Source organism: Perca fluviatilis, unplaced genomic scaffold (assembly GCF_010015445.1).
Source record: "Perca fluviatilis unplaced genomic scaffold, GENO_Pfluv_1.0 PFLUV_unplaced_scaf_4, whole genome shotgun sequence".
In the NCBI taxonomy this organism is placed as follows: domain Eukaryota; kingdom Metazoa; phylum Chordata; class Actinopteri; order Perciformes; family Percidae; genus Perca; species Perca fluviatilis.
This window is the reverse complement of record NW_024375715.1, coordinates 191,540-263,628: the sequence shown is the minus strand read 5'-3', so window position 1 is coordinate 263,628 and position 72,089 is coordinate 191,540. Positions and strand designations below refer to the sequence as shown.

The 72,089-nt window shown below is 41.9% G+C and overlaps 1 pseudogene; it reads right to left on the bottom strand.

Moving 5' to 3' along the window:
* Positions 1–28,441: 28,441 nt before the first annotated feature.
* On the bottom strand, positions 28,442–30,852 carry LOC120555231 (annotated as a pseudogene).
* Between the last annotated feature and the right edge of the window lie 41,237 nt (positions 30,853–72,089).

Below are 72,089 nucleotides of genomic sequence, written 5' to 3'. Positions count from 1 at the left end.
TGGACATCGGAAGCCGGTGAGACTGCTGTGTGTACACTCAAAGTCTGTTTTCAACTGCTCCTGTTTTGATTCATCCTGACACCAGTTCGCAGTTTATTGTTGAGGTGGATGCTTCTGATTCGGGGTGGGAGCTGTACTGTCCCAACGCCCTCCACGGATCAGAAGCTCCATCCGGGGCTTATTTCTCCAAGAAACTGTCCCCAGCAGAAAGGAACTATGACGTGGGGAACCGGGAGCTGCTTGCGGTGAAGCTGGCTTTGGAGGAGTGGAGGAATTGGCTGGACGGGAGCGGAGCAGCCTTTATCGTCTGGACAGAACACAAGAACCTGGCCTACATCCAATCGACCAAAAGACTAAAATTTGCGGCAAGCCAGATGGGCTCTGTTTTTAGTCGTTTCAATTTTGTGTTGACGCACCGTCCTGGTACACGTAACATCAAACCTGACGCTCTCTCTTCGCCAATTCTCAGACGGTGATGTGACCTGCACACCGAACCAATCCTGCCCGCTTCCTGCTTGGTGGCGGTTGTCCGCTGGGAGACCGAGGCTCTAGTCAGGACTGCACAAGAGACAGAACCCGGGCCTGCCAGCGGACCCCCAACCTTCTCTACGTCCCTTCTGCTGTACAACCCCAGGTTCTCCACTGGATCCATACCTCCCGCTTCGCTTGTCACCCTGGCATGAGACGTACCCTCACACACTACTCAGGAGACACTTCTGGTGGCCCTCTGTCAAGGCTGATGTTAGAGCCACGTGACTGCATGTGCCATCTGTGCCCGGAATAAGGCATCCCACCGGTCTCCCTCTGGCCTGTTGTTCCCCTTCCAGTCCCAAGCGCGCCCTGGTCCCATGTGGCCTTTGGATTTCGGTCACTGGTCTTCCTCAGTCTGAAGGTAATGACACCATACTCACAATTGTGGACAGATTCTCTAAATCTGCCCATTTTGTTGCATTACCTAAATTACCATCTGCCAGTGAGACAACAGACCTCTTTATCCAACATGTATTCCATCCCCATGGAATACCTGTGGACATTGTTTCTGACAGGGGTCCACAGTTCATTTCTACGGTGGCCCTGAGAGGCCACAGCACGCAACAATAAGACAACACGGCAAATAAAACCACAGCACGCACTAATAAGACAACACGTGCAAATAAACCACAGCACGCAACAATAAGACAACACGCGCAAATAAGACAACACGCACTAATAAGACAACACGTGCAAATAAGACAACACGCACTAATAAGACAACACGCGCAAATAAGACAACACGTGCAAATAAGACAACACGCACTAATAAGACAACACGCACTAATAAGACAACACGTGCAAATAAGACAACACGCACTAATAAGACAACACGTGCAAATAAGACAACACCTGCAAATAAGACAACACGTGCAAATAAGACAACACCTGCAAATAAACCACAGCACGCACTAATAAGACAACACATGCAAATAGCCCACACCACAACGGAAGTGTTTCCAGGGGACACTTTTAAGTGATGCACATGTGCCTCAACCATTGGCTTTGCGGTACATAGACAGACCAACAACAGGACAATTTTAACAATTTTCGCCATTTTATTCATCACTAAATTCACTTCTGAATACGTTTTAGGCGAGAAATGAACTCTTTAGATTTCGAATATAGGCAGTCTTGCGAAAATCGTTGCCGAATTGACAATTTGTTTCAAAGTTTTCGGAATTGAGTAGCTCCATAAAGTGACGCGACAGCCAGCTAGCGCCCGCCGGGCTTAACACACACACCTATTAACTGATAATAAAGCCGTAAAATAGGCTTTCAACTCAGGACAGCCACTTCTCACAAATACAGAGAGGATTGGAGATGAGTAGTTAAACTGGCACGTAACCGCGATCAGCTTCGTGGGAAATTAAGAATCAATTCCACCAACATAACCAATCACACCATGACAGACGCTCCACTCAGCACCAACTGCTATGTTTAATTTTAAATGAATGTAGCCTACTGGTAGTCTGGCACATGTAGGGTGCTCAGTATTTTATTATTATGTATCGCGGTGTGTGTGTGTGTGTGTGTGTTCTTGTTTAACTATATTCGTGGGGCCCAAAACCGGGAGTCCAGTATACTTGTGGGGTCCCGACAGCTTAGTGATGGTTAAGGTTAGGGTAAGGGGCTAGGGAATGCATTATGTCAATGACGGGTCCCCACAAAGATAGTGCCGCAAACCTGTGTGTGTGTGTGTGTGTGTGTGTGTGACGGGCCGGCCAGCGAGGTTGTTAAGCCTGCAAGCGCTTGTGGAGTTTAACTCCGAAAATGAAGCTAACCAAAGGTTACTCTTGTGTTGTGATACTTAAACAAATAATCCATCAACGGGGAAATAAAAGCCTCTTATTTACGAGCGGTCTGAGAGACCTCCAGCTTAGAGCGGGGGCTCTGGGCAGGACTGTTTGAGCGACGAACTAGCGCCCGGCAGGCGCTAGCTGGCTGTCAGCGTCACTTTATGGAGCTACTCAATTCCGAAAACTTTGAAACAAATTGTCAATTCGGCAACGATTTACGCAAGACTGCCTATATTCCAAATCTAAAGAGTTCATTTCTCGCCTAAAAGCGTGTTCAGAAGTGAATTTAGTGATGAATAAAATGGCGAAAATTGTTAAAATTGTCCTGTTATTGGTCTGTCTATGTAAACCCGCAGCCAATGGTTGAGGCACATGTGCATCACTTAAAAGTGTTCCCTGGAAACACTTCCGTTGTGGTGGGCTATTTGCATGTGTTGTCTTATTAGTGTGTGCTGTGGTTTATTTGCAGTTGTTGTCTTATTTGCACGTGTTGTCAGATTGTCTCAAGACCTTCTTATGATATCATTCTCAAAGGGCATTTGAACACATAACATTCATTCTGACTAATTTCTTTGAATTTTGAGTGATTTATTCGACTTAATCACACTTTTTAGTTTAGGGTCAAAAACCACCTCCATAGGAAATTGATGGGAAAGAGTATAATTTTCATCCAGGAGATGAAAGACCTCTCCATACACACACACACACACACACACACAATTAATGTTTTAAAGTTGCATGCATGCAAGCACGCACAGAAATACACATATGCACACCCACCCACACACACACACACACACACACAAACAGTTCATGTTGTCGGGTTACCACTTGTGCATGTGAACCACCAATGTTCACACACACATCCATGCACACGCCACACACACACACACACACACACACACACACACACACACACACACACACACACACACACACACACACATGTTGTAGATTGTAATAAATGTTCTATTAAAATACTTTTGTCATTTTTATTGGTATTTATTTTTAAAACCGGTCCGATCTGACAGTGAACAGTATAATAAAGTTTGTATCAACGAACAGTGTTTAAAGGTTAAAATACCATTATCTTGTTTGATTTGGCCTCATTTGGTTATGGTGGTAACATCAAGTGTGGTTAACAGTAATGGAAATCACTATGTGTATAGTGTGTCTGTGTGTACAGTGTGTGTGTATGTGTGTGTGTGTGTGTGTGGTGTGTGTGTGTGTGTGTGTGTGTGTGTGTGTGTGTCTGTGTCTGTGTGTGTGTGGTCTGTTGTGTGTGTTCGCGTGTGTTTGTGTCTCTGTTTGTGTGTATGTCTCTGTCTGTGTGTGTCTTTGCCTGTGTGTGTGTGTGTGTGTGTTGTGTGTGTGTGTGTGTGTGTGTGTGTGTGTGTGTGTATGTATGTGTGTATGTGTGTGTGTTGTCTGCATGTGGTGTGTGTGTGTGGGTGTTACCTGCAGCATTCCTCCTGTTCAGACTGCTGGCGTCTCTTTCTTTTGTATCAACTCGTATTTCATTCTGATCTCTCCTCTGTCGCGTAGCTTCACTGGAAGATTGATATCTGTCCTGTGTAACGTGTTTGTGTGTGTGTGTGTGTCTGTGTGTGTGTGGTGTGGTGGCTGTGTGTGTTGTGTGTGTGTTTGTGTGTGTGTCTGTGTGTGTGTTCAGTAAGCTGTTTTCTGTAAATACAAACTTCTTCCTGAAACTCGTGCCGAACACTACCAGTATTTTGTAGGTGTGGTTTCTCCAGAAGGAACACGATGTAATTCTCTTTGCACAAGAACTGATGTTTATCAAACAAGTATCCCGGCTTTACTTGCTGTATTTCTTGTGGTTGTATTACATCCTGAAAACAAAGAACAAACACAATCTGCAATTTATACACCTTGTAAGTGATCATACATACATCATACGTTTGTTTTTCATCAAAAAATGTTTTTATGTCGGGTAAGAGGTCGCAGGCTAGAAGTCGGTGGGTGACATCATCAATATGCAAGTATGCGGGTTCGCCATCCAAACGAAGCACAAGGATACCGTTTTCACCCTGGAACCAGGTTTCTAAAAGTGCATCTCCAGGCAGTGCGTTTACAGGATCCGTTTGGGAAGATCGCCCAAAACGATGCAAAACATGTCTTATATTTTAGATTCCTCAAAGTAGCCACCCTTGGCTTTTTGATAACTCTGCAAACCCTTGGTGTTCTCTCAATGAGCTTCATGAGGTAGTCACCTGAAATGGTTTTACCTTCACAGGTGTGCTTTGTCAGGGTTAATTAGTGGAAGTTTTTCCCTTATTAATAAAAAAGCAAAGGGTGGCTACTTTGGAGAATCTAAAATATAAGACATGTTTTCAGTTATTTCACACCTTTTTGTTAAGTACATAATTCCATATGTGTTCATTCATAGTTTTGATGCCTTCAGTGAGAATCTACAATGTAAATAGTCATGAAAATAAATTAAAAACGCACTGAATGAGGTGTGTCCAAACTTTTGGCCTGTACTGTATATATATGTAAAAACATAATTCCAACTGATGTGCGTATTGGGAATAACAGCTCAAGAAGCTGACAGAGATCCTTCATTCCCTCCGCACTACAACGGCAATTTAACCCGACAACAAGTGATCCACATCATGGATAACAAAACCGGCGGTTAAACCTGAAGTTACCTCGGTAACCCCAAACCTTGCTTCGTAGTACAGGCCTCAGTTCTCCCCCAGGATGACTTTTTAAATTAAAACATAAATTAAACCACAAAGTATATCAAACAAAAAACATTTACATAAAAGTAACAATAGAATGATCTCATAGTTGGAATATTTCTGTAAACAGAAATAATAAAAACATATCTTTTCTGTTTGTTATTCAAACAGTTTTAATTATATTAACAATAAACGTGTAAATCTTTGAGGGATTACTCCAAATATAGACCTTAGTTAAATGTATTTGTTATGATGGCTAATTTTGGACTTTGTTTCTGATATTTTTCAATATTTTAATAATTTAGGGATGTAATTATTTTTGTTATCGATTCATTCACAGATGTTTTTCTTAAATGGACTGGACTGTTTTTATATAGCACTTTTCTAGTCTTAACCACTACTCAAAGTGCTTTAACATAGTACAGGAACCATTCACCATTCACACACATTCATACACATTGTGGCCAAGGGTGCCGCATAACGCGCCACCTGCTCATCAGGTAAACACTCACACACATTTACACTCTGATGGAGCACATATACGAGAGACACGCACACACATATACAGAAGACACACACACATATACAGAAAGACACACACACACATATACAGAAAGACACACACACACATATACAGAAAAAACACACACATATACAGAAAGACACACACACACATATACAGAAAGACACACACACACATATACAGAAAGACACACACACATATACAGAAAGACACACACACATATACAGAGACACACACAGAGACACACACACACAGTGAGACACGCACACAAAGAAACAAAAACACACACAGAGACACACACAGAAACAGAAACACACACATACACACACACAGAAACACACAGAAACACACAGACACACACAAACACACACAAACAAACACCTAGACACACACACACACACACACACACACAGAAACACACACACAGAGACACACACCGAGACACACAGAGCGACACATACACACACAGAGACACACAGACAGACACACAAACACACAGAGACAGAGAGACACACACACAGAGACACACACAGTGACCACACACACACACACACATATACAGAGACACACACAGTGAGACACACGCACAAACACATATACAGAGAGACACACACACAGTGAGAAACACACACAGTGAAACACACACACACACACACACACAGAGACACAAACACACAGAGACACACACACAGAACAAATACACAGAGACACACACACACACACAGAAACACAACACATACACATAGACACACACACACAGAGACACACACAGAAATACACGCACCACACGCGCACACCACAAACAGAAACACAAACAGACACATAACACACACACACACAGAAGCACACAGAGACACACACACACAGACACACACACAAAAACACACAGAGAGACAAAGACACATGGACACAAACACTGTGACACACACAGCGGAACAACGCTGGTGAGCTCATCAATGATGACACCTGTCAGAGCCTCTGCATCACCTTTCTCAGATGTGGCCATTACCAAGAGGCCACACACACCATAGTTTTTACAACAAAACGACAACCTACAGATATATTTTCTTGGCCTAAAGGATCCCGGGTGCCATCCACTTTAATTGAATACCAGCTATCGCCGACTTGTCTCACTATCTCTTCTGTCACGAGTTTGCTCATCATTTCGATAATCTCGTTTTGTATCTGTGGGCTGGTATAGCGTGCATTCAGTGGGATTGTTTTTGTAATCCTTGTCAGTTCGGGATCTTTCGCGAGTGGTGTACCTAAAGAGAGACAAAAACAGCCCCGGATGGAGCTCTTATCATCTAGCACACTGTCAAAACCAGAATTATCTCCACGTAACGGCAACTGATTCACCACTAAAAACTCCAGCATAATACTAATCGGCTGACATGTAGTATCTGTTGCGAGCCAGTTGCTCTGAATTTAAGAGAGTTGAAATCTCTTTTCCCGTGTCTCTACGTTTTTCTGAATCCCTCCACATTGCTTCACATGCTAAATGTTCTTTTGAAGCTGCATGCTTATTTAAGCCCTTGCCCGGTTTCGATTGCATGTTTCCAATCATTGAATCCCCTTAATGGAGAAGGTCGCGCCCGATGATGCAGATTTGAATTTCCTGCAGGCATAACAAAATGCGGAGTCCTTTTCCACCGAGTACTCAAGCCAGTCCCTGTTCAAATACCAGCCAGAGGGAAAATGATCGCTTTTGAACCAAACATTTTAACTGGATATTTCCTCAACACAACCTGTTTGGGTTTGTCTGTGCCGAGGTCACCACACCCACTGATTCAACAGGCAGTTGTTGTGGCCCAAATGCTGCCCCAGTCGCGGTTGCACTTGACCTGCCAGGCCCAGGGTCGGGCTCCACGGAGCTAGCATCTGGCTCAGACTGTCGTCCAGGGTCTCCTTCTCCAACATCGAGGCCGTGGTTGTCGTTTCTCAATTGTGGCAGAGGAGACTGTTGGTGGGCTTTTCAACCACTTACGGATATCCATCTTCCTATATTGTCTATGATCTGAAGCGAAGTAAGTCGAAAACTCATCGAGTTTTTAAAATGGCGCGGTAACTGTTGAGCGGCTACACGACTGACGTAGGGCAACGTCACGTACGTAGCCTAACGTTCTTTTTAGTAAAGCCGTCGATAGGCTGTTGCAGTGTAGATTCCCATCAATCAAACAAAATCACACCATTGTTTCTTTATATATTAATGTTTTAATGATAAAGAATGCAACATTAATGCAACACAAAAATTAGCAACTATGATAATATAAAATTACAGTATTTTTAAGAGATCTGTGCCTCTGCTGGGGGGCACAAGCATTTTTGGGGCGGGCCCGGCCCCCTATGGCTCTACATAGAGCAACAGTGAGAAACACACACAGTGAAACACACACCACACAAAGAAACGCCAAACACACACAGACACACACACACACATAAACACAGAGAGACACACACACAAACACACACCTGGACACACACACACACACACACACACACACAGAGACACACACACAGAAAGACACACACACAAAAGACACACACAGACAGACACACACAGTGACACACATACACAGAGAAACATACACACACACACACAAACACAAACACACACAGACACACACCTAGACACACACACACACACACACACAGAGACACACACAACACACATAAAACACACTGACACCAACATAGAGACACACAAACACGCACACACACAAACACACACATAGGTTACACACACACACAGAAAAAGACACACAGAAACACACAGAGACAAAGACACACATAGTCACACACACTGTGACACACACACAGAGACACACACACACACATATACAGAGAGAAACACACATAAACACACATATACAGAGACACACACACAGACACACACACAAACACACAAGAGACAAAGACACATAGCACACACACTGTGACACACACACACAGAGAACACACACACATAACAGAGAGACACACAATAAAAAACATATACAGAGACACACGAAAAACAACAAATACACACACAGACACAAACACACACATAAACACAAACACACACAAAAGACACACACACACACACAAACACACTGACACCCACACAGAGAGACACACACGGAAACACACACACAGACACACACAGAGACACACAAAACACACACATAGAGACACACACACACAGAAACAGACGGAGACACACACACACAAACACACACAACACACACCTAGACACACACACACACACACAGAGACACACACAGAGACACACAGAGACACAGACACACAAACACACATTTAAAGAGAGACACACACAGACACACACACAAACACACACAAACACACACCTAGACACACACACAGACACACACACACACAGAGAAGCACAGAGACACAGACACACAAACACACATTTAAAGAGAGACACACACAGACACACACACACAATGACACACACACACACACACACACACACACACACACACAAACACAAAGAGACACACACAGTGAGACACACACACAAACACACATTTAAAGAGAGACACACACAGACACACACACACACAATGACACACACACACACACACACACACAGACACACACACAAACAACACATATACAGAGACACACAACACAGTGAGAAACACACGGTGAAAAACACACACACACAGACACACACAGACACACATAGACAAACACAGAGACACAAACACACACACACACCTAGACACACACACACACACACACACACACACACAGAGACACATACAGAGACACATACACACACACACACATAGACACACATACAGAGACACACATACACTTAGCACACACACAGAGACACACTGACACCCACATAGAGACACACACACAAACACACATACACAGAGAGACACACACACAGACACACACACACATAAACACAGAGACACACACACAAACACACACCTAGACACACACACACACACACACACAGAGACACATACAGAGACACATACACACAGAGACACAGACACACAAACACACATTTAAAGAGAGACACACACAGACACACACACACACACACACACACACAACACATATACAGAGACACACACACACAGTGAGAAACACACGTGAAACACACACACACACACATAGACAAACACAGAGACACAAACACACACACACACATAGACACACATACAGAGACACACAAACACACATACACTTAGACACACACACAGAGACACACACGCCAACACACACAAACATACACTGAAACCCACATAGAGACACACAAACACACACGCACACACACACAAACACATATAGGGCTACACACACACACCAACAACACACAGAGACACACACACACACAGACACACAGAGACAAAGACACACATAGACACACACACTGTGACACACACACACAGAGACACACACATATACAGAGAACACACACAGAGACACAAATACACACACAGACACAAACACACACATAAACACAAACACACACACAGAGACACACACACAAACACACAGAGACACACACACAACACACACAAACACAATGACACCCACACAGAGACACACAAAGAGAAACACACACTAAAACACACAGAGAGACACACACGGAAAACACACACAGAGACACACACAGAGAGAAACATACAAAACACACACAGAGACACATACACACAAACACAGAGACAGACACACACAAACACACATATAAAGAGAAACACACACACAGAGACAGAGACACACACAACACAGAGACACACACACAATGACACACAGAGACAGAGACACACACACACACAGACACACACACACAGACACACACACATAAAACACAGAGACACACACACAGAAACACACACACAGAGTCACACACAGAGACACACAGAGATACACATACACACACAGACACACACAAACACACAGAGACATAGAGACACACATACACAAGAGAGACACACACAGTGAAACACACGCACACAAACACAAACACACACAGGCACACACAAACACACACCTACACACACACACACACACACACACAGAGACACACAGAGACACACACACACAGAGACACACACACACACACACACACACAGACACACACACACACTAGAGCTTGCTATCAGTTGTCATAGGAGAAGCAGCGGCCGCACTCTAACAAGGCCGACAGTTTACACATATGTTGTCACTGCCCAACGACTTGTTTAAAATGGCTCCATACCTCCCACTCTTTCTCTCCCAAACTGCCAAAGGTAATTCTCCTGCTTTTTCTTTTTTTTACATCCTCAAGCTCCATGTTGCACTTAAGCTCCACCATACAGCCCAAGCCCCGGGTGAGGCTCACCAACAGCCCACAGCCCCGGGGATGCTCCACCATACAGCCCACAGCCCGGTGATGCTCCACATAACCCACACCGTGAGCCCACCATAAGCCCAACCCCCGGTGATGCTCCACCATACAGCCCGCAGCCCGGGTGATGCTCCACCATACAGCCCCAGGCCCCCGGGTGATGCTCCACCATACAGCCCACAGCCCCGGGTGATGCTCCACCATACAGCCCACAGCCCCGGTGATGCTCCACCATACAGCCCACAGCCCCGGGTGATGCTCCACCATACAGCCCACAGCCCCGGGTGATGCTCCACCATACAGCCCACAGCCCCGGGTGATGCTCCACTATACAGCCCACAGCCCCGGGTGATGCTCCACCATACAGCCCACAGCCCCGGGTGATGCTCCACCATACAGCCCACAGCCCCGGGTGATGCTCCACCATACAGCCCACAGCCCCGGGTGATGCTCCACCATACAGCCCACAGCCCCGCGGGTGATGCTCCACCATACAGCCCGCAGCCCCGGGTGATGCTCCACCATACAGCCCGCGAGCCCCGGGTGATGCTCCACCATACAGCCCGCGAGCCCCCGGGTGATGCTCCACCATACAGCCCGAGCCCCCCGGGTGATGCTCCACCATACAGCCCACAGCCCCGGGTGATGCTCCACCATACAGCCCACAGCCCCGGGTGATGCTCCACCATACAGCCCACAGCCCCGGGTGATGCTCCACCATACAGCCCACAGCCCCGGGTGATGCTCCACCATACGCCCACAGCCCCGGGTGATGCCCCACCATACAGCCCACAGCCCCGGGTGATGGCTCCACCATACAGCCCACAGCCCCGGGTGATGCTCCACTATACAGCCCACAGCCCGGGCTCGCCAGCGACACATGTTGCATTTTGTAACTGTAGTCCAACTTGTGTAACTTTTTGGACACATTTGTTACTTTGGCCTAAATAGTTAATAGTTCTGATTATGGCATAGCTTTCTCCCCACCCAATATGGCTAAAGTAATGATTAAAAACACAAATGCTTGATCAGGGTCCGGCCCGGTCGGGCAGAGAATCGAAACTCTAACACACACACACATATACAGAGAGACACACAGTGAGACACACACTAACACACATATACAGAGACACACACACAGTGAGAAACACACAGTGAACACACACACACACACACACACACACATAGAGCAACACAGAGACACAACACACACATACACAGAGACACACACACAGAGACACACACACACAGACACAGACGCACACACACACACAGAAACACAAACACACACCTACAACACACACACACACACACACACACAGAAACACACAGAGACACACACACAGAGACACACAGAGAGACACACATACACACACACAAACACACACACATACAGAGAGACACACACACACAGTGAGACACGCACATACACAGAAACACAAACACACACAGAGAGCACACACAAAAACAAAAACACAAAACATACAGAGACACACACACAGAAACACACACACAGAGACACACAGAAAGACAGGTACACACACAGAGAGACACACACACACACACACAGTGACACTGTGGTGGAAGTTTCCTCCTTGCAGCAGGGGGAAGAGTTGTCAGAGTTTAGTAAATTGAAACAAATAAGACAGACTGAGACTAAAACCAAGTTGCGGTTTTTGTATTTTATTATAAAAGATATATTTGGAAATAGGAGCAACATGATTTCACAAAAGGCCGCAGCCCAGTGTGGAGTCAGTTTCTCCAATGAGTGAACAGAACACCAGGCTTATATGCATCTTCAGAGGAACACAAACACACACACACACACACACACACACACACACACACACACACACACACACTTGGATTATTATGACGCTTACAGTTCTTACAGGCAATCTGATACACATGAAGACAATCAGAGGAACACAAGAGACATCTTGGAGTCATCTCACCTCCCCTCCCCTGTACGACTTTCACCCCCAGTTACAGCTAAACTGGCATGAGAAAACATGAGATAGTTTTAGGGCGACCTTGTACCTTTATCGGTTCAGGCTAACAGTGCTCACATCATGTTCCAGACTGGACGTCTCACAAAGTTAGAATCAAAATCTGCATGTGGAAAATGTGATAGACTCTTTAAGCATTTGTGAGAGCAGTAAAGTACGAATTAAACATAAAATATATAAGGAATTGTGCTTAAATGTAATTTTCCCATTACATTCCACCCTTTTGATTACAATCTAATCACAATGCACAAATTACTTTAATGATTACATATATTTTTTGCAGATAGCGTCTTCCATGTCCATGTCTTCTATTGTCAGAGGTTGCTAGCACTTGACAAATCGTTGGAAACAATCTTTACCATTGTTTCGGTGTGTGTCTGTGTGTGTGTGTGTGTGTGTGTGTGTGTGTGTGTGTATGTTTTTTTTTGTGTGTGTGTGTGTGTGTGTGTGTGTGTGTGTTTTTAGTTGTGTGTGTGTGTGTAGTCCCCTGTTTTGAGCCTCTGTATGAAGGAGCATTTAAACACACTGCTTTTCAAAGTTTGATCTATGTTATCATTGATTGAAAAATATTGCTACATTGGGGTTTGTCAATTAAACAAGGTTCATACAGATAGTTATAGTAAACATTTTCTGTTACCACCAATATTCCATTAAAAATATGTACTTAAAGTACAAAAACAGCAATATCGAAAAGTCCTCACATTTTTGAAACTGGAAACGATCAAAGCAGTTTTTCTCTCAATCAATTAATTGATTTAGCAACTAATCATTTCAGCTGGACTTGTAGGCCTATATATTAGTCGGGCAGTTTGATGACAATAAAACATTATATTTCATAAACATATATGTTTTGTGTACAAAAATCCTAATTCTTTTTAACCCAAATATGTCAGATTTTTGAAAATCAAAACCAAGTGTTTGTTTATCACCTATATGAATTTCCCCAGTGTGGGCTAAACTCCCTCAGATGAAAGCAAGAAGTAGATCAAATATAATTGACTTCCGATTGACAGTAACTGTTAAATTTAACTCCTAAACAATCCATCAATAGGAAACCTATTATCCTAATTCAAAAGTACTTTTAGCTCTCTGGTACCAGCAGGAACTGGCCTGAAAGGCAACCTCTTGTTTTTTCTAAATTTTTAGGCATTTGAGTCAATTCAAGTTTTTTTATGTTTGTGTTGCTGAAAGCTCAGAGCAGAAGGTCTTGTGGCAGACTCCTCCTAGCTGGACACGCCTGTGGTAACCTGAGCCAGTCTCTCATAGACTGGCATCCAGTGCACTTCTCTCTAAAGCTCTGGTTTCTCTAAGCTTTCCTGACTGAATTGTTATCCCTTCTATTTATAAAGTATACTAGTATATTATATATTATTATCTTTATGGTATAAAAGTATTATGTTTTACTGTTTATAAGAGTTATCTTTAACTTATATTATAAATCATTGCTGAACTCTACATGCACACCTCCTGTTTCTCTCTTTATCTCTGACTATGTGTGTGTGTTGCTGTGGCCTTGCTGCTCTGTAAGCTTAGTCTACAGTGAGGGTTAACCAATCACCTCACTGAGTGGCTCGACTGCTCTCATTGTGATTGTTAGCATGTCATCAGGAATTTGTGCCTTTGCAGTGAGACACAATACGTTACCAGTTGGTCCTCACACAGTGGTGTGTCTGGTGGGTGTCCCCTTTACCCAAGTCCAATGTGTGGAGGTGCTGTAAACAAAATCTCAAAAAGGGTGACAGGTTGGTTGCCATGCGCGTGCACATTCTATACCTCAGTACAATAAGCAGAGCTTTTGTCAAATGTAGGCATGTTGCATTTTGAATGCGCCAGTACACTTGAGATTGATTTGGTGGGAATTCTCCATTTTGGAATTATTTCAGTGAGTAGGGCTTTGGCTCCTACACTGGCTGACAGTAGTCTTGACCAAAAAATAAATAAATAATCATTTGTGAACCTATGTTGTTTCACCATTGTGAAACAATTGTTTTTCCCTCAATTGTATTTCCATCATACTAATCATCCCCCCATTTTATACATGGTTTTTAACCCATGTGTCAACTTTGCAAAATTTAGGAAAGAAAAAGCTGGATAGCCTTCTGTTAGGAAGAATGAGCTCAACTGTTTGTACTGCGAGATGAGATGGCAGAGGTCCAGATCAGATAGCATCAGATACACCTACAACAGAGAAGCCCACACGGTTAGGCCACTGCTAGAGTCTCTGGAAGAAGAACTGTTAACCTAAAAAAATGAAATCAGGGTTAGTGAGAGGTTTGTCAGAGAGGTCAGGTCGTGGTATTCAGACCACCTGTAACTCTGCAACACCATTGTTTCTCTCTGTCATCTGGTGTGGGGAGAAAATCAGGGTTAAGAACAGTGAATCTGTTAGAGTGACATTTTGCAATCTACTAGAGTAGTAATATCTAAGGTACCTGGCCACAGATAAATAGAGTTTTTCATTCTGTTCCCACAAAATGTGTGATACAGAATGTGGAACAGGGCGTTTTTAATGCTTCGGGCAGAAGCAGTAAAAATTAGCAGAGAAATTTGCAACCGGAGACGGAGTTGTCGTCGTGGTGTTGCAGCAACACAGAGCCACGCAGCTCTTGTGCTCATCAACGGTCTGCATCAACTGTTTTTGGGGTCTGGCAGTCCCAGCGTCCGGGGAAGCCAGTTTCATATTCACGAACGCCGTACATACCTCGGCAGCAAAAGTCTTACAGTGACCTCAGGAACGGTGTACAGACATTTTTACGTGACAGTAAAAAATCCTAATCATTAACACTAAACTGAAAAGCTGCTATTCTGTTCATTTTACACATAAAACAGCACTGTACCAAAAACTTTCTCTCGAGGAAGGGAAAAAGCAGATGCAGCCTTGAGAGATGTAGAAAAACACAAGCTGGGCACTTTAAAAACAATATTGGTTGTCAGTCAAGCTACAACACAGTCAGTATCAGTCCAAATCAGATGTGAGGTTGTCAAACTGTCATTATGTCTCTGAAGAACCATTTTGAGCATTCTTCATCAGGCCCTGTAGTAACATGAGCTGTGTAGTTCAGGTTGTCAGGTTTCATGCAGTCAGAGGCAGGGCTGATTACAGACGCTGCCTCAGTGAGGTCATTTTAGCCACACTGTAATTAACAAATGTGGTTATGTTAGATGCATCATTATGAGAAATTCTCAATCCATCAGGTGTTGAGGTTAAGCCAATGTTAAAAGTGCATATTAAATCACTACCTGAGCAAAATAAGTGGACATAAATCAGACACCGAAAAAGTTTCCCATGTATATGAGAGAGGAACAGAGAATTGTTCTCTTACTGTTTAACCTGTATTCCCAATTGACCAAATAGAATGACCACTGCACTTCAGTGTCAAATCTTTAGCTCTAATAATCAAGTTATGTGAGTGGAACCCTTTAACTTTACCCTCAGTAGTAGGCATCTTCTTCTAGGTTTCAGAAGATCCATCCATCCATCCATCTTCGTCCGCTTATCCGGTTGTTCGGGTTCGCGGGGGAGCAGCTCCAGCAGGGGACCCCAAACTTCCCTTTCGAGCAACATAGTATGTTATTTCAGAAGATAACATACTATAATGGTTTAACTGATTAGATTCTTTTTTCCAGAACTTTCTAACCTATCAATTGTCCCTAAATAGCAAAAACAAAAAACAGTGTATCAGTGCCAAGCATTTCTTCATTGCATGAAGCGTGTGTGTGTGTGTGTGTGTGTGCGTTAGCACTACCTTCCTTATCAGCTGTTGGACTCAGTCCAACAGAGGGACAGGTGCTGTTCTCTGTCTGAGGTGTTTTTGCTTTTTCTTCAGGCAGAACATACCCAATGTCCAAAGTCCTTGCAGTACCAACACTGGTCTGGTTCATTGGGCTCATCATTTTGCCCACGGTACACGGCCTCGGCCTCTTCTGGCTCGACCACGTCCTTCGGGGGAGCGGGCGTTTTTCCGGTCCGCGCTCCATATGTTGCCCACCAGCCTGTTGTAACATGCAGACAAACGCTTCAAACATGGTTTTCTCACGTACTCGTTCTTTAGTTGAGTCTGTGTCCTCTTCGTCCCTCCGTTTCTCCAGCTTGTCTTTCTGAACTGATGAAGAGGTTATTGGTGTATGTGTGTTTTTGCAATCTTCCCCTGAATCATACCTTTAGTTTTTCCTGTACTCAGTAGCTTTAAATCCTCTTAATTTGGTCTTTTTCATTAGTTTGTTCTCTTGTTCTCCTAATTCCTGTTTGAATATTTTCAATTTGCCCCAATTTAAAGGAAAAACCAAAACTTTCGACCAATACGGCAGACACTCCAGGCTTTTTTTGAGGCCGTATTCTCGCACCATGTCATCCCCACGGTTCCCCTAGGGACGTGTGACCCGGATCCGCTTCGACCCGTTACCCATTACACTGGGAAGAAGTACTTCTATCCTACTTACAAATCGTCACTGAAGGCCCGGTTTCTATCTTATTTCGGAAAAACCAAACACAAAAAAACCTAACAGTTTCTGAAAAACCGTTTATTAGATTTAATTCAAAACCCTAATTAGATTTGTCCCCCGAAATCTACAAAGCAAAGTCACACCCATGGCGTGGATCAGTTTTATGGTGCAAAAACACTGCTGGAGTGATCACAATTATGTATCTATCTATCTAACCTTAAACAATACCAACAACATCTATACAAACAACCCCAATGTTTATCCTATCTCAGTGTCCAAAGTCAGTATTTGTTTCTGGAAGTTTTACTTCCAGCCAATTCAAATTATTCTTAATTCAGTTTAAATTAGAGTGTGATCTTACCCTGCTGCGTGGAATTGCTTCCGTCTTAATAGATCAGTGTTGGGTCAGTAGAGCCCCTCCCGTGGTTTCTGATCCTCTCTCTCTGAATGCTTTTTGGGCGAGGTAGAGGCGAAGATCGTTGGATCTCGGATCGCGAGTCCTCAGTCAACACGGAGTCTCTTTTATCTGACCCCCCGCACATGATCTCCCATCCTGCGTTCGCCATGTTTGTCGTGGAAGTTTCCTTTGCAGCAGGGGGAAGAGTTTTCAGAGTTTAGTAAATTGAAACAAATAAGACAGACTGAGACTGAGTCATCCCCCCAGTTACAGCTAAACTGGCATGAGAAAACATGAGAGAGTTTTAGGGGCGACCTTGTACCTTTATCGGTTCAGGCTAACAGTGCTCACATCATGTTCCAGACTGGATGTCTCACAAAGTTAGAATCAAAATCTGCATGTGGGAATGAGATAGACTCTTTAAGCATTTGTGAGAGCAGTAAAGTACGAATTAAACATAAAAATATAAGGAATTGTGCTTAAATGTAATTTTCCCATTACAACACACACACAGAACACACACACATATACAGAGACACACACACACAGTGAGAAACACACACAAACACACATATACAGAGACACACACATATAGTGAGAAACACACACAGTTAAACACACACACACAGAAACACAAACACACAGAGACACACACACACACACACACACATACACAGAGACACACACACACAGAAACACACACACAGAGACACACAGAGACACACACAGACACACACAAACACACATATAAAGAGAGAGACACACACAGAGACAGAGACACACACACACAGAGACACACACACACACACAGAAACACACAGAGACACACACACACACACACACAAAACACACACTGACACCCACACAGAGACACACACAGAGACACACACATAGAAACACACAGAGACACACGCGCACACACACAAACACACTGACACCCACACAGAGACACACAGAGAGAAACACACGAAAACGCACAAAGAGACACAAACACAGAAAGACACACACACACACACACACACACACAGACACAATTCAATTCAATCCAATTTATTGTCGTTCATAGTGAAATATCACCATGAACCATGGTCTCAGAACACTTCACAACAAAATTTACAATGTAGCCAATCTAAAAGTCAGAATTAAATATAAAATATAAAATCAACAACACAAAAGGAATGTAATTCCACAGGTTAAAATTGCTAAAAACATGATATAAAACAACGATTGATAGTGCACAATAAAATAAACAATAAAACAAAGTTATGGATTTAAAACATGTCCATAATAATTTGAAAAAATAAATGTTTTAAGTCTGGATTTAAAAATATCCACTGAGCCTGCCTCCCTAACGATGGATGGAAGACTAGTCCAGAGGGAGGGTGCTCAAAAGGCAAAGGCCCGATGACCAGCTGATCTTTTTTATATTTGGGACGTTCAGAAGACCAGCATCCATAGAACAAAGGGGACGTTCTGGGATATAGTAAGTAGCTCCCTTAGGTAGGCAGGCGCAAGTCCCTTTAGGGCTTTACAAGTCAAAAGAAGAACCTTAAAATCAGCCCTGGCTTGCACAGGTAGCCAATGTAGAGCAGCCAGAACTGGTGAAATGTGGCTACATTTTGTTGTCTTAGTCATTTTGCATTTTGTACGAGCTGGAGACTTTTGGTCACAGGCAGGAGGGGCTGACAACAGTGCGTTGCAATAATCAAGTCTTGATGTGACAAACGCATGAATTAGTATTTCTGCATCGTGCATTGATAGCATTGGTCTTAAGCCTGGTTCAGACGGCAGGCTAATTAGGCCGATTTTAGCCCCGATTATGGTAAAATAATCTGATCGGATATTCCTGCGTGTTTTGTGGTGTGTTAAGCCTTCTCGTCTGCTCCGATCTCAAATCGGGGATATCCAACATGTTGGATTTTTGGCCCGATTTCTCCTCGTGTGTGGTGGACAAACGAGCACGCAGCCTGTGTAAAATAAATAAAGTCGATGGGCATAACTACATCCACAACTGCAGTCCACCAGGAATACATGGAAACAAATAGGTATGAACGTTTATTCAACGTCGTAATCTGTGTAACGTAATGCGACATTTCTATGAGAAAAACAAATCACCTCCATATCATGATGTAGCTGAGTATAGTCCATGCTCATTACATGTCATTTAGCTGAGTATAGTCCATGCTCATTACATGTCATTTAGCTGAGTATAGTCCATGCTCATTACATGTCATTTAGCTGACGCTTTTATCCAAAGCGACTTACAATTCTTACATATCAGAGGTCACACACCTCTGGAGCAACTAGAGGGTTAAGTGCCTTGCTCAGGGACACATCGGTTGATGTATCGCAAGTGGGAATCGAGCCGGGTCTGCCACACCAAAGGCACGTGACATATCCACTGCGCCATCACCACCAATGATGCTTCGCGTTGTCTTCTTTGACCATCGCCTTGTCTTTTGATAACGTTTATTTCAGTTAAAACACACTACAAACTATCGCCACTGCATCCTCTTCGTCCGCCATGATTGTTTACTCTGGAAGTCGTTTGATCTCGAGGGATTTTGCCGAGATTTCCGTCTGACCTGGGAATGCTCGGAGTCAAATCGGTTCGTGTGTGATGTGTTGATTTTGCCGTGTGCTGCGCACCGCGACGCTATACCACCAAAACTGTTAGACCCGGGATTTTTATCGCCGTGTGTTGGGGTCTCTCAGGATTGGAAAATCGGCCGACAATTTGAAAATCGCCCCGTGTGAACCAGGCTTTATTCGAGAAATGTTGCCTAGATGGTAAAAGGCGGTCCTAGTGATAGCCTTTATATGTGGCGGAAAGTTAGAGTTTTGTCAAAGGTGACACCTAAGTTCTTAACAGTCTTAACAGTCGTTAAAATTTAAAATTTGTTTCTCCACTGGGATGCTATATTTGGTTGTTCGCCTCGCTATGAGCAGCTCTGTTTTGTCTGCATCAAGCCATGCATGCCTGTAATTTCAGAATCTGTGAATGAAGCAGAAGCTTTTATATTTCTACTCTACTCTTCTATTCATGAATGCAGACAAGTAATTTAATCTGCATTAGTTTAGTGGTTAGGCAGTAAACAAGAATATGCTAAAACAACTATTCAAGAAGAGTAAGATGATCTCTCCCCTCTCCTCTCCTCCCCTTTCTCATCCCCCCACTGCATTAATGTGGCTCTTCAGGTGAAACGAACGCACAACACAAATTCCAGGAAAAGCAAACATGATTGGGCCTGTCCTCAGTCAACACACACACACACACACACACACACACACACAGAAGCTGGTTTCAGAAGCAGGAGTTTGTGTCTGCATATGCATGCATTGTGATCATGTTAATGTGTATATGCGAAGCTCTATTCAGAAAGTGAATGGCTTTTTGCCATTAAGATTTGATGGGAACTAAAAGCTTATGAATGGCTAGATGGGGGCTTTACTGTAACAGGAAGTCCAGTGTTAGGATGATGGAAGTGCTTTTGTGATGTAGTAAGCTGCAGACATGTAGATAAACACTGGACTCCTCTACAGAGATAGAGGGAAACAGAGAGCGTATGTACTGTACTCCCTAGGAGTATTTCCTGTTATCCCACTGTGTATTAACACTGAGCAGGAACTAAGACCTGTCTGCTGGCACCTACTTATTTTACATTACATTGTCATAGTTCAGAAATGTGGATGTATAATAATTGTTCTGTTTTATTAATTACTTGAAGGGGATTTTGGTTGTAAAGGTATTTTTAAAAGTCTTTTTGAGACTGTCCTCGAAAAAAACCCCATAGGTTGTTTGTACAAGCAACAATTACGACCCATATTCATGTCTATTGTAAGGCTAGGAAAACCCTTCTGGTGATTGTAGTACTTATGACATGAACAAAGCAGGAAGTCATGTCACATAGTAATAAGATGTGGTATTAATGTCTGCTGAGGGTGGGCAGGTGCATGGGTTAAACAAATACAGGACTTTCAAACAGGAGACCGCTGTTCGTGTTTGGCGAGTTTTAACTTTACTTAACAAACGGAACTATGTCACATTCTCACCTGTTGTTCAAAGTAACATTAGGGAGAAATATATACTGAGAGCTAGAGTTTTAAATGGGTACTGCTGTCCAAATTCAAAATACTGGAGAGAGTCCTCTCCCCCAGCCCCTCCTTCACAGACTTGAAGCTCACGAGGTTGCTAGGTTAATGCTGAACCCAATGTCAATGTTGGCTTGATGCTGGCTAAATTTAACTGCAATGGCCACTAAAAGACTGTGACCTAACGGTGCTCTGTACCCAGGTCACAGTCACTGTTTGGCAGCTAAACTTATGTGCTACACTTTGATAAACATAAATCAACAAAGAACCCTGTAACGTTAATCTGTCTCTGCCGTAATGAGATCTCGACGATGCCTTTGTTGTGGATGCTGTCTGGGGAGGAGGGGCGCTCAATAATTTTGAATTTGTACTGCAGTAACTATTTTACTTGTATTTAACACTAGCTGTCAGTATTACATATTGCACCTTTAATCTATTAAACCTACTCAGTGCTGTTGTTTTAAATCCACCAGTTTCCCCACTGCTGTCAACAGATACTAGATTATTCTAAACATTGACCTCACAGTTAATGATTAACTTGATAATCCTTTAGCAGCCACCACTAACAGCCTAGACAAAGGCAGACAATTTGCTGGGGAGTAAAAACAAAAAGTACTATAGGTTTGTTAATTTGTGGTCTGTGAGTATGAAAGTAGCAGCTCTCTCTCTGTGCTCTCTCTCTCTCTCTCTCTCTCTCTCTCTCTCTCTCTCTTTCTGTCCCTCTCTATAGATACATAATTGCAATTATAAATGTGGCATATAAATGTTGCCTTTCAATAAGAACACAGTTGGCAGAACAATGGCAGAAAGTTAACGTGACATAAGATTTAATATTCCAGTCTGTCAGTGCTGTTGCTGTTTTCAAATTCCCAACTTTGTGCTTAAATGCCGCAGTGTTTTCTTTAATAGGAACACAGCAGTAGCTGACAGCAGCTCTGCAGCTTTGCTCTGCTCTCTACTATGTTCACATTTTATTTTCCTCATTATGATCCGGTATCAGAATGTTCATTTGACCCGCCTGATACATGGATTAACGCGCGTGGCGCGGATATAACTCCAAATCATGTGTGTGTCTCATCGGTCTACCAGTGTGTATTGCTCCTGGGTGTGTCTGGCGTATTAATCAGAGTTTTGGTGGTGATGTATCAGTAACGTTAAAACATGCAAAAAACATTAATCAATCCATCTTTCTCTTGCTTACTCACTTGTTCGCTGAGTACACTGCGTATGTGCGCAACCCTAGACATTGGACGGGTGGTTCTTCTGCATACTATGAAATAGAATCCTGCTGGAGCCTATGCTCAGCTCCACTATGTTTTACTGTGGACATTAAATTAGTTAACTGAGAAAGTCCCGCATTAAAATAATGGTGCACTAAGCACTTCTTTCTGCAGGCTTTCTCACTCTCAAAACAGCCTATTTAAGCCCAAAAGTGTATCTCTTACGTAGGAGATAATTTCTATAGATAAACATTTTGGAAAACATTGCCTGCAAAAAGTTTTCACCTTGCCTTTCAGGGCTTCCATAGCTGGGTAGTTTGACTAAAAAAATACAGACATAATGATCAAAAACTACACAACTGAGCCATTTCTGTAGCAACTGAGCAAAGACCATACGCTATGGTTGAAAGCTTCGGAAAAAGCTATTTTAATGGATCTTGGTAGGGATTCCTTTTTTAATGGGTTTTGTTATACTACTACTACTACTACTACTACTGGTGTTGACTAAATACACATGGTATAAAAAAAATAACGGAATTTACATATGTGTTATGTATGTAATGCGCATATAGTATATATATAGGCTATAGGATATATGAATATATATAATGTAAAATGTATATATAGGCTATGCATATACAATACAATTAATATTTAATTTATTCATACTAAAAACAAAAAAACAACAGAAAACATTAAAAATAAAAGTAGAAAGTTCAATTTGTGTTATTTCATTGCATGATAATTTGTAATATACAATGTATCAAACTGTATTAATGTAATTCTCCAAATAGTGGCTGAGTTTGTATTCACCTCATCTGTAAAAGAGCCCACGCATTGTGACTGGCCTGTTTAATTTTGCTGATGATGTTTACTGCAAACATCCCCCCTGTTTACCTGTTGCCTTGGTAAATTCAGTAGGCTATAATGTTTATTCCCATAGTGTTAGTCCTATTTTTACCGTGCTGTGTCAGCATGTAAAGGGCCCGTACACACTGGGACGAATATCGCGGCGCGTTATTCGCCAGCGTTTTTCCAGCGCTTTTTTGTGATCACACCCAAGAGATTTTCGCTGACAATGAGCGAGTGAACATGCAAATTCATTCCCTGACATTAGATGGCACTTAATGTAAAACAGAAATACCCCAGTACACAAGGTGGTGCTCGCGCAACTTTACGCTTCTGACACTCGCTTGTCACGATGAAGAAGCAAGTATTTACGCGCTTGTCAAAATCATACAAAGTAAACATGGATATTTCAAGCACCAGTAGCTCCAGCTCCAGCGAATTAATTGTTCTGTTGAATGAGGAAAGAACGCCGGAAAAGACGCCGATATTGGATACATCCCATAGTTACGAGAAGAGAAGAACATGGGGAGTTTTATCGACTGGTACAGGAGCTGAAAATGTATCATGAGCATTTTCCGGGTATTTTAGAATGTCCGTCAGTGAGTTCGAAATTTACTTCAACAACTGGCTCCTTCGCTGACAAAAGAACAGACACACTACTGTAAACCAATCGACTCAGAACAGCGTTTGGCCGTGTGTTTACGATGAGTTCGTTTACATTGTTATTCACTTCAATGTTGTAAAAACATAAGTGAAGCGTTGTTAAAAACTAGTATTTGTCTATTTCTATTTCAGTTTTCTAAGCACTGGGGACTTGTACCGCACTATTAGCGTCCAGCTTCGACTTGGTGTGTCAACTGTGACGCTCCGATAGTGAGTGAAACCTGTGATTCATTGTGGCATTGCCTCAGAGATGAACATTTGCCAGTGCCTACTGAAGAGATGTGGACTACAGGCCAGGAGGTTCCATGAAAGATGGAATTTCCCTAACTGCTTAGGAACTATGGGTGGGAACACGTATACATAAACTAAAAGAGAGAAAAAAGGAAAGGAGCTATATGAAGAAGCAAAGGAAAAACAGCGGAAGTCATCAGGAGAATACACCTTCAAAGTCCGTGGACCTCCCTGGGCAAGGAGAGTGGTGAGAATCTGTGACTTAAACAGCCTGATCCTGCCTCTGTTAAAGTAGCACAAGAATGTAATTCTCCGCCCAACATCTTATGTTTATACACCAATGCAGATCAATTTCATAACAAACTGCCTGAACTTGCTGTTCATTTGAGATTACTCCCGCTTATTCATATAATAGGAATCACCGAAGTTAAATCAACGAGTCCTAAGCAACAGATGATCCCATCGGAATTTAACTTGGATGATATAGAGGATTATAATATGTTTTCAAGGAATATAGAGAATGATATAGGTAGAGGCTTACTGCTTTATGTACACAAAACTTTAGAAGCAAAAGAAATGGCAACTGTTTCAGAATTCCAAGAAAGTATTTTTGTTAAGATTAAATGTAGTAATAACGAGAACGTGATTATCGGATTGATGTACAGGTCAGATAGTGGAACAGAGAGCAACAATGATAACCTTTTGGTTTTACTAGAAAGTGTAGACTATAAAACATTCATGTAAATTAATTATGGGGGATTTTAATTTGCCAAATATAGATTGGAGATTATTAGAAGTGAAGGGAAATAACCCCATATCATTAGAAACAGATTCTTGGATTGTATTCAAAATGTATGGTTGTTCCAACATGTTTTAGAGCCTACAAGGTGGCGAGGTTAGCAATACACCACATGTACTGGATCTTATTGTAACAAATGAGGAACACATGATAGATAACATTCAATATCTAAGCCCTTTAGGCAAAAGTGATCATTGTGTCTTGTTGTTTAAGGTAATTTGTTATACACAAATGTTAAATAACGTACCCGTAAGAAGGATATACAATAAGGCCAATTATGATGAAGCATGTAGGGAATTAGAGAATTTTGATTGGATATCACATCTATCTAATTATGATGTTAATAAAAAATGGGTACTAATAAAGTCTAAGTTGAAGTAAATAGAGGAGAAATTTGTACCTATTGCTAAAAGTAGGCCCCATAATAACAATAATAATAAAAAACACTTCTTTCCAATAGATGACAATACAAAAACAAAAAGAAAAGAAAAAAATAATCTTGGAAGGAAAGCATTACGAAGTGGAAAACCGGAAATACAGCAGGCTTATTGGAGAGTTCGAAACATTGTGAGGATGAGAACGCGAAATGTAAAGAGAAAATATGAAGAGGAATTAGCCATGCAATCTAAATATAAACCAAAGGTTATATGGAACTACATAAATAAAAGGACAAAAATAAAAACAGCAGTGGGTGATCTATATTGCAATCAGAATAATACTAATTCTATAAAAACAGAGAAAGATACTGAAAAGGCAGATATATTGTCAGAATACTTCTGCAGTGTATTTTTTGAAGAGCCTGACGGGCAGATACCCAAAATACCAAGGTTGAAAGTTCAGCAAACAGATAATCTTGAAATAACAGTTGAAGATACAAAACGGCTTTTACAGAAAATTAATGTATATAAATCCCCTGGACCGGATTTGATACATCCTAGGATTTTGAAGGAACTGGCGACTGAGATTGCTGAACCGCTAACCGTACTATTTAACAAATCATTAGAGGATTTAGTTTTACCAAATGATTGGAAAGAGGCTCAAATTAGTGTAATTTTAAAAAAAGGAAATAAATCTCTAGCTGGAAATTATCGACCAGTCAGCTTGACGTCAGTTGTTAGCAAATTGATAAGGACATATATAGTCAATCATATGGAAAGTAATAAATTATTTAGTAGTAAACAATATGGCTTCATATCTGGGGGGTCAACTTCTCTTCAGTTACTCACAGTTTTTGATAAATGGTCACAAGCCTTGGATAGAGGACAAACAGTTGACTGTGTTTATCTGGACTTTCAAAAAGCCTTTGATACTGTCCCTCATAAAAGACTACTAACAAAGTTAAAATCTTATTGTTTAGACACCAGAGTTATTTATTGGATACAGGATTTTTTGCACAATAGAAAACAACAGGTGGTAGTGAATGGTGCTGCCTCAGATTGGAAGCCGGTGACATCTGGGGTCCCACAGGGATCAGTCTTGGGCCCTGTTCTCTTTGTAATATATATAAACGATCTGCCAGATATGATACAGTCAGTTTACCTTTTTGCGGATGATACTAAAATTATCAGAATAATAACAAGTGACACAGACCGAGCCCATCTTCAAGAAGATCTATGTAGAATGACCAAATGGTGTGACCAGTGGCTATTAAAGATGAATCCCGAAAAGTGTAAACATTTAGATATTGGGGAAAGAAATGACACTGTAGCCAATTATGTAGTTGGGGACATAGTGGTTAATCCTCTACATGAGGAGATGGACATAGGTGTTGTGGTGGATGGTTCACTTCAATTCCACACACATATTTCTGAAAAAGCTAAAAAAGCAACATCTATGATGGCAATAATAATAAGAACTTTTCAAAATGTATGTAAGGATATAGTTTTACCTTTGTACAAATCCCTGGTAAGATCCCATCTTGAATATGCAAGCTCAGTCTGGTGTCCATATAAATTAAAATATGTAGACAAAATTGAAAGGGTACAGAGAAGAGCTACTAAATTAATTCCAGGAATGAAAAATATGTCATATGAAGATAGATTGATGAAATTAACTTTACCAACTCTCAAATTTAGGAGATACAGAGGAGATATACCCATAGTCCACCTGCCCCCCCCCTTTTTCATCTGTATCTTGTTTTGTTCTACTTGTTTTGTTTGCTCGTTTTGTTTTGTTATGTTTTTATAATCTACCCTGCCCTGTAAAGCGACTTTGAGTCCATGAAAAGCGCTATATAAATTCAATTTATTATTATTTATTATTATTATTATTATATGATTCAGGTATATAAGCTTGTACAGGGAATATACGATGTAACAGTTGAACCTATCTTTTAGTTTTGGAAGAATACGTACGAAACGCGAGGGAATTCTTTAAAACTCTACCCTAGAACATGTCTGTCTGAAAAGAGAAAGAACTTTTTTACACTCCATGCGGTAAAATCATGGAACAAGTTTCCAGAAGAAGTGGTATGTTCCCCTTCCATTAACTCCTTTAAGAATAGGCTGGATGCATTTTGCCTGTCAAAGGGTGTTATGTATAATTATAGAGCTTGTCAGTAACTTATGTAATTAATTTATGTAATTTATTTATGATTTGTTAGAAAACTTCAATTATGAAATTAATGTGTTTTATAAAATGTTCAAATGTGAACTTATATGTATATATATATATACTTGTTTGTGTTTTTAGAGTCTGGAATAGAGGATTGTATATCCTGTACCAGAAATCTTTTCAATAAATTTCAATAAATACATCCAGGCCCCTGCAAACTCTGGTTCTCTCTACTTTAATTATAAAGGGTACGTTCTCCGTTGTATTGCTGGCCTTAGTTGATGCAGATTACCGCTTCCTGGTGGTTGATGTGGTGAGCTATGGCAGCAACAGTGATGGAGGCATCTTTGCCAATTCTGTGCTGGGAAAGGCACTCAGAGATGGAACTCTGAATGTTCCCCACCAAGTGAACTTCCAGGTGCTCCTGAGCTGGGAAAAGTTAACCATGTCATTGTGGCGGATGAAGCTTTTCCGCTGAAACCATATCTCCTCCGGCCATACCCTGGACGCCACCTCCCCACAGACAAGAGAATTTTCAATTACTCGTTCGGTCCCGGGCGGGCGCATCTCTGAAAATGTATTTGGCATCCTCAGTCAACGTCCGGTTTTCCAATGAACTTTACAGGTTCAACCAAGTGTTGTTGACAAAGTTGTCAAAGCTGCTTGTGCACTGTGCAATTTCTTTCCTCGAACGAAATGACCAGAATCATGCCACAGAGGATGACCATGATTGTGAGCAAACACTACAAGGCTTTGAACATTGTAGGGGCAGCGGGCATCTGTGGAGGCACAAAATGTCCGAGAACTGTACAAAGAGTACTTCAACTCACCAACAGTAGAAGTTGCTTGGCAGTATGACCATGTAAACCATGGTCTGGGGGAACAGATCAAATCAAACTGTAAATTTGAGCCATGTTCATTACATTTCCCATTGTGAAAACCGCTTGTGTGTGTTTATGTGTATATATACAATTTCTGTGAAGTTGAATACACTATCAAATCTATTGCATCTTATTCTTCATTAATTAATATGCCAGCACTCACCACAGCAAATTAAATATTTTTGATATAACATGTTCTATCAAAGTTAAAGCATAGTTTTTGCAAAATGTAAAGTATTTGGTCACTTCAACATATACTTATTTAAGTAAAAGTCACTTATGCACAATTTCTTTGGGAAAAATGAAACATTTTTTTTCATGAACTACAAGTTACAATAATAATCACAAAGTATAAAAGGGAGGCAGAAAAGGTAGTGCAAATAAGTCACAATGACTGTAGTGCAAGTGAACAGTAGTGCACGTACAAATTCAACTATTTCTTGAATGTAAATAAAAATACAAATAAAATGGCATGTATATATATATATATATATATATATATATATATATATGCAAAAAACAGCAGTGCAAATAAATCACAATAACACAGTTCAAGCCGAACAATGCAAATAAACATTTATGAAATAGCCATTTTCAACTATATTTCTTGAATGTAAAAACAAAACACTAAAAATACAGAATTAAAATGCATGTAATAAACATCTATTGGGGTTGCCAAGAAGTTGTAGAGCAGCCATAGTTTGTTGGGGTCTCGTGGGTGACCTGATGGTAGGACACCCGGCAACTGCTGAGGAAAAAAAGCAGAAGAGGCCTGAACAAACTTAGCATCATGCAACAGCTGATGTCTTTTATATTTGACTGAAGACTGTACGGCTGGGGACAATCTCCTTAGTGCTGGTATCAAGCCAAGAGCAAACAAGTAATTATCATCATTTTGTTGCTCTCTTTGTTGCTCTCTGTGCTCCTCTTTCTCTCTGCTGCATTCCTCTTTCTCACTTTCCCTGGCTTCTTTGGATAAGAGGTCCGGTCCAAGAAGTCTGGTGTCTCTGGCCGTTTTCTTTTGTTTACAGTAGACCTTGTCACAGTTTGGCTGGAGAAGGATGATCCTGGAGGCGTGCTTGCTTTGAACACTGTAAAGATAAATTCAGTTTACATCAGAAACAATAACTCACACTGTGGGCCATGCCACACTTCATACCCATCTTGACAAAATACTCCAGAGCTTAATGTTGAATTACGAATTTAGTTTAGATTCATACTAATTTTAATGTACCATATGTCTGGCAACAAAATTTCAGCAGATGTTACCTATACACAGAACACAAACTAATATATTGAACTAGAGGTGTGATCGCATGGTGAACAGGGAACATGCAATTATATCATGTTAATCAATGTTTAATGTCAATGCATTATAGTATAGCTCACACAGCTATGTATTGTAATACCTTCGAAATTCAGTTGATGTGCGAGGAACTCCATGACCTTCATAAATTTCCACAGCTTCTTGATTTTAGCAGCCTGTCCCAACCGGCAATCATCTTCGCGCTTTTTTCTTGTATATGTATCTCGCAGGCTTTTCCATTTCTGTTTTACCTCCTCCACTGCAGCACACAAACGATGGCGATTGTCAAAAGTTTGTGGGAAAAAAACTACAAGCCTATGTACATGAAAGACAATTAAGTGAAATGAAACTCACCATCAAGGCCCATTTGCTCTGTAATACACTCCATAGCAGTTCTCTTTTGTCAAGATTTTTGTAGTCCCGCTGGCGTTTGTCATAAAGTGCTTTATGTTCCGACACCAACGAGACCAGCAGCTCTACATTCATCTTGCCTTGCATCTTCCTCGTCTTATTTCTTCCCGGCAGTGTAGAACGCTACTTGGCGTATATCTTCTTCACCGTTACGTATGCATGCTTGGCAAGACCGTTTTGTGTTTGAGCCACAGTTGTGTTTACTGTAACTTCAGAAGCTCCAGACACGTGAGCAAAAGTGGCAATCTCATTGGTCGGATAGTTTTTCACGCGGGGGCGTACAAAAAAAAACGAACCCAAGGCGTTTTTAAAAAATGACGCTTTTACGTGGGTTTTCACGTCGGTGTGCACACTCACATTGGCTCCCTTTGTTTAGTAGTCGCGATACGCGTCCGGTGTGAACAGGCTTTAAAGATGAACTGAACTGAAATAATCTGCATTGATAATGTGTTGGTTATGACAAATAAAAAATGAATTACACAAAAAATTTTAATAAAAAAAAATCAATATAGCTTTTTTGCAACACAAAAATTACGTTTGTTAGTATTAGAACGCTGACAATTTCGATGACGTCACTGGCATGGTAGGACCTGCGAAGGTATATAGGCTACAGTGCAGCATATTAAAATACACATGAAAATGAGTCATTTTAATGGCATGGGGTTACGCATTTGAGCCTGTGAGGGACAGGCCAGTAGTGTCTGACTACCACCACATGGAAGATGATCCCTTTCCGGCTACACCTTCGGATCGTTTGGGGGGTGACTGGTGTGTGTGGGGCGCTGCCGGAGCATGGACACTCGAATTGAATCCATCTGTTGCAGAGAGGTCAACCTGGACCATTTACTGATGGATGTACAATGCATCACCATGCATAGGTCATTTAGGATGCTAAGTGCGGTGAGAGAGGGTGTTGGAGGTGGCTATGCTTTCTCTAAGGGATGTCCGAGCTGAGACGCTAGGCCCGCGCCCCAAGTAGCAGGTAGGAAACACTTTATTTTACAAATTGGCGATTGTGCTAGGCTAGGTTAGGCTAGGCTAACTCGTTATATGCATTTCTCAGACTGTTTAGGTTGACAGCTTACCGGCAGTTCACTCTTTGGGCGGGGGGGCATTTGGGAAGGAGGAATAGGATTCGATCCCATCCTGTGCTGTCAACTACATCAGGGATCTTTTCCCCCTCAGCCCAATATCAAGGATTCGAGTATGCTTTGGACTTGTAAATAAACGTATTTGACAAAATATGTCAGGCGCGTCTTGTACTCATTGACGTTTTCAACACCTGTCTCCCGTTAATGTCACTGATAGGCTCTATAATATATTAAACACTAGAAATAACGAATATAATAATTTTATTGACAAGGCGGGGGTAGAGAGAAAGCTAGCTAAATACAAAAAAACGCAAGCTAGCTTAATACACGAGGCTAACAGCTAGCTTTAAATAAACAGGTTAACAGCTAGCTTGCTAAATGCCATAGATATATATAGCTACTGACAAACAGCAAGCTAGCTTAAAACATTGTCAATTACAGATTGAATTGATAAAGCACACCATGGCTACACTTTCTAGTCTTTCCAGAAGCAGTTTCAGATTAGAGAGCAAGTATGAACTAAGGGGAATGTGCATGTATCACAAAGATAACGATTAGAACAAATGTAAAACAAAGATGTATATCAGCAAAGGAGTAAACTTGTGGAATCATTTAGATGGAATAAAAATGTATTACCCGTTACAAAGATATTAAAAAAAAGAAGAAAAAAAAAGTAGGATGATTAACAAATATAAAAGTGAGGCATGAATGTCAATGTGTATATGAACGGCGAAATGTATTTTATTTTTTATTTTTGCAAATATGTCTGATAATATGTATATAAATACAGAAATGAATGATAAAACATTTTAATATAAATTGATAATATCCTGAGGGACTTAAGAACAAAAAAGAATAAAATAGAATGTATAAAGGGTAGGTGTAATGAGCTAATGCTTCAACCTACAACTTTTCGATCTGGATTATAAACCATTTAAGATGACACTGCATAAACTACACTTTGACACTTTCTTTTGAGATGTGTTTATGTGATTGACTTAAATAAACTAAATTAATAAGCATATAGAAAAAAACATTTGAACTGATATTGCCTAGAGGAATATGGTTATACAGTAGGCCTATTATGGATGAACAGAAATATTGTATGTAGGTACAAAATGAGTATAGATATTTATTTATTTATGTGTGTATATATATATATATATATATATATATATATATATATATATATATATATATATATATATATAATAATACATGTATGTTGTAGGGATTATACAGGTTAAATGTGATTTTGATTTGGCGGTTTTATTTTTCCTACTAGGTGAACCTGCTAAGATGTTTTGCCACAGAATGCTCTTTTTTGCCGGTTTGGCAAGCCCTCTGTGTTGGCCCAAGGTAGGGTGAGCTTCCTGTTTCTGTTCCTGTAAGGTAGCCTGTATGGTGCTGGACTCCCCTCCGTCTTAAGATGGCACCATTGCCGATGTCCTTTCGGAAAGTGTAGGCTTTCTGCTCTTTTATTTGTGCCACAACGTACTGACCCGGCAGCCTTTGAAAATTGTTGCCTGAATCTGTGCCACCTGCCTTGGTTTTGGCCCTCTCTCTCTATGTTGTTGTTGTTGTCCAGTGCAGCCAAGCGAAGACGAGCTTCAAAGCTTTCATAGCTGAAGGCCTTTCTCTTCGTTGCATACTTATTATAAAAAGCATGAACACTCTCTAATTCACCTGTGTGGATGCCCTCTGTCACCCTGTCAAGGTTTTGGAGGAGCTGCCTGTTCAGGACAATCTTTTGGAGGCTACTAAAGGCTGCAGAGTCAGGACGGAGCCACGGGCGCCTGCTCTCCTCATCTGGGGTGTAGGGAGGGTGGTCACATTTTGTTATTGTTTCCCCGGTCACCCACTCATGAACATTTGTTATGTGGTGTAGCAGAGATATCCACCTTTCCTGGAGTCTTACTTTATCTCCTCCACAGGAGGAAACAGAATACCACAAGTGGTTAGTTATCATCCGGATCCACTCCACTCAGGTCAGGATTTTTGCATCTTAAAATTTTCTTTTTTACATTTTTGACAATGTGCCACAGATCATACTCGTGTTTGATTTCCTGGTGTTTCTCTCTTAGTACCTTCTGCACAGATGGGTGGCAGTCAGTGGCCAACACAGAGATGGAGACTCCGTGGTCCCAAGCTTGGCCAGGCATCTCTCCATAACCCTCTACCTCGAGCCAGTAGCTATTTTTCACATGTACCCGCACAGTTTCCTGAGCCACGATCATCTTGGATTCTGTGTCGAGCAGTGAGTAGGTGCCGAAGGTTGCGTTATAGCCAGGGCTGGTCATACGCGCATCCCCTGAGACAGTGATCGGCTTCTCACTCCACAGCACTCATGACCCCCTCATTGTGGATGGCCCAGGCATAGTTGACCTCTGGGTATGACTGCCTTTCGGACATGGCCTCCAAACCAATGGTTACACATACTTCCAGGAAAGGACTGCACTCATTCCCTGTCACAAACACAGCAGCCGGAACAGTGATGTTGCACTCCATGACACCCCTAATTTGATTTTGCGAATGCCAAATGTAATTATGGCCATCCACACAGAGTGTTTTACAGTCACCCCAAAACCACTGTTGGACAAGGCTGGTGGTTCTTCTAGGCATTTGCCACAACCCTCCCAGTGACACATGGAAAACAACATTAACAACTGCTTGTTATTGACAATGCTTTTCTGTCATCAATACAGTTTGTGTCTTCCTCCTCTTCCTCCTCTACATCACTACAACTGGCACTGTCATCACTTGTGGACACAAAAGTCCTCATCGTGGTCTCCAAAAGACACCTCATCCTCTTCTACTTCACTGCAGCTTTGCTGAAATGACACTTCCTGAGTGTGCCGTGGTGTTGAGGTTCTGGGGACAGATTTGTTGTCAGGGTGGCCAAAGTTTTCCACAGCAGGGCAATAGAGATGGTCATTGATGAGTGTTGTAATGTTGACCAGGTCATCAGTTAGTGTAGCTATGCTCCTGAACTGCTTTTCCTGTCCTCATGAATATTCGCCTCAACTAGGTCTGTCTGGGTACCAACAGATAAACTGACTCTGGCTTCACACAGAATGTCCTGATCGTCCCTCATCCCTGTCATTCGCTATTTCACTGCCTACTGTAGACATGCAGGCCTGCTTGATCTGAGGGGGAAGGAGGAAGAGGGGGGAAGATTGTAAAGAGCTCTAAGATCATTTTGTGCACTACACATTTACAAACTAATAAATATTGTGCTGAGGAAGTAGTAGTATTTGTTTTCTTGAGGTTTATGTTTCCTAATGTATTATTATGTATCAATTCATTTTGCCTCAAAATATTGCATACAATACAAAGTTGTGTCTAAAATATGCATTAGATTGTATTTGCATGATGTGCATTGTAATGTACACAGTAAATTATTAATGGACCAATGGTGTTATAAGAGGGAAATGTGGTGGGAGGTTGGAGGGCTGTAGCCTACTGTCATGCACTCTCATTTCATTTATTGTATCCAAGCACATTATGCATTTTAGGAAATAGGGACTGCTTATATATCATGGTCATTAAATAATAGAGAAGGTCCCTGCGTTTTAGAAAATCGATGCAGATAAATGGAATATGTGATTGGACCGAATTCATCCAATGGGATCGCTTGTTAAGTTAGCTGCACGCAAAATGTTAAAACAAAACAAGTTTAAAAAAAAAAGTTCGCTGCGTAGGAGAGTCACCCCAGGTTAACCATAGATGCACGGAGGATTCCACGAGTTTTGCCGTTTACTTTAGGTTAGTGAAGAGTTGGCAGATTTTTCCTTGTGGTCGTTGATGGATATTACACAAATGGATACTGCACAGATACCTCTTACTATGGAGTAGGATACTGCACAGATACCTCTTACTATGGAAGTAGGATACTGCACAGATAACCTCTTACTATGGAACTAGGATACTACCGCACAGATACCTCTTACTATGGAACTAGGATACTACGCACAGATACCTCTTACTATGGAACTAGGATACTGCACAGATACCTCTTACTATGGAACTAGGATACTGCACAGATACCTCTTACTATGGAAGTAGCGGCTTTTTGCGAGTTGAAACTCAAAACGATGTGCCCTGGCGGTGGACACCAGCTAGCATCAGGGTGAGTAGAAAGGGACATTGGAGTCTGTTTACAGACCTGCTGTGGTTAGGTTAGCAGCTATAACGCATTATTATTGATCTGTGATATCCGTGAGTCAGGGTTTATTCATACAGTGTATGGTCGGGTGCTAGCTTGTGGAGTTTGACATAAGTGTTTCCAACGTGTTCAGCTGCTAGCCCTTTCCCTAGGTTGGAGCGTGTGGTATCTAGCTTGGTTTTATGACCCACTTTTTTAATGAATGGCCAGTGTGTCAGTCTCAGTTTTGTTGAAAGCTATCAAAGCCTACACGTTAGGCTTTATTTGTGTGTGTAAGTGAATATGTACGTGTTTTGTGTATGTGACAACGTTACATCCAGCCCTTTGCATAGTAGACTAGCTAGCATGATGGATAACAGCTACACAGCAACCCCCTCTGTCCTCTGCGCCCGTGGGGCGTTTCAAGCGCCCTGTCTCTTGCGGCAGATAACATCGCTGGTGTTGGTACTTGCCGCTGGTCTATCGGTCGGCCCTGTACTGTAGCCTGAAAAGTTGATCTTTGAGGGTATGGCCTCAGGCTTCCGTCTGTTGGACTTAACCCTCACCAGTGACCCTGTTGTATCAAATGTACAGCTCTCTAAATAGTCGGTCGCTACAGACTCTAAATCCAGGGGCGCCGTAGGGCTAGCCAGTTTTAAGGCGGCCAGCTATGAGTTGAGGACTGGTTTCCTTGTCAAAGGTAGCCTGTGGAAATGTATCATAACCCCAGCTGCCTTAGCCCTATACAACTCATTACTGCAGCCAGGGGTAACTGTAATACGCCCCTAGACCTGTTGGTTGCCGTTTCCTCAGCCATGTCCGTTAGCCTCTGACTGTTTACATTCCACGGCTGCTTACCGTGCCAGTGACGTAGCTTACCATGCCAGTGACGAAAGCTTACCATGCCCAGTGACGTAGCAGGTTGTGGAATTCCGACATGGCGGCGCCCGTGTAACAACAACAACACTTTCAATGTACCATTTTACCCCTTTTAACAAATTCAGCCATTTTAATCATTGTACCAACGAAAGAAATAAAATACATCTGTTATATCACCTTTAATCAAATTCCAGTTCAGTTCATCTTTAAGGGTTGGCTACACCACACATACATTCTGGGATAGAAGATAAACAGTAAAAAAAAGCAAACATTCAACTGTTTTTTCGTAATGTGAGATCAGTGCAGTTACTCATTAATCATGACCAGTTGTTTTACGACAAGACAAGAGTCATGCTGGCATACTTTTGCACAGCAGTACTTTGAGCTAAATGCTAATGCTAGCATGGCAATATGAAGACAATGACATTGCTAACATGCTGATGATTAGCAGTTATAATGTTAACTATGTTTGCCGCCATAGTTTAGCGTGTAAGCTTGCTAACATTTGGTTATTAGCACTAAACACAAAGTACAGGTGTGACTGATGGAAATGTCATTAGTTTTTCAGGTATTTGGTTGTGTTCTTCCTGTTAAGAACGGCCACTGTGTACCTTCTGCTTTAAAAACTGCTTTATATATAAATAACATAATAACATTTGCTTGCTTGCTACTTCTCAGACTATCTATCCTACTACCCACTATTTGCTTTATCTGCCAATTAACCAGATTCAAGTTCATCTGAGTTTGGAAGCTAGTTATACATTCCAGTATGATAGTGAGGGGACTGTGTGTGTTGTGTGTGTGTGTGTGTGTGTGAGTGTGGGTAAGATAAGTGATCTGGTCAGAATAAACTGTGTCTCTTATTTGATACACAAACATAGTCAAGGTCAGTGGGTTTTTTGTTCTAACGGAATAAGACGGATGGTTGGTAGACTACTACAGCTCAGTCTTTACTCACCGAACTGTTAAAGGTCCCATGACATGGTGCGCTTTGGATGCTTTTATATAGACCTTAGTGGTCCCCTAATACTGTATCTGAAGTCTCTTTTATATAGACCTTAGTGGTCCCCTAATACTGTATCTGAAGTCTCTTTTATATAGACCTTAGTGGTCCCCTAATACTGTATCTGAAGTCTCTTTTATATAGACCTTAGTGGTCCCCTAATACTGTATCTGAAGTCTCTTTTATATAGACCTTAGTGGTCCCCTAATACTGTATCTGAAGTCTCTTTTATATACACCTTAGTGGTCCCCTAATACTGTATCTGAGACTCTTTTATATAGACCTTAGTGGTCCCCTAATACTGTATCTGAAGTCTCTTTTATATAGGCCTTAGTGTTCCCCTAATGCTGTATCTGAAGTCTCTTTATATAGACCTTAGTGGTCCCCTAATACTGTATCTGAAGTCTCTTTAATATAGACCTTAGTGGTCCCCTAATACTGTATCTGAAGTCTCTTTTATATAGACCTTAGTGGTCCCCTAATACTGTATCTGAAGTCTCTTTTATATGCCCCTTAGTGGTCCCCTAATACTGTATCTGAAGTCTCTTTTATATAGGCCTTAGTGGTCCCCTAATACTGTATCGAGGTCTCTTTTATATAGGCCTTAGTGGTCCCCTAATACTGTATCTGAAGTCTCTTTTTATATAGGCCTTAGTGGTCCCCTAATACTGTATCTGAAGTCTCTCTTTATATAGGCCTTAGTGGTCCCCTAATACTGTATCTGGAGTCTCTTTTATATAGGCCTTAGTGGTCCCCTAATACTGTATCTGGAGTCTCTTTTATATAGGCCTTAGTGGTCTCCTAATACTGTATCTGAAGTCTCTTTTATATAGACCTTAGTGGTCCCCTAATACTGTATCTGAAGTCTCTTTTATATAGACCTTAGTGGTCCCCTAATACTGTATCTGAAGTCTCTTTTATATAGGCCTTAGTGGTCCCCTAATACTGTATCTGAAGTCTCTTTTATATAGACCTTAGTGGTCCCCTAATACTGTATCTGAAGTCTCTTTTATACAGGCCTTAGTGGTCCCCTAATACTGTATCTGAAGTCTCTTTTATATAGACCTTAGTGGTCCCCTAATACTGTATCTGAAGTCTCTTTTATATAGGCCTTAGTGGTCCCCTAATACTGTATCTGGAGTCTCTTTATATAGACCTTAGTGGTCCCCTAATACTGTATCTGAAGTCTCTTTTATATGGGCCTTAGTGGTCCCCTAATACTGTATCTGAAGTCTCTTTATATAGACCTTAGTGGTCCCCTAATACTGTATCTGAAGTCTCTTTTATATAGGCCTTAGTGGTCCCCTAATACTGTATCAGAGTCTCTTTTATATAGACCTTAGTGGTCCCCTAATACTGTATCTGAAGTCTCTTTATATAGGCCTTAGTGGTCCCCTAATACTGTATCTGAAGTCTCTCTTTATATAGGCCTTAGTGGTTCCCTAATACTGTATCTGAAGTCTCTTTTATATAGACCTTAGTGGTCCCCTAATACTGTATCTGAAGTCTCTTTTATATAGACCTTAGTGGTCCCCTAATACTGTATCTGAAGTCTCTTTTATATAGGCCCTTAGTGGTCCCCTAATACTGTATCTGAAGTCTCTTTTATATAGACCTTAGTGGTCCCCTAATACTGTATCTGAAGTCTCTTTTATATAGGCCTTAGTGGTCCCTAATACTGTATCTGGAAGTCTCTTTTATATAGACCTTAGTGGTCCCCTAATACTGTATCTGAAGTCTCTTTTATATAGACCTTAGTGGTCCCCTAATACTGTATCTGAAGTCTCTCTTTTATATAGGCCTTAGTGGTCCACTAATACTGTATCTGAAGTCTCTTTATATGGACCTTAGTGGTCCCCTAATACTGTATCTGAAGTCTCTTTTATATAGGCCTTAGTGGTTCCCCTAATACTGTATCTGAAGTCTCTTTTATATAGGCCTTAGTGGTCCCCTAATACTGTATCTGAAGTCTCTTTTATATAGGCCTTAGTGGTCCCCTAATACTGTATCTGAAGTCTCTTTTATATAGACCTTAGTGGTCCCCTAATACTGTATCTGAAGTCTCTTTTTTATATAGGCCTTAGTGGTCCCCTAATACTGTATCTGAAGTCTCTTTTATATAGACCTTAGTGGTCCCCTAATACTGTATCTGAAGTCTCTTTTATATAGACCTTAGTGGTCCCCTAATACTGTATCTGGAAGTCTCTTTTATATAGACCTTGAGTGGTCCCCTAATACTGTATCTGAAGTCTCTTTTATATAGACCTTAGTGATCCCTTAATACTGTATCTGAAGTCTCTTTTATATAGGCCTTAGTGTTCCCCTAATACTGTATCTGAAGTCTCTTTTTATATAGGCCTTAGTGGTCCCCTAATACTGTATCTGAAGTCTCTTTTATATAGACCTTAGTGGTCCCTAATACTGTATCTGAAGTCTCTTTTATATAGACCTTAGTGGTTCCTAAATACTGTATCTGAAGTCTTTTTTATATAGGCCTTAGTGGTCCCTAATACTGTATCGAAGTCTCTTTTATATAGACCTTAGTGGTTCCCCTAATACTGTATCTGAAGTCTCTTTTATATAGACCTTAGTGGTCCCTAATACTGTATCTGAAGTCTCTTTTATATAGACCTTAGTGGTCCCCTAATACTGTATCTGAAGTCTTTTTTATATAGACCTTAGTGGTCCCCTAATACTGTATCTGAAGTCTCTTTTATATAGGCCTTAGTGGTCCCCTAATACTGTATCTGAAGTCTCTTTTATATAGACCTTAGTGGTCCCCTAATACTGTATCTGAAGTCTCTTTTATACAGGCCTTAGTGGTCCCCTAATACTGTATCTGAAGTCTCTTTTATACAGGCCTTAGTGGTCCCCTAATACTGTATCTGAAGTCTCTTTTATATAGACCTTAGTGGTCCCCTAATACTGTATCTGAAGTCTCTTTTATATAGACCTTAGTGGTCCCCTAATACTGTATCTGAAGTCTCTTTTATATAGACCTTAGTGGTCCCCTAATACTGTCAAGTTCTTTTATATAGGCCTTAGTGGTCCCCTAATACTGTATCTGAAGTCTCTTTTATATAGGCCTTAGTGGTCCCCTAATACTGTATCTGAAGTCTCTTTTATATAGACCTTAGTGGTCCCCTGATACTGTATCTGAAGTCTCTTTTATATAGACCTTAGTGGTCCCCTAATACTGTATCTGAAGTCTCTTTTATATAGGCCTTAGTGGTCCCCTAATACTGTATCTGAAGTCTCTTTTATATAGGCCTTAGTGGTCCCCTAATACTGTATCTGAAGTCTCTTTTTATAGGCCTTAGTGGTCCCCTAATACTGTATCTGAAGTCTCTTTTATATAGACCTTAGTGGTCCCCTAATACTGTATCTGAAGTCTCTTTTATATAGGCCTTAGTGGTCCCCTAATACTGTATCTGAAGTCTCTTTTATATAGACCTTAGTGGTCCCCTAATACTGTATCTGAAGTCTCTTTTTATATGACCTTAGTGGTCCCCCTAATACTGTATCTGAAGTCTCTTTTATATAGGACCTTAGTGGTCCCCTAATACTGTATCTGAAGTCTCTCTTTTATATAGACCTTATTGGCCCCCAATACTGTATCTGAAGTCTCTTTTATATAGACCTTAGTGATCCCTAATACTGTATCTGAAGTCTCTTTTATATAGGCCTTAGTGGTTCCCTAATACTGTATCTGAAGTTCTCTTTATATAGGCCTTAGTGGTCCCCTAATACTGTATCTGAAGTCTCTTTTATAGAGCCTTGAGTGGTCCCTAATACTGTATCGAAAGTCTCTTTTATTTAGACCTAGTGGTCCCCTAATACTGTATCTGAAGTCTCTTTTATATAGACCTTAGTGGTCCCTAATACTGTATCTGAATTCTCTTTTATATAGACCTTAGTGGTCCCCTAATACTGTATCTGAAGTCTCTTTTATACAGACCTTAGTGGTCCCCTAATACTGTATCTGAAGTCTCTTTAATACAGGCCTTAGTGGTCCCCTAATACTGAATCTGAAGTCTCTTTTATATAGGCCTTAGTGGTCCCCTAATTACTGTATCTGAAGTCTCTTTTATATAGGCCTTAGTGGTCCCCTAATACTGTATCTGAAGTCTCTTTTATATAGACCTTAGTGGTCCCCTAATACTGTATCTGAAGTCTTTTTTATATAGGCCCTTAGTGGTCCCCTAATACTGTATCTGAAGTCTCTTTTATAGAGGCCTTAGTGGTCCCCTAATACTGTATCTGAAGCTCTCTTTTATATAGGCCTTAGTGGTCCCCTAATACTGTATCTGAAGTCTCTTTTATATAGACCTTAGTGGTCCCCTATTACTGTATCTGAAGACTCTCTTTTATATAGGCCTTAGTGGTCCCCTAATACTGTATCTGAAGTCTCTTTTATATAGACCTTAGTGGTCCCCTAATACTGTATCTGAAGTCTCTTTTATATAGACCTTAGTGGTCCCCTAATACTGTATCTGAAGTCTCTTTTATATAGACCTTAGTGGTCCCCTAATACTGTATCTGAAGTCTCTTTTATATAGACCTTAGTGGTCCCCTAATACTGTATCTGAAGTCTCTTTTTATAGACCTTAGTGATCCCTAATACTGTATCGAAGTCTCTTTTATATAGCGCCTTAGTGGTCCCCTAATACTGTATCTGAAGTCTCTTTTATACAGGCCTTAGTGGTCCCCTAATACTGTATCTGAAGTCTCTTTTATATAGACCTTAGTGGTCCCTAATACTGTATCTGAAGTCTCTTTTATATAGACCTTAGTGGTCCCCTAATACTGTATCTGAAGTTTCTTTTATACAGGCCTTAGTGGTCCCCTAATACTGTATCTGGAAGTCTCTTTTATATAGGCCTTAGTGGTCCCCTATATGTACTGTTCTGAAGTCTCTTTTATATAGGCCTTAGTGGTCCCCTAATACTGTATCTGAAGTCTCTTTTATATAGACCTTAGTGGTCCCCTAATACTGTATCTGAAGTCTATTTTATATAGGCCTTAGTGGTCCCCTAATACTGTATCCGAAGTCTCTTTTATATAGGCCTTAGTGGTCCCCTAATACTGTATCTGAAGTCTCTTTTATATAGGCCTTAGTGGTCCCCTAATACTGTATCTGAAGTCTCTTTTATATAGACCTTAGTGGTCCCCTATTACTGTATCTGAAGTCTCTTTTATATAGGCCTTAGTGGTCCCCTAATACTGTATCTGAAGTCTCTTTTATATAGACCTTAGTGGTCCCCTAATACTGTATCTGAAGTCTCTTTTATATAGACCTTAGTGGGTCCCTAATACTGTATCTGAAGTCTCTTTTATATAGACCTTAGTGGCCCCGTATCGTAATGAAGTCTCTTTTATATAGACCTTAGTGGTCCCCTAATACTGTATCTGAAGTCTCTTTTATATAGACCTTAGTGATCCCTAATACTGTATCTGAAGTCTCTTTTATATAGGCCTTAGTGGTCCCCTAATACTGTATCTGAAGTCTCTTTTATACAGGCCTTAGTGGTCCCCTAATACTGTATCTGAAGTCTCTTTTATATAGACCTTAGTGGTCCCTAATACTGTATCTGAAGTCTCTTTTATATAGACCTTAGTGGTCCCCTAATACTGTATCTGAGAGTCTCTTTTTATATAGGCCGTCGTGGTCCGCCCCCCAATACTGTATCTGAAGTCTCTTTTATATAGACCTTAGTGGTCCCCTAATACTGTATCTGAAGTCTCTTTTATATAGACCTTAGTGGTCCCCTAATACTGTATCTGAAGTCTCTTAAGTAAGAATTACAGCCACTAGAGCCAGTCCCACAAAGAGCTTTCCTTAGGATGTGCCATTTCTGTGTCTGGAAGCTGAGGAGGAGAGAGGGAGGGGCAGTTGAGATCGAAAAGTGGCTCATGGTCAGCCACTGTGGTACATAGGCACAAGCTGATTCCTGGCAGCACATGCCGCTCACTACAGCGACATTTGCGGGTGTCGCTGATGGCATGCCACCGTGTTACAGCAACATAAATCGATCCCTGGCGGCACATGCCTCACTTTCAACCAACCTTTGCCCGTCGTCAGTGGAATGGCATGCCGATTGTGTTCCACCCGCACACCGTTTAACAGCAGGTGGAAGTGGTAGGCTACTTGTCATTGACAAACAGCAAAGTAATGTCACATATCCTTGCCGATGTACTCAGTGTTAAAAGGCTATTAAAGATAGCCTGAGCTAACATGGTCATTGTTAGCCTTGTCACCATAGATTGTATAATTATACATATATTTTTATGTCTTTGCTCGCCACCATAGCCAGTCTGACAAATCATTAACAGAAATATAGAGCCAACTAGGAATGAAACGCCATACCTTTCTCTCGTTCGTTCTGTTGCTGGGATATGAGCGATGCTTTTGAAAAGAAAGTATGCTAACGTTAAAGTAATTTCATACAGTAATATCATCATTACCTCTGTACCCTAACTTAGGGTAGCCTACAGAACAAAGCAGCGAGTCAGAGAACTAAAACATGTTTTCGCTGTTTCATCACTAGAAATGCAACTGTAGCAAGCATCTCCATGTCACTAATGTTATCCATATTCATATTTCAGGCCATAAAACTTGCTGGCAAGTCGGTAGTCCCTTAGTCAGTAGTGGTCACTGACTGCAAAACGATCACAGTGCCAGCATATTAACCTGTCTTTCAGTCAACTGGCCCAGGTAGTCAGGGAAGAAGAAAAGAATGGATGGACGAAGAAAGTGCTCCTTTCTTAGAGATGAATTATTGATGCGTATCCCTATTGAGAATGACTTCAAGGAGCACATTAAGAAAATGGTTTAAGGAATCGCTGTACTACAGCCTATTAGGTAATGATTTTGTTAATGATGTATAATGTGAAACACTAAAAATAGAGGTATTACAGAAAGATAAATAGACACATCCAACAATTAGAATCAGTCCGCTATACCAACTCAGTATTTCTCTGGCAGGCTAGTCTTTGTGTGTCACCCTTCTTGAGAATGTCCTGCCTATCAGTGGGCCTGAACTGTGTACTATATAAATACAGCATCGTTATTAAACACATCAAATCTTGCCTGAAATCTTTGGTTCATGGCGTTCTGAATTGCCTTCTCTCACTTTTTTGAATTAGGTAAGGATCTCATTTAGTTTTATGAATATGGGGAACCTGAAACTTCCAATGCTACTTTCAAAAGGCTGGTTTAATACTAATGACAGCAGTCCTTAACTAGGTACATATTATTTTTTCCATTCTTGATGAACAAACATAGTTTGAATTTGAATTCCCACTGGGTAGTTTATTATCAGCTTCTCACGTCACCAAATATGAAAACATGTTGTCAATATTAGAATATAAAGTTTGGTCAATTTTACGCTATGTGTGAAAGAGAAAGAGATTTTGTCATGAGAGAGAGAGAGAGGGGGTTTTGTCAAAATGAGGAAATGAGACAGTTGTAGAATGCTGCTCTCTTAGCTCCGATACAGCTCATTGCTGATAAATAAGATAAGATAAGTATGACCATACACAGAACCCCGGAACCCGCACACCTGTAAACTGACGTCATACGTTACCTGCAGGAACTCGTTCAGCTGAACTCAGCCAGTTACTGGACCTACCTTCTGAGAGAAGACAAAAGCCACGGCCAATACTTGCAAAGGAATATATTTATAATTCACTTCACAATTCATTTTTTTTGTTTACTTTTATTGCGAAGAATATTGAAAGAGGATTTACAGACAAATGGGGACCGCTGGGCTTGTGGTTTTGGGCATTTTAATCGTTGTTTTTCAGGTGAGATTTCCTGCTGTCGTTTTAACATTAACTTTTCAAATGGGCTTGCGCCCATTTCTGTCAATTCCTCGTGTTTAACTTAGAGAACGAGAAATAAACTGGTCACGTTAGTTAATTTAACCTTACTTACTTTCATTTGAAAGAACATTATTTGGTTGTCTTTTAGAAACCTTTGTTTTTTTATCAATTTCTGATGATAACTTTGGTTATGCAGCAAACTGCTTTTTATTTCAGTAAAATGTCTACTTTATTATTCACATAACTTGCCACGGCTCTGCACTGTAATTAACTTAAAGGTGCTAAGTTGCTGAGCGGCTGATAATAGCGACATTTAATATTAATAAATGCTGCTTCGACCATGTACGTTAACAAGGCTGAATCGAAGAAAGGGCCTAGAATTTCACATAATTAAAAGCAATGCCTAGGCAAACATGTCGACCCCACACAGACGGCTTTAAAATCGTTCTTTTTAGAGTTTGACTTTTCCTTCCCTCGAAGTCGGTGAGTCAACACGGCCCTTGTCCTAGTTCGTTGTTGACGGTTGTTGGCAGGTTGAATTCCAATCCAACTTGAGATAGATTATTGATTAAATTGTTACTCAACTAAGAAAACACTACTTGTAATCGGCATGTTTCAGTTTGTTTTTACGTTTCTTTTGACCAAATTAATAAATCAACAACAAAATTGAGAGATTAATTGATAATGCAAATGCATTTGTTAGTTGCTCGTCCCTGAATGGCACCTATGACTCATTGTGTGGTGGTTTAGTGTATCTACTTCGGGTTGCGGATTACACAGGTGTTGAATAGTGTGTTTTAATCACAACAAATGTGATATTCAGTTTCCTCAATAAATCAGATAGGAAAAAGTTTTCTTATATACTCTTTGTTGCACATTTTATGTACATCTGGATTATGATTTACTAAAACACTGTTTTCCCCCCTTAGGCCTCTGCTTTAGTGACTAATGAGGAGCCAACATGTATAACTGGATTCGAGTCAGATATGTTGTTTTTAAAGTGTCCAGAAAGCACCTGAAGCAGAACACAAGACTGGGAAAAGGTATGATAATCCAGAAAGCTGTTCTCTTACACATTGGCTAATTCACACACTTCTGAAAAAACATGGTGTTCATTTCTAATGTTGAATAATATAATATATTAGTTATTTTTTACATTGTACATTCTAGAAAGAACATTTTAGCTATGGAGAAGGACTTTTGGTCGGCACCAAGGTGCTTCTGGAAAACTGTTCGGCCACCTCAGGAGGGGAAGCGGGAACCATCCAAACTGTGTACAGTAAGGATGGGACACTGTTGACCTCAACTGGGGAGGTAATAGGGCGGTGGAAGGAGCACTTTGATGCACACCCTATGCCCTCTATGTTAGAGGCAGAGCTGGAGGATGATGGGGGATTTTCGTCAATTTCCCTGGTGGAAGTCGCGATGTAGTTAAACAACTCCACAGTGGGCCCCAGGGATTGATGAGATCTGTCCAGAAATGCTCAAGGCTCTGGGTGTGGAGGGGCTGTCCTGGTTGACACGCCTCTTCAACATTGCGTGGAAGTCTGGGACGGTGCCTAAGGAGTGGCAGACCGGGGGTGGTGGTTCAACCCTTCAAAAAGGAGGACCAAGGGGTGTGTGCCAATTACAGGTGTGACGGCTCCTAGGCCTATTCACCCCCGCGTTCATGCCAGCTGGGAATAACAGGCACGCCCCCCGTTACGTTGTTTTTCCGACTGGCAGCGCTCACATGGTCGGGAATGTGTTCTTCTTCTTCTGTTATATTGGCGTTTGGCATAACAACTTTTGCATGACTGCCACCAATGGTTGGCCGTAGCCGGAGCATCAGGTGTGTGAAAACATGGAGGCCACAATAACAGGTGTTTGTTTGTGTTATCTGCAGGACAACCAACGGGAAAGGACACAGATAATGTGTTGTTTTTTATACATGGGCCTATTTATGAATAATTTGAAACACATTGGCTAATGAGGACTGAGGAGTAACACCTGGAGCAATTGATTGCTCATCTGTCTATAAATAGGAGTGCCTGAGTAATCATGGTCCCACCCTCCTCCAGGTTGTTTGGTTTGTTTGGATTTTGGGTTTAGTTATTTTGCTTTGTAGCTTTGATACATTTACAGACACCCATACATAACTTACGGTGGCGGAAGTGCAGTACGTAACATTACAAAGAATGAAACACTTTTACATTTTGGAAAACAAATTTACATTTTGGAAAACAAATTTACATTTTGGAAAACAAAATAACATTTTAGAAAACAAATTTACATTTTAGAAAACAAATTTACATTTTGGAAAACAAATTTACATTTTGGAAACAAAATAACATTTTAGAAAACAAATTTACATTTTGGAAAACAAAATAACATTTGTAGAAAACAAATTTACATTTTGGAAAACAAAATAACATTTTCGAAAACAAATTTACATTTTAGAAAACAAATTTACATTTTGGAAAACAAAATAACATTTTAGAAAACAAATTTACATTTTCGAAAACAAATTAACAAGATGCAAAACACTTTTACCAGTCCCGAAACAAATTTAAAAATGACAGATTCTTCACGGGAAGGGAATGTACCACATACCGGAAGTGATGAGGTTTTGTATACATGTCGCCTTGACTACGGCAGTTATGGATCGAATGCGTCAATAGAGCCGCCATCTTGGAACAGGGAGGCACTGCCTTATATACTGTCTATGGGCCGTCCTTAATGCATCAGGGCCAATGTAGGCAAAGGTCTAACGGAAATAAAATCACTATAAATCGTCAAAATCTCATGCGATGTTCTAGTTTTTTTAAACAAAAGACAAAGAGACTAATTAATGTGTTAATACAAAGAATATTTATTATAATCAGTTCACAGATATGAGTACAAACGGAAACTTCACCCTTCTGAACTAAGAGGTTCTGCTTCAAAGTGAAGTTTAAACAGACTGAAATGTCCAGGCTCACTCCCCCACTAATGATTCATTTATTTCTGCATGTATTTATTTATTTAACGAGACTTTAAGTCGTGTTTCGTCGTCCACAGTCCGAGTCCCGCCAGACTCCCTTTAGGAAACCTGTGATTTAAACTTCAGCAGGCTGTGACAGTCCGCTCCGTTCAGTCCTGGATCTGATTCTCCCGGGCTTCCCTTCCCTCCAGCGGGCCCAGCAATAAGGCCTGGGTCTCCAGCTGCGTGGTGTCGTTTTGGCTCCCAGGAATGGGCAGTGAGCTCCAGGTCCTGCAGCTGCAGACGGACTCAGCTGCCCCCCTGCTGTAGCCCGATCCGCCGCTGGCTGTCGATACGTTCCTGTGTTTCCGTCAGGTCCGCGTCATATAAAAACTCCAAACACCGACCACACGTAAAGTCACCATAAACTTCATTCACGCCATATACTCACTTCACAACAACACAAATTGACTGCGCGCACCAACAACACCTCATCACTTCCGGTATGTGGTACATTCCCTTTCCGTCGAAGAATCTGTCATTTGTAAATTTGTTTCGGGACTGGTAAAAGTGTTTTGCATCTTGTTAATTTGTTTTCTAAAATGTAAATTTGTTTCTGAAAATGTAAATTTGTTTTCTAAAATGTTATTTTGTTTTCCAAAATGTAAATTTGTTTTCTAAAATGTAAATTTGTTTTCGAAAATGTTATTTTGTTTTCCAAAATGTAAATTTGTTTTCTAAAATGTTATTTTGTTTTCCAAAATGTAAATTTGTTTTCTAAAATGTTATTTTGTTTTCCAAAATGTAAATTTGTTTTCCAAAATGTAAATTTGTTTTCTAAAATGTAAATTTGTTTTCTAAAATGTTATTTTGTTTTCCAAAATGTAAATTTGTTTTCTAAAATGTTATTTTGTTTTCCAAAATGTAAATTTGTTTTCCAAAATGTTATTTTGTTTTCCAAAATGTAAATTTGTTTTCCAAAATGTAAATTTGTTTTCCAAAATGTAAAAGTGTTTCATTCTTTTGTAATGTTGCATTGCACTTCCCGGCCAACCGCATAACACACATTATTGATTTACTGAATTCACGTTTATCTTGTTTACTTTAAATAAATTTGATTTGAATGAAAATACATGTGTGCCCCCCTTTTGTCATACCTTTGAGCCAGGTCGTGACACAGGGGTATCACACTTCTCAGCCTCCCTGGTAAAGTCTACCCAAGGTGCAGGAAGGGAGGGTTCAACCGTTAGTCGAACCTCGGGTTGAAGAGGAACAATGCGGATTCTGTGCTGGTTGTGGAACAACAGACCTGGGGTCTCATTTACTAAAATGTGGCGTACGCACAAACGGGGCTGAAAACATGCACGCCACTTCCCACGCAAAGGTTTTGATTTATAAAAAACAAACTTGAATGTGCAGTCCTCCACGCAAACTCTGACCCATAACGCATGCACATTTTGGAGACAAAATAGGAATTGGCGACGCAGATGGTGAGGTGGTGAACTGAAGTCAGAATGTAGAGAGTACATGTGGGAATAAGGGTTAGGCTACTCTTAATATGTTTAAGTATTAAAAAATAATGCCTCACGCACATTTCTTCACACCATATGAAGATTAAATCCAGCAGTGGTATTTGCGCTTGTACTGAGTGATAATTGTTCCATAAACACCTCAAACTCAAATTTTAAATAAAAACTCATTCTTATTATTTAATCAGCTGTCTCACCGTCACATTGTCCGCTACGGAGCGCAGGAGGAGATGGCCCGACTGCATGGAATACAGGATAGCATCAAATACCCTAGTATTAGATAACTGCAGAACACACTGTAAATAACTAAATATATGTCTTTAAAACTGTGCATATATCATCAAATGTCAAAGTCTGAAAATACAGCCGTTAAGCTCTCGCACAATTGTTACGCTCTATGTCCTCGTTATCGGTCTAAAATTTAATACTGTTTATAAAAAATCCTGCATGAAGAAAAGTGTGTTTGCCTATTACATTTCGATTTCAAATTGTATCTCGGGGTGGGGGATACCACTAGTTGATGCTGTGATTTTAGCAAGGTGTTAACAATCACAAATTGTTGTAGACTAAACATATAAATACTGCTGTGACCCGTCGTTGCAGTTGATGGACCTGCTGGCCCTGCTGGTCCTGCAGGAGGACTGGAATGGAAGAATCAGGAGAAAAAGAGACTTCAGGGACCATGACGATGGCTCATATGCCGATTTAAATTCCCCTAATGTAGCTGTAATAGTAATATAGCTGAGCTCTTGGATCTATGCACTGAATTGGGTCCAGTAGAGGGGCAACGCCGGAACTGTGCCATCCCGGTCCATCCCGGTCCATCCGGTCCATCCCAGTCCAAATACAGGTCCTCGCCACTCTGGGTGAAACCGTCTGTTTTCAGAGGGAAATGTCAGACAGCTAAGTGTTTTTTAAATGAATATTATATATAATCTTCAACTTCATCACTAAGGCTTGTTTGGATATAATATATAGTTCTGTTAAATCTTATTATATACGTCTGGTATATCGAAGCTGTCCCCCGAGTACCATAATGCCTGCTGATTTGGAAGATTTTATTAATAAAGGTAGTCTATAGATCCAGTTTCCACGCCAGCGCGACAACAGGCCGAAATTATAATTCAATTGGCAGAAATTTCCCGCGCGTCTGAGAGGATTTTTTTGTTTGTTTGTTTTCTCCGCCAGTCGTCATGATTCGGCATGTTTCGTTGTAACGAAGAACAACTGCCAGGGTCATTAACATACTGATCAGCATTCACAAGGTGCTTTACATTGACTATTTATGGTTAAAATTGTGAGTGTACAGGGCGGGATAAGAGGCTGATCCACGTCACGAACTTGCAGTCAATCTGTGATTTATAAAGGGAACATTGCTTACAGGTGTGCGTGTCGCGTTTTTTGGGTACACGCCAATTTGGGCTTTGGCTACGCGTACACTTATAGTAAGGATCCCTACGCACAGTTTTATAAATGAGACCCCAGCTCTTCACTCTGCAAGGATCCTAGAGGGAGCCTGGGAGTATGCCCATCCGGTCTACATGTTTTTGTGGATCTGGAAAAGGCGTGTACGGGGTCCCCTGGGAGATAGTGTGGGAGGTGCTGCGGAAGGGTATGGGGTGAGGGGGTCTCTTCTCAGGGCCATCCAATCTCTGTACGACCAAAGTGAGAGCTGTGTCCCGGTTCTCGGCAGTAAGTCGGACTCGTTTCAGGTGAGGGTTGGCCTCCGCCAGGCGGGTCGCTTTGTCAAACCTGTTTGTAGTATTTATGGACAGGATATCGAGGCGTAGTGGGGTGGGGGTTACAGTTCGGTGGGCTGGGGATCTCATCGCTGCTCTTGCAGATGATGTGGTCCTGATGGCATCATCGGCCTGCGACCTTCAGCACTCACTGGATCGGTTCGCAGCCAAGTGTGAAGCGGTTGGGATGAGGATCAGCACCTCTAAATCGGAGGCCATGGTTCTCAGCAGGAAACCGATGGAATGCCTTCTCCAGGTAGGGAATGAGTCCTTACCCCAAGTGAAGGTGTGTAAATACCTTTGGGGTCTTGTTCGCGAAGTGAGGGGACAATGGAGCAGGAGATTGGTCGGAGAATCGGGCGCGGGGGGCGCGGTGCTATTACATTCAATTTATCGCACCGCTATGACGAAAAGAGAGCTGAGCCAGAAGGCAAAGCTCTCGATCTACCGGTTCGTTTGCCTTACCCTCACCTATGGTGATGAAGGCTGGGTCATGACCGAAAGAACGAGATCCAGGGTACAAGCGGCCGAAATGGGTTTCCTCAGGAGGGTGGCTGGCGTCTCCCCCCTTAGAGATAGGGTGAGAAGCTCAGTCATCCGTGAGGAGCTTCGGAGTAGAGCCGCTGCTCCTTCACCTCGAAAGGAGCCAGTTGAGGTGGTTCGGGCATCTGGTAAGGATGCCCCTGGGCACCTCCCCTAGGGAGGTGTTCCAGGCACGTCCAGCTGGGAGGAGGCCTCGGGAAGACCCAGGACTAGGTGGAGGGATTATATCTCCAACCTGGCCTGGGAACGCCTCCGGATCCCCCAGTCGGAGCTGGTTAATGTGGCTCAGGAAAGGGAAGTTTGGGGACCCCTGTTGAGCTGCTCCCGCGCGACCCGAAACCGGATAAGCGGGTGAAGATGGATGGATGGATGGAAGCATCTAGATTTAAGATAAAGTGCTCATGTTATGCTTTTCCCTTTCCTTTATTGTGACATATAATATATATATATATATATATATTATATATATATATATATATATATATATATATATATATATATATATATATTAACAAAGGGAAAAAGCCCTAAGTCCACCCCAAAGGGACTTACCATCTTGAACTGAAAACACTGTTCACAAACTGCTCCAAACAGCTCTATTGTAGACCAGCCAGTACTTCTGTGATGAACGTGCGCAACACACGTTATAATGCTCACCTAGCTGCTAGTATGGCAGGCACCCCATACTCTGCTTCTGACTGGCTAGCAGTGCTTACCTGGGTACTGTGCATGTGCGACTCCCAACAAAGATGGAAAAGAAGTGTGATGCCTCACTCTGTAGCTAAACGGACAGCTCAACACACAGGGTGAAAAGAGGAGCTGCAGCATTGTGCAGTACAACAAAAATATGGTGTTTTTTGAAAATTAAACCATGTAAACCTATCCTGATATAATCTCTAAATACAATTATTAACCTGAAAATTAAAATTATATAAGCACTTTAAAGCTTAACTCCTCAGCTTTTCTAAAGTGCTCGTCTGGCTCAAATAGCCTTCTACAGATTAGCTGTTCACATTGTATTCAGCCCTAGACAAACTCACGTCTCAGTTTGCACGCACTCTGCACCTCTGTTAAAAGGGTGATAGAATGATGATATAGGGTATTTTACACTGTTCCTTACGGTCTCCTAATGGGGTATGTAACATTGGTTGGGCTGAAAATTGCCCGAATGATATTTTATTAGGCCCTTATCTACCCTGTGAATATGGCTCTATTTGGAACGAGAGCTTTTCTTCCAAATATGGTATGCTCATGAATATTCAGAATGAGCGTCGCGTGATTGGGATTGGTTTGAGCAAACTACATAGAAACACATGGGAGACTCTCATATTTCAGACACTGCAAAGTTACACATTGTTGGGCTATTTCGTTTATTAAATTCACTTCTGATACTTTTTAAGCGAGAGATCAACTATATAAAGCTCAAATATGGACCGTTTAACGAAAATTGATGGCTAATTGCAAATTTGGTAAGACTGTGTTTTAGAGTTCAGCGCACCCGGTGCTGCCTCGCGCCCGGCCTGCCTTCCTTCACAGACCCCAGCCTGCTATGAGGTACTTGGAGCTCGGTCACGGCTGCAGCCCACAGCAGGGACTTCCAACACCGCTGCCCTGACAGAGCTCCAGGACCTTCAACTCCCCTCTTCCTGCTAGCTAAATGGCCCGTTGTGTGAGAGTGAGAGCCTTCAGCGAGCTTGTTACACCAGCAATCTCTTACCACATGTTACACACGGAACGCCACTTATACAAAAATCTAACTAAAGGTCTTATAAAGCTAACAACGGTGTCCGATTTCAAGTTAATGAATATTTGTGAAGACAAAGTGTTTCGTTAGCTGCGACTGTCCCTTCAATCCTAGCTACAAATCACGGATAGTTAGCTTCACTTTAATTCGATTATATTTACAGTTTGAATTTCACACGCCACTTACAAAACATCTAGCTATATGTCTTATAAACCTAACAACGGTGTCCGATTTCAATTTAATGAATATTTGTGAAAACTAGGTGTTTCGTAGCTGCGACTGTCCCTTCAATCCTAGCTATGTGTAGCTACAAACCACGGATAGTTAGCTTCCTTTTCGCCTTAATTCGATTATATTTACAGTTTGAATTTCGCAGCCACTTACACAAAATCTAACTATATGTCTTATAAAGCTAACAACGGTGTCCGATTTCAAGTTAATGCATTTTTGTGAAGACTAGGTGTTTCGTTTAGCTGTGACTGTCCCTTCAATCCTAGCTACAAATCACGGATAGTTAGCTTCCTTTTCCCCTTAATTGGAGTATATTTACAGTTTGAATTTCATCACGCCACTTATACAACATCTCCCTAAAGGTTTTATAAAGCTAACAACGGTGTCCGATTTCAAGTTAATGAATATTTGTGAATTGCAGAGGAATTCTAAGAGGAGGCTAGCTAGCTAGCTCTCATTGATAGAGCTACATCCAGCCGCAGGCTCTATCAATGAGACTCCGGCGGATAAGCGCGTTTATTTCCCCAATCATTTCTTTAAATAACTCAACACATTATAATTACACACATTAAACGATTAACTGGAACCTGTGGTAAGAGATGTCTGCCGTAACAAGCCTCGCTGACCGAGCGCTCTTCCACACAACACCGGGCATTTAGCTAGCAGGAAGAGGGGAGCTGCAGGTCCTGGAGCTCTGTCAGGGCACCAGCGTTTAGTAGTCCATTATCCAAAAACCGGTGACTTTGCGCGGGTATGGAGTGCTGTGGGCTGCCAGACATGACAGAGCTCCAAGTTCCTCAGAGCAGGTCGGGTTTGTGAAGGAAGGCAGGTCGGGCGGCGAGGCAGCAACACAGGCAGCACCGGCAGCTGAATTCGGCACACAGTTGGACAAAAATTTGCAATTAGCCATCCATTTTCGTAAAGCGGCCCATATTTGAGCCTTACATAGTTGATTTCGCCACAAAAAAGTTTCAGAAGTGAATTTTGTAATGGAATAGCAGAGACTCGTGCGACCTAGATTCGGAAGACTACCTGATCTCAGGTCAGTTGTGTAGCCTATGTAAATGTTAGGAGCGTGACCGTTCTCTTAATACACCCATGGGCTGACAAAGGTTCCGGTTTTGGGAGGTTGACGTCAACTTCCAGCTTTGTTGGGATTCGCCCGTTTTCAGCGGCAGTTTCAAAATATGAGATTTTCATAGCAAAGGGCTGTCAATGGGACTTTGAGCTTCTATGTATGTCCTATTTACCCACCGAACTGTCGTTATTCAACTATGACAGGGTAAAATCGGTTTTGCATTCTATCACCTCTTTAAACAGAGGCCAAAAAGTGCTCTTCTCTCTTAGTTTGCCCAGACGCCTTTTGTTGCTGGGGAAGATTTATTTGCCTCTTTGACATCGGAGAGGAGATTACTTGCACTCATATGAGTGTGGGAGACACAGAGCCAGGAGGAAAAGAGAAGCAGCTTTAAATACCTCTGTTAGGGTGGAGGCTTTATCTTTATTTTTAGTTTTATTTCTATTTCATAAAGGACCACTTGCTTTTAAATTTCTGCTTCGTCACAAAATAATAAAAATCACCTGAGTCTGACTTTGGACTAGGGGGACCCAACTCTTGCCAGTTCCTTTATTTTTCTCTGGGATCGTCTCGCCCGCTGGCCGCTGGGAGGGTTTCCCCACGGGGGTTAGTGACTCCTCTTTAACCGCCCGTGGAGAGTTGACGCCCCGGGCGGGGATCGACTTGGACACGCAGACCTGTTATCTCCTAGTGGGAGTGCATCTCCCTATCACAGCCTGGTCAGAGCCTCTGAGCACCTCCTTCTCTCAGTCGGGCGAGCGGAGGGCAAGGCGGGCGTCCCTTTGTGAAGGAAGGGACCTCCGGTGACCCTGGGAGGACGGCTGAGACCGTGAGTACTAAAGAACAATCATTGGTTTTAAAGATCCCCTCGGGCAGTGCTTGTCATATACAGGGGATAAGAGCCGGTTGTTTTGGGGACGTCTGGTGTAGTGTGTATCTAACCTCTTGTCTCCCGCGGTTCCCTGATCCGGGCGAGGGCTTCTCCTTAGACGGGGCGTGTGTCTCTTATAAACTAAATTAATCAGGGAAGCGTCAAAAGCAACTCCTTTCCTAGTATAGGTCAAAACGATCCGACGTCCGCTGACGGTCAACTGCTGTTCGTCCGTACGGCAAAAGAGGGCACTAGTAGGACCGGGGGTTTGCTGAGGGGAAGGCAACAAAAAGGGGTTGGCTCGGTCACCGGCGACAGCGACGCGACCTCAGCGCATACCGCACCGGTCCACACAATGGTACTTTATTACAAACGCTTTGTTTATTTAGATAAACAAGTTCCTCTTAATACAATGTGTTTGTGACTGTTTTTTATTTCCCCTAATGGAGAGTATTTCACGAAAAGACTTTGTACAGTTGCCTACAGCAAAGCAGCAGTCATGACAGAAGTATTGCAGGAGAGAGTCAAGTTCTTGAGTACTTGTGTGATAGTCATAGTGCAAGACTTCCCCTCAATGCAGGTGACTGCAGAGAAAGCAGTTTCTATTTACTCTGACTAATTAGATCTCTGCCAATATAATTAAAGTTGGTCCCCAAAATCCAACCGTCTGAGCCCAATGAGCATGGTGTCTGCTAAATTGGGTACTAAAGGCCTTTGAATCCAGTTTTCCTGTCCAATTGATGCTAGCCTATGTAATTTGCATGATATCACTTTATCTGGCATCACACACACTTGGGCGTCAACAGGAAAGTTCGCTGATTTTCAACCCGTCTTCAGTCGGTGTTGTGCCGTCAATATGTGTTTTCCCCTGTCGAAAACTGAACCAAATCATAACCGATAAAGGGGCCGCTACGCAGTAACAGGAGAGAAACTATTCAACAGGGAACAGACTCCTACGTAAGTGTTCTGACAGTTCCCCACCCATGCAGGTTGAGCTATACTAGTCTGATGAACTAAGCCTCACTTATAATGACCTACCGTAGCAAAATATATGGGGTTTGGTTTGTGCCAAAATTAAGTCGACATGCTAACAGTCTGTAAATGTGTCGTTTTATGTCTATGTGTCTGCTTACTGTCTATGTTTATGTCTGTCTGTCTATACTATGGGCTAGATTTATCAAGCCGTTTGCGCCTGCTGGTTCCAGGCGCTAATTGGTCGCAAAGACGGACGTAACTGATGCGGGCTATTTACAAACACGAGCACTTGGGTAAAATCGCAGATTGTCTGCCACATGAGCGCGAAGAGACAAGTTGCGCTTTCAATATTGCGTTGGGGGTGGTGGGGAAAGTGGGAGTTCCACCCAAAAAGGTGGGAGGATAAGCGCAAAGTGCACCTAATTATATATCCCCGTGGGTATTTACAAAGACTGTCAGTAAGCAGACCTCTATTCTGCGGGGGAAATTCTCCGCTTCTTAAAAGCAGTTCTAAACCAGCCATCGATCGAGTTTCCTCGTAGACCTTTATGCCGCTGGTGAAATGGTAACAGTAATCTGAGCAAGACGAAGACCAGGCGAGGCTGAAAATATCGTTAACACAAGAAATTACACTTTCAGTGAACACAACATCATTTAGCGTTACAGATCAAGCAGCCATACTATTATAATAATAATAATAATAATATAACATAGCAATATTAGAGTTACTGGAAGAAATCAAAGATGAAATTGAATCTCCCACTCAGCGTTCACATCCCATTCCACCAGTTGTTAAACTCCTCGCTACATTACAAATATATCGGCATCAGGATCATTTCAAACATCATAGCATCAGCAATGGGAATATCGCAGTCTGCACTCAGCCGTATCATAGCACCAGTAGCTGCTTACAGCGCAATTTACGGTATAGTGGTCGGAGAAAGACGCTGATTGCCTGATGGGTGTCAGGGTTGATAAATACTACGCAAAATGTGGAAGCATAGCGTGCGCTATTACCGAACTTCGCATAAACAGACGGAGCGAAACTGCCCTAGCGTGTTAGTAAATCAGGCCCTGTGTGTCTTCTTCCATGTCTAAATAGACACATAGACATGGAAAACGACACATAGTATAGACAAACAGACATGGACATAGACCGTTAATAGACACAAACATGGAAGACGACACATACAGACTGTTAGCATGTGCGACTTAATTTTGGCACAAACCAAACCCCATACCTGCACGCCAGGTGTTTCTAACAACCAATCAGGTGAAACCAGATTCAACCGTCGAGCCAACAGGAAGTCTTAACGGTGCAACCTGATCCAGTAAAACACGTTGGAACGATGCTGCGTTCATGTAGCGTTGGAATAATAAAAATGAGTTCCCAACTTGGAAAACTCAGCAATTCCCCTCAAATCAGAACAAAAACTCAGAAAGAAAGTCTGCAGTTTGCTGAGTCAACATCATATTACACGGAAAAATGGCGTCTCTAGGCTCTGGTAAAAAACCATCAGCCCTCCCTGGTGTCTACCTCCCACATACCTGTTCACCCATATTTGTAGACTTCACCTGTGGCTAAAGGCTGCTTGGTACTTTCAAAACAAAAGCACTAGATAATACTAAAAATAAGCAAAATCAAATACTTATGATATAAACAAATTTATGAAGCTATATGATTCAAGCAAAAACAGAAATTAAATAAATGAATATTTAACTATTAAATATAACAAAACAATGACTATGGCTCTAACAATAACAAAACAATTAAAGCTGCGGCAGCGATGGGACCTCCGCTCTCTGCGGCGTCGGGGTTACGGGCGGCGCCCCCTGCGACCGGCATTCGCGTGGCACTCGGACGCCGCAAATCGTCACCAATTAAAGGGAACTCCCCGCCGAGTTCAACGATACCTCACACAAGACTCTACGTCATACGGTTCATTAGCTGTGAAAAGGGGCGTGGCTAAAGCATCGTTAAAGTATAGCACCTTGACTTTTAGGCCTACTTCCTGTTGCCACTAGGGGGGCGCTATGACTTTAAGTAAATATCGGCCTTTATTTGTCCTCAGGGTTGGACTCTTATGAATCCTGAAAAGTTTCGGGTAATCGGACAACGTACACTTCGAGTTACACCCACTTCCTGTTTCGTCGAAATGCACAAAATGGGCCGCCCGCCACGCACCGCCTCTATGACGAAAAGTTTTTCTTTTAACAACTTTTCATCTTTAACATCTTAAGATGGTACAGACCGAGTTTGAAGTTGATCGGATGAAATCTCTAGGAGGAGTTCGTTAAAATTACCCACGTGGAAATGGCCAAAATCGCACTAATTTCGAACTTTGAGATCAAAATGGCGGACTTCCTATTGGGTTTAGGGTAGGCTGTAATGACGTTTTTTGTACATCTTGACATGTTACATATGTGTACTAAGTTTTGTGAGTCCGTTTAACGCCTGCAGGGGCTCAATTTTCTTAACTTTCTAGGGGGCGCTTAGGGCGACCATTTTTGGGCCCTATTCCGAACCCCTTAAAATACGTAAATTTTCACCAGACTTGATGCGACCGCCAAATTTGGTGAGTTTTTGAATATATTAAGCCCCTCAAAAGCCAATTCATTTGGCGGGAAAAATAATAGAAGAAAGAAAGAAAGAATAATAATAATTCCTTCAGTTTCAATAGGGCCTTCGCCGCTGCGGTCGGGCCTAATGAATAGCTCCAACAATAGGTGTTTGTGTGTTTATTATGTTTATTTAATAGACTAAAAACTTGCCATTTGAAGACATCAGCTGACGGAGGATAACGTAACGTTAGTTCGCTGTAGTCCCACATGTCCACAGGGCTGTGGAGGAAGGTGTGGCTGCCCCAGACAGCATTTACATCTGTGCCAGATCCGTTTCGAATCAGCAGATTCGCGCAGCAGTCACACCTCAGTATGCAGATCTGCACCAACTTTGCACCAGACTTCTCTGTAGCTTCCAGGTAAGACAGTCCATCTGGCCGGTTAGCGCGCAGATCGGGGCAGCTCGCGAACCCGACGTGCCACAAGTCCGCCCGGCGAGTCGCGAGGCCAGATCCACCGGGAGTTGCGCCGAGCGGCCCCCACAACTGAATTTTTGTTACGCCCGGCCGGTGTGGGCCAGATCCGCAGGAGCTGTGCAGACCAGGCCGCCACAACTAACCGAACGGCTTTTTCCTGCATAAACCTGCAACTATATTTGAAATGCATTATTGGTAAGTGCATTACAAGTAAAATTGTAAAGTAAACTGCTGTTGATGTCATCCCAGATAGCAGCTGACTCTGGGGCCGGATCGCCGCCCAAACCCGGCAGATCCGTGTAACAGTCACGCCCGTTTTATACTGTCTATGTTATATACTGTCTATGGTTTTACTGCCCCGTTCCAGATAACGCCCGCATGTAGCCTGTGTAATCAAGAGTAGGCGTGAGCATCCATCAGTCGGCGGAATCATAATTGTTCTGGCCCGGGGCATTCAGACACAGCGCAAACTGTTGGTCTTTCTTTGGATCAATTCGGACTGCAAGCTTTGTGGAAAGAGTTTATAGGCGGTAATTTGAACGATGTCAAACAATCAAACAGTTTAGTGTGCTTGTTTGTAATGCTTGTTAACATCATTTCGAATGTTTTGACCGGTTTTAACTTCTCCCCGAGTGAGCGTTAATTGAAGAGGCATTGGCTAACGTCGCTTTTTAGCTGGGTTAGCTAAATTAAAGCCCATGTTGCCAGTTTAATTTTCCAACGAATTTGTGGTAATTGCTTGTTGGTAATAAACATTTAAACTGTTATTCATGTATTTGATGTTGTTAGGTATCACAAAACAGAATATAACACATAAAAGTAGGTACTATTTTACAGCGGTTTGTCTTTCCCCACAATGCATTGCATGGCCGCGTCCGTTAGGGGGAAGCGACGAAGCCCGTCTCGGTTCACTGTCCGGTCACGGTTTCTGCCACTGATCTGGCAAAATATGGCTTCTGGTCCCGACCGAGTCAATGTGTATAATAATATTGGGGGAAGTGAAAGGCAGCGGGCCGGGGATGCTGTTGGCTTTTCACAAGTTTAAACAGCTAGCTAACGATACGCTGACGTTTGCTAACGTTAGCCAACAGCGTTAGCTTAGACTGCTAGTTAAATACCGGTATTACAACTGCCTTCGAGTTTCGTCACGTTGTCAACACAAGACAGTGCGTTAGTGCTCCTTTGTGCCATACTTTTATTGAATAAAATATTAAGCCGCTCCCTACGAAATAGGTGTTTTTTTGTAACATTACACACAAAGCTAACTGGCTATAGTTAGCCTGTACGTATGCTAAGCGGGATTAGCTAACGTTGCGTAGCCAGCCAGCAACCGCCAATCGGCAGTAGTTTGCGAGCTAATCGCGACAGTATGTCCCCACAATCAACCTCTGCTGTTAAAAGCAGTCAATCTGCAGCGATGTTTGAAATGGAGACACATGGATGTGTTAGCTGTCGAGGTTAGCTCGCTGAAGCTGCTTGCTGGCTATGCAACGTTAGCTAATGTCCGCTAGCATACATAGCGCGCTAACTATAGCCAGTTAGCTTTGTGTGTTGCTAGCTAACTAACTAACTAACTAACAGAAACCATCTCGTAGGAGCAAAGTTTAACGTTTCATTCTATAAAGTTATGGTACAAAGCAAGCCATACAAGTCTTATGTTGACAACGTGGACGCAGATATAGGAAACTCCGAAGGCAGTTGTAATATTTACCTAGCCGGCTATGCTAACGCTGTTGCGCTAACGTTAGCGAAGTGTCTCTAGCGTTAGCTGGCTCTAAACTTGGTGAAAGCTGAACAGCATCCCCGTCCAAGTTATAAATAAACACCAGGCAAATATGTTGTTACTGGAGCTAGTAGGCTACCATCAAAACGTGAGATATCTAATCATGATATCAATCATATCTATGTGTTTACAACCATCAGGGGATTTCACAGGTGGGACTGGCAAGTTAGCACATAGCTAGCATGATGCCTTGTATTTTCTAGATCTAGATAAGTTTACCGGTACTTATCTGAACTAACGACATGATCTGTCACTAGATATAAATAAAACATTGACTTTCACTTGGTGCTATTCACGGACAGTAAAAACCCTCTTCCTCATCCCAGTCAATCACCATAGTTACAGTACCAGGCTGATACACAGTCACCATAGTTAGAGTACCAGGCTGATACACGTCTCCCCAACGTGACGTCATCAACGACTGCGGGGAAAAAAAACACTAATACCAACAACGACAAAAACCTGACAAAAACTGGCCTTTAACACTCTTTGGAGACATTTTTAAAAATGATATACATATTTAAGTGCTATATGTACCTATTAATCAACTTTGCTGGAACATATCAAGGAGCAGCAAATGCAGTTGGCTGCTGCTGTAAATAACATTGCTGCAAGAATGGGGACGGAAACTATGGCTAACCTAACCTATGGCTGAGATGCCTCAAAATGTCAGTGTTCGCTGGCCACCATGTCTGAAGTGGAGGAGTTGGAGGGTGGCTTAAAGATGCAAGAAACTCGCATGCTAAGCAAAACATGGTATGGTAACAATGTAGGGCCAGGTGGTATATCGACTTTAATTAAATCGATTTTATTTTAAAACAAGAAAAAGAAAATTTTGTTTGTATTGATAGAGTTTAATGTTGTAACCCATTTTTTCAAAGCTAAACTGTTGTTTACTGTACTGTTTGTTTCATGATTTAGTAAACCGACATACAATTTGCGCAATTGTCTCTGTTGATCTGAAATGCTTTTCTGTATTGTCAGATTTCGGCTCTAGGTGCTGTAGGAGGACAGAACTCCAAAAGAGTAACTTGGAATATACTTTCAAGGATTTTCTCAAACACAATCGCCAAACAGATTAATTGGAAAGCAAACGGGAAAAGAGGTTTTAAAGAAATGCTGACAAACTCTGTTGATCAGTAAGTATTTTAGTATGCGTATTGTAGTATATGTGGAGGTGACTAGTAGATGAGAACAATTAAAAATATAGATAGATAGATAGATAGATATGGTGGTTCAGTGGTTAGCACTGTCGCCTCACAACAGAAAGGTTGCCAGGTTCAAGCCCCGGTTGCTGTGTGTAGAGTTTGCATATTCTCCCCGTGTCTGTGTAGGTTCTGTCCGGCTTCCTCCCACTGTCAAAAGTCATACAGGCTAGGTTAATTTGTGTCCCTAAATTGTCCTTAGATGTGAATGGTTGTTCGTCTATCTATGGATGGATTTTTAGATATAAGGGATGCAACTTTAAAAGCCAAAAAATAAAAATAAAAAATACTTTGATAGCGGTGCTGAAATAGATCGCAGTCATGACAGCACCAACTACTCATATAATCACGTAATGCTTTTGCGGAGTTGAATTGACAGCTTTTACTTTGAAAATTTCTGAACGACATTAAAAAGAGTGCACTGCACTGAGATTTAAGGATGACCCAATACAATCTAGATGTGATTAGTTATTCATTTGTTTTGAGTTACTAAATGAAAGGCTACAGAAAATTAGGTCTACTGCCACACCAACAATAGTAATCATGGGCAACATCTAAAGCATTTCTCAAAACAGTGGGTTATTGGCTTGACTTAGAGGTAATTTTCAGAATTTCTGTTAACGAGCTCATCAACCAATTGACTTTCTCTCTTAACAGAGGCTGTACGGAAGAACCAAGCTGCAAGCAGCGCATCGGACAACGAGATTAACCAGCACGCCATCCGCTGGTTCAACCTGGCCTCTGACCGTGGAGGTGCCGCCAAAGAACGTGCCATGGCCAGAGAGGCCATTCATTAACCGCGTGTAAGAGACTTGCTTGCTGACAGGGCTGTGGTCCGCTGGCAGAACACCGGGTGCTTTCTGATCAGGTGCCCTTGGGATGTTGCCGACGCGACATAAATTTTGTTTTACGGTGGGCCGGACTGCAACATTACTGAGTAATTTTCTTCTTCGCCCCTCCCTATTTTGTCTCTCTTCCTCCACTTTGCAAACAGCGCCATCATAATTACGTTGTGTTCACAGCATAGCGCGATGTGCGACAGTAATAAATGTCCATCCAAAACAGTGTTCTATATAGTTATATGGATTAAACGGAGCTTTGCATGGATGCAATTTAGTATTCAATTCAATACTAAATTGAATTGTTCGGCTCTTGTTAAGTGAATGCCAAATTACTCAGAGCACATATGTGACTGGGTGCTGACAAGCAATGAAGATTTTAAAACAGCATCTGAATAAGACTTGGTAAGATACGCAACTTCCTGTTTCGACAGCCCCCTTCAGGAAGTTGGTCCTCTGTAACTTGCGCATTGTGTCAGCTATCAAAATTCTTTTGATAACTTTTTGTCAGGAGGGTCCACAGAGTCTGTCGTAAATTATTTGTGCAGATGGTACTCATGCTCGAGGGGAGTTAATAAGGAGGTTTCGCATAAAGCAAATTTGTTAATTAATTAACAAAATGAAAAAGCGCCATCCAAAGGCCGATTGACACCATATTTGGCACACAGCCTCATTGGCATATGAGGAACAACTGTCTTAAGTTTTGTGTCTATCGGAACAGCCGTGTGCAAGATACAACCGTTCCTGTTTCGACACCCACCTACAGGAAGTTGGTCCTCCATAACTTGCGCATTGTGTTAGCTATCAATATTCTTTTGATACATTTTTGTCACAAGGGGGTCCTCCAAGTCTATCTGCAAGTTTCGTGCCGATCGGACCCACGTCCCAGGAGTAGTTAGACAAAGTAGGCTTCCCATGTATCAATATTTTGCTGATTAATAAAAAAAAATTAAAACCGCACCATCTAATGGCCGATTGCCGCCAACTTTGGCACAGATTCTAAACCGGCCATGAGGAACAACCTTGTCAAGTTTTCGGTCAATGCGAATAATTGTTGCCACGATAAGGCAACTTCCTGTTTAGACAGGAAGTTCCTATAACTTGTGCATTTTTTCAACTATCAAAATTCTCTGGATAACTTTTCGTCATGAGGGTCAACAGATACTACCTGCAAAGATTCGAGAAGATTAAAATCACGGCCTAGGACGAGTTCGAAGAATGTAAAACACCTGAAAAATGCATAATTAAAATGGCGCCTTCCGGTTGGCGGAGGCAAAGAAGGTAAATGGGAAATATGTCCGCAATGATTAGAGCAATATGTGTAATAAATCTGGTGATGACCCGAGCAACTATGTCCACGTTAAGGCCTTCCACACCTTAGGGCGCTATGGAGCCCACTTAGAGGTATGGCCCAAATCACTGTACAGTCTCACAAAGCTCCCAGGTGTTTATGTGTGCGCCCCAATTTTTGTGAGTTTTCCGTGTATATTGAGGCCGTCAAAAATGTGCCCAAGGGCTAAAACCAATGAGGATCACATAGGCCACGCCCACTTTTGACCAGTCCGTACCTTACTGTAGGGTGGCCTCATGAGTGGCCCTAGATGGTACCCATCAAATTTTGTAAAAATCGGATGAGCAGTTCATGAGGTATAAACTGTATGTACTTGTAGTGCCCCTAGTGGCCAATGTTCGTAATAATGTGTGGGGGCACCTCCAGAGGGTCATGGCAAAAAGAATCTTAAGTTTTGAGTTAATAACAACTATTTTGGTTGAGATATGGCAAAGTTGGTGTTTTCATACTTAGCTACACACATTTGTTTGTACGTAATATGTGCAATTTTTATCCTATAAAAATTCTTTGGATAAATTTTTGTCAGGTCCGTCTAGAGATGCTACCTGCCAAGTTTCATGCAGATCGGTCACACGGTCTAGGAGGAGTTCGGCAACGTAGGTTTTCAATAAATCGCCATTTTTCACGCGCAAAAGTCTAGGCGGAAATGGGCGTGGCTATATCAGGAGGTTCAGCTGGATCCAGGGAAGGCTTGGGAGTTATAGGGCCAAACGCGGGTTTTTCTGCAATAGCGCCACCTAGTGGTGCATATGAGTAATTATATAGAATCTTTGCAATTTTCACCAGTTGTGACATGTTTGCAAATTGTTGTGAGTTTTTACGTGTATGATAACCCCCTCAAAAATGCGACGATGGACTCGGAAAAATAATCTGACGAAAAACAATAGGTTCCTTCGCACTTTCAGTGCAAGGCACCGTTAAGGGGCCTTGCACTTCGTGCTTGGGCCCTAATTTAAAAATATATATATACAAATAGGCCCGCCGAAGTGATAGCTTTAAGACCCGGATGTGACTGTATGTGTTATTGTGTGGCTAGAAGGCGCGAGCTCCAGTTCTAACGTGTGTCCGTGTTTTAGTGTCTTTGGAGCCGCACAGATTCACCGTCTCAGCACCGGGACTCTGTGCTCGGTCCCCGGTAACGGCGGCTGCTGTTTGATGCCCGCGCAAGCCGCAGACTGTTGCACAGTAACCGTTAACCGTTAGCTGTTAGCTGTTAGCTGTTAGCCGGGTGTCATGGCGACTGGAAGTGGCGCGGCTATGGCTAATGTCGGAGATGTTGAAGAAGATGCTTCACACTTTCCTAAAGGTCTGTTAACTTATTAAATATACCAGACTCCATGTAAATAATCAGGACTTTTAGTGTGTATAGAGCCAGCATATCTCCACCAGACTCCATGTAAATAATCAGGACTTTTAGCGTGTATAGAGCCAGCATATCTCCACCAGACTCCATGTAAATAATCAGGACTTTTAGCGTGTATAGAGCCAGCATATCTCCACCAGACTCCATGTAAATAATCAGGACTTTTAGTGTGTATAGAGGCCAGCATATCTCCACCAGACTCCATGTAAATAATCAGGACTTTTAGTGTGTATAGAGCCAGCATATCTCCACCAGACTCCATGTAAATAATCAGGACTTTTAGTGTGTATAGAGCCAGCATATCTCCACCAGACTCCATGTAAATAATCAGGACTTTTAGTGTGTATAGAGCCAGCATATCTCCACCAGACTCCATGTAAATAATCAGGACTTTTTAGCGGTGTATAGAGCCAGCATATTTCTACCAGACTCCATGGAAATAATCAGGACTTTTAGCGTATAGAGCAGGCATATTTCTGGTGGAGTTTGGTGATGGTGTTTCACTTATTCCTCCTCACAAAAACACTGTTCAAAAGGGGAACCGTACGCAGGTATCCCCCTAAAACCCCCTATCACCACCGTGCACGGGTACCCCCTGACACCCCCTATCACCACGGCACGCGGTACCCCCTGACACACGCACACTATCATCTCAGTACACAGGTACCCCCTAACACCCCCATCACCTCAGTACACAGGTACCCCCTAACACCCCCATCACCTCAGTACACAGGTACCCCCTAGCACCCCCCATCACCTCAGTACACAGGTACCCCCTAACACCCTCCATTACCACTGTACGCAGGTACACCCCCCATCACCTCCGTGCGCAGGTACCCCCTAACATCCCCCATCACCTCCGTGCGCGGGTACTCACTTAACACCCCCATCACCTCAGTACACAGGTACCCCCTAGCACCCCCATTCACCTCCGTGCGCGCGCTACCCCCTAACACCCCCATCACCTCCGTACTGTCACCTTGTGCGGCAGTTTGCTGAGCGTCGCCTCGCTCGCCTTCCCCTCAGCAAACCCCCGGTCCTACTAGTGCCCTCTTTCGCGTCGGACGAACAACAGCAGTTGCCCGTCAGCGGGGCGGATGTTTTGACCTATACTAAAAGGAGTTGCTTTTGATGCTTCTTCCTGATTAATTTAGTTTATAGAGACACACACGCGCCTCCGTCTAGAGAAGCCCTCGCCCGGATCAGGGAACCCGAGGCGAGACAAGAGGTTAGATACACACTACCACCAGACGTCCCCAAAACACGGGCTCTTATCCCCCTGTATATGACAAGCACTGCCCGAGGGGATCTTTAAAACCAATGATTGTTCTTTAGTACCTCACGGTCTCAGCCGTCCTCCCAGGGTCACCGGAGGTCCCTTCCTTCTCAAGGAACCCGCCCTTGCCCTTCGTGGTCGCCCGACTGAGAGGAGGTGCTCAGAGGCTCTGACCAGGCTGTGATAGGGAGATGCACTCCCACTAGGAGATAACAGGAGGTCTGCGTGTCCAAGTCGATCCCCACCGGGAGGCAACTCTCCACCGGGCGGTTAAAGAGGAGTCACTAACCCCCGGGTGAAACCCTCTCGCTTAACAGCGGGCAAGACGATCCCAGAGAAAAATAAGGAACTGGCAAAAGTTGGCTCCCCTAGTCCAAAGTCAGACTCAGGTGATTTTTATTATTTTGTGAGAAAAGCAGAAATTAAAAGCAAGTGGTCCTCTACAAAATAAAACTAAAAATAAAGATGGAGATAAAGCCTCCGCTCTAACAGAGGTATTTAAAGCTGCTTCTCTTTTCCCCCTGGCTCTATGTCTCTCCCACACTCATAAGAGTGCAGGTAATCTCCTCTCTGGTGTCAAAGAGGGCAAATAAATCTTCTCAAAAAGCGCGAAAAGAGCGTCTGGGTAAAAACTAAGAGAGAAGAACACTTTTTGGCCTCTGTATAACAGAGGTATTCACGCCGCTTCTCAGAGATAGTCTTTTTCTTTTTCTTTTCCTCCCTTACACTCAGCGGCAAGGGAACCTCTCTCCGGCTGGGAGAGTGATAATGAATCTTCCCCAAAACACAGAAAGCGTAAGGGTAGATGGAGAAGGCTTCATGGTATCCCGATGCCACGTAAAGCACTCGGTAAAAGAGCCCGAAGGAAGCCCAAAAGGGACCCAAAAGGACCCAAAAGGGACCCAAAAGGCACCCCAAAAAGGGGCTGCTACGGCAAAGACACTCATATTTATACACGAAAAACATGTTCTCCTCCCAAAATTATCAAAAGGGACGTACTATATGTACCTCCCTTTCCTTGGAAGGTAATGTAGGAAACACTTCACAAACAACGTACAGTAGCCTAATGAACTTCATGAACTCTACAGCTCGTGTGCTGTGTGTAGCCACACATGTGCCTTCAAGACACACACACACACACACACACACAGCTGCATGCACCGGTCAAGGCCACAGCTCCTGCCTGTGCTCTTCTTATCTGTCTAGGTGCTTTCCTACACTCTTCACATCTTCTCAATGAAAGCTCTTTCTGTCCTAAAATGCAAAACCAGATCAGTATGTAAGCAAAGACAGATTAATATATGAGCAAAACAGATTAATATATAAGCAAGATATATGTTATTTTTTGGGGGTTTCAACACACAACAATGATATAGTTTGCTTTTCAAAATACATCTATTCAAGTGATTATATAGTTATTCTGTTAATACTGACAAGCGCTATATATGTTGTAAAGCAAGGAATGACATGGATTCTGATATTTCTTTGTTTTTGGGTTTCATCTGGGCTCCATGGACAACAAGCATCAATAACGATGACAACGGCACCTGATCAAATGTCCTTTTAACCAAATGGGGTGAGAATGTGTTGGAATGCCACAAAGCTTCTTAATCATTTTATTTTGGTGCTGTCACTTGTCATCTTAGAGCTTGGGAGTGAGAATAAAAACATGAATAATAACAGGCTACATTGTTTTACAGATATGCTTACAGTGTGAATTGAAGTCATTCCTTTTTCTAGTTTTTGTCCAGTCATGCTTGTTCTGTATGAACATTAATTGTAGAAAGATATTTAGAATTAGACATAGATTATGGAGATTTGTGCATATGGTTGTAAAACATATTCTCGCATTATGAATAAGCTTTGAAATTAAGCCTAGTCCTTATAAATTTCCCAGGAACAAGAATTATTATTTTTTATTTATATAGTGCTTTGCGGGCTACTCAAAGACACTTTACACTAAAACCAGCACATTTAGCGCATAAAACAGATACAGCAATAAAACCAACACATAAAACAAGCATATTAAAGCAATTAAAACGTGGAGTGACTAGGCCTAATTAGATTTTTTTAATCCATACATATTCAGTCGGTCCGCTATTGTCTGTCGGGCTTTTTTTTCCGCTTTCATAACAGCCGTATTTTCCCTTTTGGATATTATATTTTTCACCTCCTTGTAAATTTCCATTAGAAGCTGCTGCTGCACTCGTCTTTTCCATTTCTGCATCAGTAAATCTGTGATCGATACCGTGGTCTATTTAAGAAATCCGTGAACGTGCACTTATCCCAGCTATGTACACCTGGCTTGACATAGCTTCACCTTCTCATCCTGGCTCGGCAAACGTGCAACCCGATTGACCGCGATGAGTGGATCACACTAAGTCAAGCTGCGTTTTTTCATTTATCCTGGATTTCTTTATTCTACTTTTGTGCAACAGGCCCCTGGTAGTTAAGCTGAAATCTCCCCAAATCAGATCAATAGACAGTCTAGTTGGGACCTCGTTAAAACACAACACACACACACGGACACACACACACACACATATACACACACACAGAGACACACACAGAGACACAGACACACACACATATACACACACACAGAGACACACACAGAGACACAGACACACAGAGACACACACACACAAACACTGTGTGTTACAGGGAATTATCACAATTTTACAACTGTTGTCGACATTTTACTTATGTGTGTGTGTGTGTGTGTGTGTGTGTGTGTGTGTGTGTGTGTGTGTGTGTGTGTGTGTGTGTATCTGTAAATATTTCTGTGCATGTGAACAATCTGAAGACTTTTCTACAATTTAAACTATATTAGTATTATGGCAAAGCACATTAAAGATGAGAGAGCTCAACAACCAGTGTGTAGTTGGTTAGACAGACGTGGTAATATGAATGAAGTGTTTGATTTTGATAAATGCTATATGTAGTTCTGGTATCAGGATATAGGAGGTATTTTTGCAGTTTGGGTGTGTGGTTTTGTAAATTGTGTTAAGTATTTTGATAAAACCAGCCTAGTTTGTAAAATTGTGTTTATCATTTGGAAAAACTGTAATCAGACTCTTCCTTTTGCTTCTGAACACCCTAAATGTCCCTGTGATGTTTCTCTCCAACACTTTAATTAAACATAATTTCCTGATTACATCAGATCAGATCATCAGAGTTTCCAATCGTTACCGGATTATAAATTCATCTTTATTTTGTTCCTTCCAGGAAATGATTCAGAATGAAGAGATTTCCTTCCAGGAACCTCCCAGGAAGTTAGGAGGAAGTTTACTGAGTCATATTCAGAGAGCTGTTCAGGGACCAACCGGAGGATCCACATTCCTGCAGCTGGCCGCAACAACCAACCAGGGGAAACACACGGATACACATACACACATACACAAACACATAGACACATACACAAACACAAATCTTTGCCGAATTGACAATTTGCTCCAAAGTTTTCGGAGTTTCCAGACTCCATAAAATGACGCCGGCCGCCAGCTTGCTTTTAGACCGGTCCACGTAAATAAGAGGCTTTTATTTCGCCGTTTCGGATCGTTTGTGTAAACATCACAACACATGTGGTTAACTGTCTTTTGGAGTTAAACTCAACAAGCGCACACACACACACACACACACACACACACACACACACACGCAGGAGGAGATATACCATAGATAGACTGTATATTATTAGTCTATGAGATACACCCGTTTCTTTTGGGAGACTTGTTTTAAATTATGCCATATGCGCTATAGCCTACATTATATTTTTGTAGTTAGTTCATATTTTTTGGTGTATTTATTTTCTGATTTATTAGAAGTTGAGTTTCAGTCTTTATGATAAATGAACAGTTGTACATAAAGTGGTAAC